Source organism: Wolffia australiana, chromosome 13 (assembly GCF_029677425.1).
Source record: "Wolffia australiana isolate 7733 chromosome 13, ASM2967742v1".
Lineage (NCBI taxonomy): Eukaryota > Viridiplantae > Streptophyta > Magnoliopsida > Alismatales > Araceae > Wolffia > Wolffia australiana.
In genome coordinates, this window is record NC_135847.1 from 11688850 (window position 1) to 11760938 (window position 72089).

Below are 72089 nucleotides of genomic sequence, written 5' to 3' on the forward strand. Positions count from 1 at the left end.
TGTGACCAAAGAGAACTTCCAAAATCACAAATGCCCAAGGCCCCTTTGTTAATTAACTAACCTTCGAGATAAACGTTATAAATTAACTAAGAAATCAATATTCTACTATAACTGAAAAATATGCATTTTCTTTGGACCTAGTAAATATATTAGAAATGTTTCATAATACATGAAAAAACCAAGATTTCCTCCTCTTTATTACTTCCAATCTCCTGATAAGTATAAAAGCCAACATCTTATTCCTTTGAACCTCCCCTTCCAAAAGAATTATGAGACGAAGAAGATGAGTTACTATCTTGAACTAGAGGCCTCCCTTGATTGTTTATCCTTCAAGATAAGAAAAATTAATAAAATAAGAAAACTACAGTCCATATTTACAACAAATACATCTGCTATGGAGAATGAATCTTTTTATAAAAGTCTTTATAACCCGAAGAAGAATGAAGAGGCCAAAGAAGAAATAAGAAGAAGATGATGATGAAGAAGAAGAAGAAGAAGATGAAGGTGAAGATGAAGATGAAGACGAAGACAAAGAAAAAGATGAAGACGACGACGAAGACGAAGAAGAAGAAGAAGAAGAAGAACAACAACAACAACAACAACAACAACAACAACAACAACAAAAAACAAAAACAACAACAACAACAACAACAAGACTAAGAAGATGAAGAAGAAGAAGAAGAATAAGACGAAGAAGAAGAGCTACTATCTTGAAGTAGACCTCTCCCCTCCATTGATTGACCATCCTTGAAGATAAACAGAATTTATTAAATACATATTAATAAAATCCCACCTCAACCTCTTCCTCTTCTCCTTCCTCCCCACGAGAAGAAGAAGAAGAAGAAGAAGAGCTATTATCTTCAAAACTAGACCCCTCCCCTCTTTTGATATTATCATTCAAGATAAACAGCACTTATCAAATACTTATAAATAAAATCCAAACCTCAACCTCTTCCTCTGCTCCATCCACTCAACCAGAAGAGGAGGAAGAAAGAAATATAAGAAAGAAGAAGATGATCAATTATCTTAAAAACTAGACCCCTCCCCTCTTTTGGGATTATCATTCAAGATAAACAGCACTTATTAAATACCTTTAAATAAAAACCAAACCTCAACCTCTTCCTCTGCTCCTTCCACTCAACCAGAAGAAGAAGAAAGAAATAATAATAATAAGAGCTTTTATCTTGAAAACGAGATCCCTTTCCCTAGGGTTGGGAAGTTCATGTTTCGTCGTCAAACGAACATAAAAAAAATTGTGTTCGTGTTCGTTTCGTTCATGTTCATTCTCACACGAACAAGAACATGACATGCAGCTGGAACCTTTGATTTTAATAAATGAAATAACTCGCTATTTAAGTTAATCTTAGGGTTCGCCCAACCAATATCCCTTCGTCATCTGGTATCGGACAACCAATATCCGATGTCCGAGAATAAGTGGGACGATGCTGGATATCGGATATCAGACAATATCCGTCTCTGAGGGTTAGACGGATATCGGTACCAGATACCGTAGGTGAAGGGACGCGACGGATACCGGATATCGGAAACCGATATCCGGATATCAGAAACCGATATCCGGATATCAGAAACCGATATCCGGATATCAGAAACCGATATCCGGATATCAGAAACCGATATCCGCTTATTTTTTCTCATTCCACTGCAATCCCATATGGGAAAATTCTAAATTCTTTTGGAGTTTACATTTGCCTCAGCCGTCATATATGTAAATCTTATTGCGCGCACCCATGGATGCTACGTATTGAATAGATTAGATATGTCCTTTTCAAGTATTGTTGTCATATGTCGAAATTCATATGTCTAAAATGCAGCATATATGTGAGCCTTAATTAATGTTAGAACGAAATTAATATAACGTAATGTTAAGAAAATAAAACTGCGTAATATAATTAATATTTTTAATGGATAATAGAAATAGTTAGTAAGAGGAATAATAAATGTGACGATTTAATAATAAGGGGAGAATGTAAGATATTAGTGGAATGGGTTATTCCAGACTTACAATTAATGTTTTAACGAAATTAATATTAATGTATTTTTAAGAAAATAAAATTGCACAATATAATTAATACTTTTAATAGATAATAGAATTAGCTAGTAAGAGGAATAATAAATCTGACGGTTTAATCATAAGGGGAGAGTGTAAGATATTAGTGGAAAGGTTATTTTAGACTTAGAATTAATGTATTAACGAAATTAATATAACGTAATTTTAAGAAACTAAAACTGCATAATATAATTAATACTTTTAATAGATAATAGAACTAGTCAGTAAGAGGAATAATAAATCTGACGGTTTAATAATAAGGGGAGACTGTAAAATATTTGTGGAAGTGTTTTTTTAGACTTAAAATTAATTTTTTAACAAATCTAATATAATGAAATTTTAAGAAAATAAAATTACATAATGTAACTAATACCTTTAATAGATAATAGAAATAGTTAGTAAGAGGAATAATAAAACTGACGATTTAATAATAAGGGGAGAGTGTAAGATATTAGTGGAATGGGTTATTTTAGACTTCCAACTAATGTCTTAACGAAATTAATCTTAATGTATTTTTAAGAAAATAAAACTGCAGAATATAATTAATACCTTTAATAGATAACAGAAATAGTTAGTGAGAGGAATAATAAATCTGACGGTTTAATAATAAGGGGGGAGTGTAAGATATTAGTGGAATGGGTTATTTTAGACTTACAATTAATGTCTTAATGAAATTAATACCAATGTATTTTTAAGAAAATAAAGATGCAGAATATAATTAATACTTTTATAGATAATAAAAATAGTTAGTTTGAGGAATAATAAATCTGACGGTTTATTAGTAAGGGGAGACTATAAGATATTAGTGGAATGGGTTATTTTAGACTTACAATTAATGTATTAATGAAATTAAGATTATGGAATTTTTGGAAAATAAAAGTGCACAAAATAATTAGTACTTTGAATAGATAATAGTAGTAGTTAGTAAGAGGAATAATAAATCAGACGGTTTAATAATAAGGGAGAGTGTAATAAGTAATGAAGTGCAGTTTTGAATTAAGTGTTTTACTTGGACAGTTAAATGTGAATTTTTTAATTTTTGAAAATTCACGAACCTTTTCGGAAAATGTTGGAAAAATATTTAATAAACTCTCCCCCACGTTTTGGTGCTTTTACATGGTTGGTGGAACCAATATTTATAATACTAAAAAAAGTGCACATCTATTTAGGACACATGAACAAGTACGACATGTGTTTGATTAGGTGCGAATTTTTAATTTGGTGAAAGTCAACATTTTTTCACGAGAGTGTTGCAAAACTCAATAGAAAAATATATAAAAGTATATACGTGAACAAGTCTTAATGTTTAACAAAATTCACTACATATTTAGGACATCGGTGCAAAGTCCTAAACAAAGGAGGCCATGTCAAAAACACGCTCTTCCCCTAGGCATTAGACTACGGCTTTGTCAGAGGTTTGTACTTACTTGGTTGTCACCTGCATAGCAAAAGTTAAGAAATAAAAAGCAATGGTTACGTAAAAAATGGGAAACATGTAGTTCATGAACTTGATGTGTACCTCTAGCACATGCGACCACACCATCTTTCTCATCATCGCCATCCAAATCCAGCTCAACGTCAGTGTACCATCGTTTGTTGTCCGCACGGAGCCAACACTTCACAGTGATTAGTGTTTTGATGCTTATTGGCGACAGGCGTGATCTCTTGTACGTGACAATAGCGTTACCCATCGAGAACATGCACTCGGCAGGAGCGCTTGTCGCACATATGGACAACAGCTCCCTCGTAACTACAGCAAGTAAAGGGAAATGCTTCACCCCTGTGCTGGCCCACCAGGATAGTGGAGTGAACACTCCCTCATCAGGCACGACCTCCATCAAGTATTGGTTGAACTTGTCCCACGCCAACCTTGTTGCCGCACGTGCCGGTTGGACTTTCCACATAATGCTCTAAAGCCAAGTGTCCAACTCTTTACCTCTTGCGGATCCCTCTTCAGCGTCTTCTCTCGGTCCACACGGCGACAAGCCACATGTTAACAATGACCGTACGTATGCAATGGTTGCCTCTCGAACGCCTGGCCGGAGCATTGCCCCTTTGTGGAATGGATCCATTAATGCCGCGGCGGTGATTGCCTCATTCGTCCACACGATCTCGGCGTACTGTGCAAGCTTCCAATGCATCGCCTTACACGCTTGTGCCATTTTGGAACGATCTGTTTCATGCACTTGTCATACGCCTATGAAGAAATTGCCATCTTCAATTTGCTCGACCACTTCCTCCATGTGTTCTTTGAGGCCGTCTATGAGGTATAGTACGCCACATATCGCTGGCGTCACTGTCTTGAAAACATGGTCGGTGGATACGGTGAACGACCAAGGATGCGACAAGACTCTTTCACTAACTCCCACTCATCCTTCGACATCTTTGTCGTCATTCCCTTCTGGCCAAAAGCCTTCGACACTTCATCAATTACATCCCACTTCTTCACAGCGGCTGCTAGCTTAGCATAAGTGCTGCTCCATCGGGTCGGACAATCTAAGATGACCATGTTGGAGTCCTCAACTTTGGGGTTGTCTTCACATGCCATCTCATAAAGTTCTCTCCATTGCGTAGAGCTTCGAATAATGCGCACCAGTGTCCGCACCTTTGCAACTGCATCACCCAAGCATAACGGCCGGCGTGCTCTGTTATGGTTGTCGGATGCTGATAAGATATCTCCAAGCTCATTGTCCTGGTCGCAGTCGTAGTGCTCTGCTGTCCTCATCACGTCGCCCTCTTCGGGCTCCATAGCTTGGGCCGAAGGAATGTCGAAGCTTTTTATTGCCGATTGAATGACAATGTTCAGAATGTGCGCGACACATGGGACGTGCCTTCTGGCGCTAAAGGTCGGGTTAACAATCTTTATCTTCCTCGCCATCAAGGCCAACATCCTCTTGTTTGCCGTGGCATTGTCAGTAGTCACGGCGTAGACCTGCATAAATAGCGGTCAAATGTAAGGTCACAAATTTAGTTAATAAGATAAAGTTTGTCGTTGCATACTAACCTTCGGTCGCAGACAAAATTCTTCTAGAGGCTGGAGAACGATGGCCGTCATGTTTTCTCCATCGTGCTTGCCGACAATTTCTCTGATGGCAAGAACCCGCTCCCGGTACACCCATTTATCGTCCACCCAATGGACAGTGATGCCCAATAGTCCAGTACCATTCTCGGCGGTCTACACATCTACGGTGAGTGAGACGCGGTCCATGTTCTCCCATAGCTTCTTCACATCTTGTTTCATGCGACCATGCATTTGGATGGTCCATTGCTTAATGACCTTCACACTTAAAGGATCCAAGTCAAGAAGTGTCGCATAACACCACATCTCCTTGAAGGCAACATTCTGAACAATGCTCCACAGTGAATCAGTCATGCATATGAACCGTGCAATGACATTCTTTGTTTCCTATGGCGTATGCCCCCTCATCGGCCCTCGTTGGCCTAGCTCTCCCTTCTGTCTGCTTTGCAATCTGTCCAATATACGTGGCTGATTAGGGTCTTCTGATACCTCATCCTTAAGCTCCACGTGACAAGCCGGATGGCAAGCTTTGAAATGTCGCCAAAATACATTGATGCTTTTGTCAGCCTGCCGCTTTATTGCTTTTCTCTTATTGTGTGGGTTCATCTTCTGGCATAGTAAGCATGCGTAGTACCCATCTTCCATGTGTTCAAAGTAGTCAATGATGACTGAACGATTTGAACGAGGGTGACTATGTACGCCACGAGAAGTTCCCGCGTCTGTACGTTCAGGACCTATAGCTCCCGACCCAGATCTGTCTTGGGTTGGGCCACTGCCTTCGGGTGGGTTCATGTTTCTGAAGGCATAATTTGGTAAGCAATGATTGAATACAGCGGCATCGCATGATGCCGAACTATGTTTTAAACTTTGAAGCAAGTAACGGATATAATGAATAAAACCAATAAATAAACAACAGTGAGGTAGAATGATAGAAGCGTGGAACTCAATGCGAGAGAATGACGGATGGGTGAATTTAAGAGGAGATATTTAGAGTTAGTGAGTAAAAGAGAGGGAGAGATAGAACAGTAAAGTAGAAAGCAGCAGATTGTGAGAGCGAGCGAGGGGAGAGATAGAATCATATTTTAAGAGAAAATGAGAGAGGGTGGGTCACAATCATAGAGTAAGGGAGAATGAGAGAGAGAGAAGAGAGGGGAGGATGAGAATTGGGGAGTAGTAGAGGGTGGGAGAAGAGAGGGAGAGATAGAACAGTATGTTAAAAATCAGCAGATTGTGAGAGAGAGCGAGGGAGAGAGATAGAATCATATTTTTAAGAGAAAATGAGAGAGGGAGGGTCAGAATTATGAAGTTAGAATTGGAGGAAGAGAAGAGAGGATAGATTTTAACGTGGATAAATTTTTTGCACAAGTATAAGATATGGAGTCCAAGTGAATAGGATAAAATGAAGAAGACAAAACTATACTAAAGAAAGCACATTGCAATGCAATAGTAGACAACCAGATAAATGGAGAGATTATTGCAGAACGAGAAAGCTTCTAAAGGCATTGTAATTTCCGAAGCAAAGACACTAAAATAAAAAGGGTCCATCAAAAAATTTTCCTATTAGGAAAGGACGATGGTCCATATTTCTGGAAAAAATCATCCAGCAAAGTAGTTTTGAATAATTTTCTGCAAGAAAAACTCAACAACATGCAAATAAAAAACGAATATAAATAAGAATGAGCGTCATGGACAAATTGCTACTAACTTTGCACAATTATGGTCTCCCAATATCAGTTCCAGTATATGCTTGCACCTCGCTCAGATATATGAATCACGTACATGCAAAGTACACACTCTTAAGCTACAGATTCTCAAAGGATATCCATTATAATTCTATACAAAATCATGAAATTTACACATAAATCACATGATGTTTGCTAAAACATTCGCACAAACACACAATGTTACAAGAGATCAATAAAATACACACTCTTAAGTTAATTTCTCATTCTTCTTTTTACTTGTATTAATATTCGTTACATCCGCAGTTCATAAATTGTAAAGGGACCTGGAAGTTACTTGAAGAGTTAAAGAAAAAGATTGTTGTTCCATGCAACAATTTCTTAAGAGATCAGTGTAATGTCCGTCCAATTGATATGGAAGCAGCTTCAGACAAGTTAATATGCATTTTTTTGAGTGTTAGAGAGAGGCCTGGAAGCCGTGGACCCTTTTTATTTTTGTGAGTGCTAGAGAGAGATGATTTTTTTGATACTCAGATGTGATGATATTTTCGTCTCATGATGAAAAAATCGTCTGCGTCCACGTCTCGTAGAGAACGAAGAAGAGAAAAGAAGAGCTCAGAAGAACGAAGAATAAGGAAGAAGAGCTCAGAAGAATGAAGAAGAACGAAGAGGGAAGAAGAACGAAGAAGGAAGAAGAAGGCTGGCCATGGCGGAGGAGTTCAAAACCCTAGAAATTGTGCAGAAGGACGAAGAATAATAATAATAATAATAAGGAGAAGAAGAATAAGAAGAAGAAGAAGAGCTAATATCTTGCAAACTAGACCCCGTTCCCCTCTTTTGATACTATTATTCAAGATAAACAGCACTTATTAAATACCTTTATACAAAACCCAACTTCTTTCCCTACCTCTTGCTCTTCCTCTCAACTAGAAGAAGAAAAAGAAGAAGAAAGTAGAAGAAAGACGAAGAAAAAGAACTATTATCTCGAACTAGACCCCACCCCTCTTTTGATATTATCATTCAAGATAAAACATCACTTATCAAATACCTATAAATAAAACCCAACCTCTTCCTCTTTCCCTCCCTCCCACCAACCAGAAGCAAAAGAAGAAGAAGAGGAAAGAAGCAGAAGAAGAAGAGGAAGAAGAGCTACTATCTTAAAGTAGAACCCTCCCCTCTAGACATGGTTGTTTTGTTCTCTTAGTTTTAATCGAACAAAAAAATTGCACAGGGCCTTGTTCTTTGTTCTGTTTTTTTCTCTCAAGAACAAACAAAATTCGCTCATTCGCACAAAACTAGAACGAATGTCGCACAAAGGGAACAAAAGAACCGCATAGGGGTCTGTGCGATGTTCTGTTCGAATTGTTTTTTGTTCTGTTTGGAAAACCGAACAGAACGAACAAGTTTTTTTATCTTTGAAAATGCTTTCATTGTTCCCTTACATATTTTTTGATTTCACAATGGACGAGACTGAAAAGTTCTTTTTAAAACTATCCATCAGCAAGGGACTCCAAGGGTGATATGATATAAGGCCAAATCTATGAAAAATGCGGGTCCAGAAAGGAAGCACAGCCAAAGGACATCCCAATTCGGACTGCTTAAGGCTCAGGAGAGAGTGTCCAAAAGGTTATGGAATGTTAGACTTATGAGCACTACTTGCATCCCTTCCTCCCTTGCAGATGATCTTCCCTGCACGGACGGTGGCTTCACCTATCATCAAGAGTTAATGATCTTTCAGCCTCTCTATTTTCTCTCTGCTTCTCTCATCTATCTCTCTTTGTGTTCAGTCAGAGACTCGTTGAGATACTTTCAGCTCATAATTGAAGGTTTACTTTGGGAGAAAGTATATTGTCATTAATAGATCCATCCAGGGTCTTATGAGAGGTTCAAACAGCAGAGGTAGACTGATTGACATGGTATCAAGATCATGATGGTGACAGCCAGAGTACATCTCTCTTCCTCGCTGTTGCATAGAATCTTCCCCACCATTTTCTTCCACATCACTTATAGACCCAATTAGGAACCAAGGGCGGCAGGACTCAAAGAAAGAGGGGGCACTTTACATTTAGCTGGAAGACTGGACCGGCACGAGTTCAAGATTGCGTGAGTCTATGCATTCAGAAAAAAATGATTCTCAGATAACGGTCACTGAAAGTAAAGGCATTATTCAGATGATTATTCCAGGCATTCCTGAATCCCTGAAGTATGATAACTTCAACTTTATCCATTGGAGTCAGAGTATAGAACTCATTCTCAACACGAGAATACTGAGTAACCACCTTACAAAGATGATTGATTTTAACGATCCAAATTTCAAAATATGGAAGCAGGACAATGACAACATGTGTATGTGCATTTGTGGGAGGACACAAATTCATGAAGTTTCTGACACTGGGACAAAATGTGCGAATCACAAGACCTATGTCCAAGTTACTAGTGTCCACTTTACTAAGGCCACAAGTCTTCTACAAGGTGAGAAATTAGTGATGGAATATGTATGTGAATTACAGAACATCTGGAGGGAGATTGACCTTAACAACTAGTTGAAAATTCAGTATACAATGAAGCAAACTTTCTATAAGTTTCTTATGGGACACAATATGGAGTATGAACCATTAAGGAGCCAAATTCTCAATCAGGAATGAACAAAACAAACAGAACGAACAATTCGCACAAAACGAACAGAACGAACAATTCGCACAATATTGAACAAAACGAACAGAACGAACAATTCGCACAATATCGAACAAAGCGAACAGAACGAACAGAACGAACAATTCACACAATATCGAAAAGCGAACAGAACGAACAATTCGCACAATATCGAACAAAATGAACAGACGAACAATTAGCACAAATTCGAACAAAACGAACAGAACGAACAATTCGCACAATATCGAACAAGACGAACAGAACGAACAATTCGCACAAATTCGAACAAAATGAACAGAACTAACAATTCGCACAAATGCGAACAAAATGAACAAAACGATTGAGCGAACAATTCACAGAACAGAACGACCATGTCTACAGTCCCCTCATGATTGACCATCCTTGAAGATAAACATTACTTCATAAATACCAATAAATAAAACCCAACCTCTCCTTCTTCCACCTTCCTCTTTCTCTTCCCTTTCCTCTCGACCAGAAGAACGAAGAAGGAAGAAGGTCGGCCATGGCGGAGTTCAAAACCCTAGAAATCGTGCAGAAGGACGAATCCAAGGCCGTCTTCCACATCTACCTCAATCGCCCCGACCAGAGGAACGCCCTAACCCTAGATTTCTTCTCCGAGCTCCCCGCCGCCCTCTCCCTCCTCGACTTCCACCGCGGCGCCTCCGCCATCGTCCTCTCCGCCCGCGGCCCCCACTTCTGCGCCGGCCTCGACCTCTCCGCCTTCCGCTCCCTCTCCACCGCCGCCGGCGCCGCCGCCGACGACCCCGCCCGCCGCCGCGAACTCCTCCGCCGCCAGATCCTCTCCCTCCAATCCGCCATCTCCGCCGTCCAATCCTGCCGCCGCCCCGTCATCGCCGCCGTCCACGGCGCCTGCCTCGGCGCCGGCCTCGACCTCGTCTCCGCCTGCGACCTCCGCTACTGCTCCTCCTCCTCCTTCTTCTCCTCCTTGGAAGTCGACCTGGCCATCGTCGCTGACCTCGGCTCGCTCCAGCGGCTGCCCGACATCGTCGGCGCCGGGCGCGCCGCCGAGATGGCCTTGACCGGGCGGCGGGTCACAGCAGCCGAGGCTATGGCGATGGGGCTCGTCTCCGCCGTCTTTGCCGATCCCCCCGCCATGGACGCTGCCGTCGACGGCATCGCCGCGGAGCTCGCGGCGAAGTCGCCACTCGCCGTGGCGGGGACGAAGGCGGTGCTGCGGCGGAGCCGGGATCTGACGGCGGAGCAGGGATTGGACTACGTGGCCACTTGGAACGCCGCCATGCTCGTCTCCCCCGACCTCGACGCGGCCGTCTCCACCCGGCCGGGGAACGCCGCCCGCCCAGACTTCGCCAAGCTGTGACTAGACATGGTCGTTCTGTTCTTTTGGTGCGAATTTGTGTGAATTGTTCGTTCGGTTCGGTTTTCCGAACAGAACAAAAATGAATTCGAACAGAACATCGAACAGAGCATCGAACAGACCCGTGTTCTGTTCTTTTGTTTGCTTTGTGCAAATTTTAGTCTAATTTTGTGCGAATATGCGAATTTGTGCGAATTTTGTTCGTTTTTGAAAAAGAAAAAGAACAACGAACAGAACAGAATGACCATGTCTAGCTCTGACGCGGGGCTCGGGAATACCTTTACCTGTGCCTAAACTTTGGTATGCTGGCGGCTGGGGAATGATGGTTTCGGTCTCGGTCTCGGGTTTTGGCAAGTACCTTTACCTGTACCTAAACTTTGGTACAGCCTCGTCTCGGGAATGGCAGTTTTGGTCTCGGTATTGGTTCTTGGCAAATACCTTTACCTATGCCTAAACTTCGGTACGGTCTCGTCTCGGGAATGGCGGTTTCAGTCTTGGTATCAGTTTTTGGCAAGTACCTTTACCTGTACCTAAACTTTGGTGCGGTCTTGGTTTTCGGTCAAAGATCGGTTTCGGTTTGGTATTACTTATGTATTTATGTCTCTTTTGTATTTTTGTATCTTTAATATGAGATTTCTTTTACGTTTCTTTGACCGAAAACCATAGGTATTCTGCTTGATTGCAGGGAATTGGGACCATAGGTACTCTGCTTATAGGTCCAAGGGTCAAGCCAGACTGGAACCAGAAGTCAATTATTTAATATTAATTTAATATTATTTATAAATTCTAAAAACATCTAATCTGGACACCATATATTTGACCATTTGTGGGCACCCACTTGATGTAGAGGATATTTAATATTATTATGAAACTTTTACTTTGACATTGACAAGTCAACCTGACCAGACCTAAACCGGTCCGGACCGGACCGAGACCAAACAAGAACGGACTGAAATTGAACCTAAGTTCAGGTAAGCCTTAGGTCTTTGCTAAAAACCAAGGCCAGACCGTGACCGTTGAATCCTACTTGTGAGGGCATCCTGCACTCAAATCTCAACTGACCTCATATATTGCAAATATTTTTCCCTCGTGAGTTTAGGTCCTGTTTTCAGTTTGGTTTGTTTGTGATACCAAAATTCCAGTAAACTCGTGATTCTCAAACTGACAGTATGGGTTTGGTCCGGTTTTATAGAATTTTGGTAAAAAATGGCAAACCCTACTCGCAGTGGAGGGCCTCGGAGGTAGGGAACATCACGGCCCAGATGAGGCGGAGGGGACATCATGATGATCAGTGATGGATGAAACTGTGATGTATAGTTTGTCACATCCCTGCTTAGGACGATGTGCCGTCATGTGGAACAGAATGTCATATAAGCAAATTTTACTTTACAGGTGTATCTAGCATGGTATCTCGCCTTCTCTCTCGGTCTCTTGTGCTCTCTCAATGAGGTTTCCGACGTATCAATCTTAATTTATACTCATTTCTAATTAATTTTTTGCAGAATATTATCATTGATAAATACTTTACCATCATGTCTCTTTTTTTCATCATATAAAAATCGGTCACCACCATCATCAGTGACAGCATCCTGACACATCACCTGTCTGGAACCAACATTCCGTCTTGCATCCATCACAACTCTGTCAGTGTGATGAATGACATAATGGATGATGTTTGTCGTTCCATACTCTATACAAATGACGAGACAGAAATGTGTTTTATGTTCAGGGATGAAGAAAGTGTTTCATCCACCAGATATAGGACAGGATGGTTTTTTTCATTCTAGGAAGAAGAAAACATCATATCAAGATTGCGGACCCCAGATAAGAAGGGGATTAATCCATATGCTGAAAAATTCCTCTTATCATATTTTCTCGAATTTTAGAACTTCTATGATTCAGAACTCCTATCGTTTTCTATGATTCAGAATTTTAGATGGGGCTGTTTGAGATGACCCAAAAAAAAAATGGGATGCAGAACAAGATGAAAGCCGTCCATCTTGGACGATTGGGCACCTTAACTGTAAGTAAGAGAGAGGCCAATAACAAAAGAAAGAAAAAAAAGGAAGTTGGCTGGTAGGATTTTATCTATCTATACAGAAAGAGAGAGGATCAGGAGAATATTCCGGCGGGCTTGGCGGGTTCGCCGGACTCCAAGTCCCAGGAGGAGGGCTTGTCGTGGCGAGGGAATATTCCAGCGGGCGATGGCGGAGCGGGCTCCGGCGGGAGGCGGAGGCGGAAGTCATTCTTGGAAGGGGGGATGGGGGAGAAGAAGACCTCCTTGAAATTCTCCACCATTCCCCTGTTGTAAGGGTTCTCGTGGCGGTCGTATCTGTATCTGAAGTTCTCATACGTGGTCTGTTGGAGAGAGAAAGTTAGAGTGAGAGAGAAAATTGGAGTGAGAAAGTTAGGGGGAGGATGTTAGAGAAAGAATCTTAGATACAGAGATGGAAGCCGGAGAGATGGAGAGAGAAACAGTATGAGTTGAAGAGAAAAGTAGAGGGAGAAAGTCAGAGGGATAGAGTTAGAATGAGAATTTTAGAACCAGAATAAGTTAGAGCGAGAGATTTAGGAGGGAGTCAGAGAGAGAAAGTAAGAGAATGGATGTTAGGAATTAAAGTAAATGTGAGAAAGCAAGCAATTATTCAAAAAAGTATGAGAAAGTTCAAAAGAGAGATGGAGAGAAAAAGTAAGATAATTTTGGAAAAAGAGATTGTCAGGAAGTTTGAGTAAGAAAGTAAGAAAATGTCAGAGAGTAATGTTAACATGAGAAAGTTAGACAAGGAGATGGAGAGATAAAGTTAGAGTGAGAAATTCAAGAAAAAGAAATCCAGAGGAAGTTTGACTAAAAAAGTTCAACTGAGAAAGTTAGGAAGAGAGATATAGAGAGAAAAGGTTAGAGACAGAAATTCAGAAAGAGACAGAGAGAAAGGGAGATAATTAGAGAGCGGGAAATTTAGAGTGAGAAATTCAGAAAAGAGAGAGAGAATAAGTTAGCTTGAGTGAGAAAGTCAGAGGATGCCAGAAAAATAAGTTAGCTTGAGAAAGGAGGAGATAGATATAGAAAAAGTTCGAGTGAGAAATTCAGAAAGAGAGGAAGTTTGAAAGAGCAAGAGACAGAGAGAGACAGACAGAGAGAAATCTTGAGACATAAATTTAGTGAGAAATATATATATAGAGAGAGAGAAGGGGGTGGAGAGGTGACCTGGTTGGTGGTGATGAGGTAGAAGTGGAAGACGGAGAGACCGCCGACGAACCAAACACAGACAAAGGTATAGACGATGAGGGCAACGGAGGCGGGGGACTTGGCCATGGCACGCCAGATAGAGGTCTCACGGGTGACCATGATTCTATGGAGGTAAACCCAACAGAATCCAAACACGTACAGGCACAGCAGCGTCGTCGAGAACACGAACATGTAGAAGAATCGGTAGTTCCTCTGCACCAATTAATCCGAATAAATGAGAGTTTTGATTAAACGTCTTCACCCAGCAATAAATCAAAAATCACCCATCAGTCAAAAAACCTATTAAGATTTTGAACCACAAGCCAAAACAACAATTACAAAATCTGCACCCACAAATAAAAACAAGACCATTAAAAATCAGCACCCACCAAACGGGGAGCCCATTGGAAATCCAATTGAAAATATGCACTTCTCGCACTCTGTTTTTCTTTAAAGAGAGTGAAAAACTTACCAAGCCGATGCACTGGCCGACCCAGGGGCAGTGGTGGTCAAAGCGCTGGACGCAATTGTTGCAAATGGAGCAGTGGGAACAGCGAGGGGGGCGGTAGAGCTTGCACGTGTCACAGTACTTGATCTTGACAGTGATCCCATTGACGACAACGTCCTTGACTCGAGGTATGCGAGGGGGTGGCGTCTGGCCATCAATAACATTGCCCACCTCCAGCTCAGGAGGGTGGGCATTGGGGGGGATGATGCCGGGGTCTCTACCAGAGGTAAGCAGGAGGAGGCACAAGTCCTACAAAGGGTGAGATGAATATGCATGTAAGTTGATTTTTTTTTTTTTGAAGAAATATGCATGTAAGTTGATAGAATGCCGATGAAAGAGATGTCAGGGGCATATGAAGCATTACTCACATATACGGTGAAAACTACAGCGACCACCATGATGGAGATGCCCGCATGGTGGGAGAAGTCATCCATGAGATTCTTGGCCACGAATCCACAGAAAACGCCAACCGGGGCGACAATGAGGAAGACAGTGAGGAACAGAGACCTCACATCTGGCCCAAATATGAACCTCCCCTGGAGGCAGAATCTCTGCAACCGATTCCATGATAGCAGCATTAGAAAAAAAGAAAAGAAAACGTATTGTTGAAAAACAAGGAATTCTTTCCTTTTGATTTTATTCAATTACTAATAATAAAAAAAGCTCAAGGAAAGCTGATTTATGAGAATGATGAGAACCACAATAAATGCAGATTACTCGTGAAGACTTGTTTTGTTTGAGGAGAAAGAGAAAACTGCACAACACGAAAATTTGGTTTGAAACCACGGTAAATAAGGCAACAAGAACAGATATTCTGCTAATCCATCGGACTGGAAAAGGGAGGCTTGTCTTTTTGTAACGTGATTCATCCAAAGCTGAAAGCTCGGGAAGAAATAGTTGATCATCCTCTGTCTCTCAGCATGCACTTGATGACACAAACAAAGTTACCAGAGAAGATGGACAAGAGGAAAGTCGATGAAGATATGACAAAAGGAGGCGATGGAGATAAGACAAAAAAAAATCAGGTTAATTAACTGAACATGACATTCGAAGGTCCTCTGACTGAAACGGGATAAACAACGTTAGTAGTAGGATTTATTTTTTTTGAATTAAAGTAGTAGGAATTATTATAATTTATTTTCATAGGATTCCAATCCATCACTGTGCAGAAAACCTCTAGTTAATTCAGGTTCCTCCCTCCAACCTGCACTGCTCTCTGACAGACTCTTCTTGGTCTCGGCTCTTGTTCTCGTAAGTCGTAGAGACAAAGGATCCCTTGATCTGAAGACTAAGACTCTTCAAGGGATCTTTGATTTTCTTGTCTCTCAATCTACCTGTAGCTTTCCTTGATTCGCCATCAATGTGTTGGTGATCAGCAACGACATCTGTCTTCCTCACTTACTGAAATTTACAGTGTTTTCAGGCGATTGGAACATGGCAACGCTTTTCAAATGGTATCTTCTGAGATTACCATTGCTTTTTGAACCATGTCATCATTATCCACCCTCCTCTTCTGCTGTCATGGTTTACAGCTGGCTATTTCCCCTTGGTTATGTGGTCTTTAGTGATCATTATCTGAGCGTTTGCCAGAAATATCTCTCACCATGGAGAACTTCATCCTGTCATGATCATGCGATTATCTCTGTTACAGATAACCATGGACTTTTTCTGCCGCTTTTTTCCTGTGACAATTCTAAGGCAACCGCCACAAACCTTCTGCACTCTCTGGCGGTTTTCTGACATGCCTGCGTTTAACATTTGTAGCAAACGTAGAAGAGGAGAGGACATGACTACATGCCATCATACACATCAATTAGTTTTACCCGGATGATAATGGCGAGCTCCCCATCGTCATTTTTCTATGTCTGTGAATTATTGACAGATGATGGTGACTAGTCGTCACCATTCTCCCGTCCCTTTCTCTTTCAGATGACAAGAGTCAATGTCGAGTCCTCATTGTCCTTGTCATTCTGGCCGCAGACAGGGACAATGGTGAATCGTCCTCATCATCTTCCCTCATAGATGATGAACTCGTCACTGTCGACAAACCCTTCCAACATTGCACTTTCAAATCTTCATATTTACAGAGCTAACTTCAGCAGCAGAGTCAATGCCTCATCAGCTAAGGGAATGATTATTTCTGCTGCCAGCCTTTGTGCTACCTGTTGTTTGATAAAGCACTCCCTCGGACGTATGAAAGCAAAAGAAGGAAGGTTGCCACGTCACGTGACAGCCTGGAGCCAAAAAGTCCAACCGAATAAAGACGTTACGGAGAAAAGTGAATAAAAGGAAGTTTTGGCCGAGGAGGGAGCGGGCGTTGAAGAAAACGGTTTTTGAGTCGACGTCGAGAGGAGCTCTCGAGGAGGATTTGTTGCTGATTCGGCTCGCTTCCGATCGCCAGGGTCGATACGACCTTGTGGGCGGATATCTTTGTGTTCTTGTTATTTCTTTGTTGTTGGAACATTTCAAGGTGGAAGTCCTCGTTTTATTTGATCACGATTCCTTCTTTCACGATCAACGTATTACTCGGCTATGTACACTGCGTTTGGAGATCTCGAGAACTTCTCCAGCCATATTTCATCAGTCCGTGTTCAGAATATTTCTCCAAATTCAAAGGTCATTATCAGCCTGTGCTACCTGTTGTTCTGCTTAAACAATTCCATCCAATTGGAAAATTCTGAAGCTCTTTTCGGCGCATGTACCTGGATATAACTGCCGCTCTCTATTTGCCAGTGCTCTCTATTTGCAACTGGAGTACCTCTCGAATTGGTCTTCAGTTGCAAGATTCCTTGCTGCAGTGGTTAATGGCATTTCCCTGCTGGAGGGACTCTTCTTCAAGCGACTTATATCCCCTTCTGCTCCCCTTCTGCCACGCCATCTGCCACTATTCATCCAGATCAACAATAACCGTTGATGCATTCCCATAGCTGGAATTCTCTGTACAGCATTGAAGACATGAAAAAAAATGCAGTAATAGTTCTTGTCACAGGATTTTTTTGCTGCTGGATTTCTCAATACAGAGCTGACTGCATGAAATAATTGCAGAGGCTATCTTCTGGATATTATCATCCACCACTCAGCCACTTTGCCTCCATGGGCTATACGATGTTGACTACATGATTTTTTTTGCAGCAAGGCTATATTTTGGATATAAACATCGGCCACTCTTCAGCCCCTTCGCCTCCGTGGACCATTTTTTGGGCCATTTGGGCCATCACTCCCTTGCTTCAGCTTATATGATTGTCTTATGGAGCTATTGAGCCCTTTCCTTGGCCACTTCGTTTCCATGATCTGTCAGATGGAGTTAATGGGACATCACCTTCTTATGGATTCCAGTGGTGCTTTAATGCATCCTTATTAAACTTTATCAGTATTCTTGGAGCTTTTCCGTCCAGTCCCCGATATGATTGCTGCGTCTATGAGAAGCGCCTACCAAGTAAGGAACCCAGCCCAAGAACCTCCCAATCCCGACTACTTAAGGCTCAGGAGGAGCATCCAAAGGGGTTACGGAGCTTCTGACTTGTAAGTTACTACCTGCCTTCCCTCTTGTTACCCCTGCTCAGCCGTGAATATCTGTCTATCTCATCCCTCGCAGATGATCAGCCCTGCGTGGACGGCGGCTTCTCCTCCCTCCAAGAAACAATGATCTTCCCGTCTCCCTCTTCTCTCTATTTCTCCCATCTCTCTTTCTCTATCTGTGTTAACACTGAGATTCTTTGAGATTAATTAGGCCAGTGGTTGGAGGTTTTTTTGTGGAAGATTACACTGTCATTGGTAGACCCAATCAGGGTTCTACCTTTTATGCTTTATTGAAATCTGGTGTTTAGTTCTGCCTACATTCTTATATCACAGTTGGGATTTCTTCCTCCATTCCGTTTTTGTGCTGCTTTGCTCTTGTCAAGACTCTTCACCAATCGGCCAAAGTTAATTTCTGCATCCCACTGTTAACATTCTTCACCAGAGACGTCATCCCTTGATCAGGTATCTTCTTCTGGAGATCTTACCACAGCATATCTTCTTCATGGGTGACATTTTCCTCTGATTGGGCATCCTCTTGTGGTGATCTTATCATGGCAATCATTATTCACAGGCGTTGATCAAGCATTTTCATCTGGCGATCTTCTCGCAGTGTCGATTCTTCACCGCTACCTCTCCATCGGTATTCTGGAGAGCTGATCTTTTTCTAATTTCTCCCATCTTCTATACTTCTTCCCTGTATCTCCGCCAAGTTGCAAATGGAATTCCATTCATCAGCAGGGGTATTATACTAATTTCCTTTCCTATGATTCTGGTAGAGTCAAATCCTTAAGAACCACTATGGAAATGGACTTACAGTGATTATCTGGACCTCAACGATCTTCATTAGCAACCAAAAGACCTTTGATTGCACTTGCTCCACTTCGTCGACTTTCTGTTCCTGTTCCATTTTCTGTTCATGTTCCTCCCTTATAATGGTAAGTTTCAAGAATTCTTACTGCCGCCCAATTAAAGGACTGTGAGACCGCTCGGTCAACACAAACTCACACATGTTGACCGAATAAATCCCACCCCCACGAACAAGCACTTGCCCCGCATTTCCATTTCTTTTCCCTTCTTTTATATTAAATCAAAGGGATGATAACAGATTTCTAGTTGACTTCTGTTTGTCCTCTTCTCTGTTCCATCTGTCCAACTATCAGTTCTGCGGGTTCCTCCCGTGGCCTTAGTGTATGCTCCCCAGTTCTTCTTTCACATCCTCGATCTTTCATTCACAAAAAAAAATTGATCAGAGAAAAATACCCAAAATAATAATTGGACATCAATACCTAGTCATGAACTGCCGAAGAAGTTTCTAACATAATATGTAAATCCAGAATAACAAGAACTTGCCCATCAGCAAGGGTTAACACAGTATGACAATACGGTAGTAACATATTGTGCTACTTCTCAACTCATGAGTCCAACTTCACAATGTCTTCTGGAAGCTGGTTTATTCTCCATTGTGTGTCCTGCACTTTTATTAGAAGGAAAAACCGCTACTTATATCCCAAAAAGATAAAATTCAATAGCATCAGTTTCAACTGTAGCATTCTGAACCTAGAGTCCAAGTATCAGAACCTAGACGCCATGACAAAAACAAAATTCAGTAGCATCAATTTCAACAGTAGCTTTCAGAGCTTAGAGTCCAAGTATCCCAGTGTGTTGAGCTCGAATTCTTGTTGGAAGTAAACTCGACTTATCGTGTACCAAATTTTTTATACGCAATTTCCAGCTGTTCATCGACGTTCAATGGAACATAATCAATCAAAAAAACTAACCCACGCAGTATCTGAAATCATGAACTCCTTCCAGATCGAGAAACAAAACATAGGTTCTATGTCTCACGATTCTGCCACCATGTGATATTTTTCCAGTTCTATCAGACCACAGAAATATTCAAAGAAATAAGACCACGACAAGATCAACGCGGGATACAACCTTAAAAACCATCAGTTATAAAGCTTCAACCAAACAACTAGTTGCCTTGAAAGGAGTGTCATGCCCAACCAATAGTATGTAAGAAACATCGAAAAAATATCAGTGTTTATTTGGTTTCGAAGCACTTCGATGTTTAGAAAATACCAGACAAAAATATAAAATATGGCATATTTGAAGGTGGAGACCAAGATTAAAAATTCTCCATTTTTAGCCCCGTGACTATAAGAAATAGGGAGGACGGAAAGTTAAAGACACCTCTACAGATTCACAAGAAAACGTTTATGTAACATGCTATCTCACAGACAAACATACCAATAAACAGCCGAAAAAATAATATGGAACGGTTTTGAACCAATAAAGATTCAAAGACCAGTTGATTCACGGAAATAAACCATTTTGCTAAGCTCTTAAAGTACTGCTCCAGATGTACGTTCGGATATGACCAATAGAAAACCGATGCATAAACTCACCAGAGCTAAAACCCAGATAAGTTCCATTAAACCGAAGCTAAAATAAGAAACTATTCCTTTTTTTTCACAATCGTTTTTGGTAATGATCCGGCCCCAAAAAATACCCAAAAAAATCAGCGGGTTCGAGAGACCTCACGCGTGAAGTTCCAATCAGCACGGTGAAATTCCACAAGGGAAATCGACGCCGGCGACGTAAATTTCCCCAAATCCTCAACGCAACAACCCGAGATTAAACGACTTTAGAACGAACCCTAAACCAAAAAAAAACGAAATACTCACATTATTCCCCTTCCACTCTTCATAAACCCTCTTTCGGTGAGCATCCTTGGCTCCGATTTCAGCCACTTGCAGAGATCCGGATGGAGGAGCCACCCGCATTCTTCCTCCCCACTTGTTCTCGATCAATCTTCGATCTAAAATCAACAATAAAAAACCCTAATCTAGGACGACGATAGCATCACCAAATCAAGATCATCGCCTACGACGATCTGCAACCGTCGGCCGCGATCGCCGAGATCGCTGCTCAGGTCCTGTAGAACACCTCTCTTTCTCTCTCTAGTTCCCTCTCTCTCTCTCTCTTTCTCTCTCTATTCTCTCTCTTTCTTATTGCGCTGGTTGACCAGCTATGATTACACGTGGCGGGGTTTGATTGGTGCATGTAGGCGATTCCAGTCAACGCTGTCTCTCCGCTTATTCGACCGGCACCATTCATTTCCGCGTTGACTTTTTGGCAAAACCAAGAATTTGGTGTTACCCCGCTAAATATTATACAATCTTGGGTCTCAAACTTTGCCAAATAATATGTTTTTTTATTGACAAAACACGATGCCGGGCACGAGCAACCCTCGGGTCGGTAGACTGATCCTGCAGTGCGTTGGATGCTTAATGTTTATAAGGTGATCATTTTTTTAAGGCGATTTTATATGTGTTAAGGTTTAATGTTTATAAGAGTTTGTCCGAGTGGAGTACGCGTGAATATCCAAATTTACGCACAGATGCCCACGGCAAAAATATAAGGCTAACAGCCATCTTGAATCAGTATGTCACTGATCAGGACGCATATGCCAGAAATAGATTCATATCCCCAAACGGTGTTGGTGACAAATTAATATGTTTTGCTTCATCATTATGTTGTAATCATCGCGGTTTAACCAATTTGTTTAATATGACACTGATTGCTAGTGGTTTAACCAATTTGTTTATCAATCGATGTTTCTGTTTTTTGTAATTGAATTATGTTAAAAACATGATAGAAAATGGAAGTCGAAGAGTGTAAGGTGGTGAAAATATTTTTTGGACCCATTATGTGGTTATGTTACTCTGAGTAGAATTGGCCTATATGAGATTGCTTTGATTTTTTTGGAGCATATCATGACTTTGAAATTAATTCTGGACTCTATTCTAAGTGTACTTTTGCTGCACCATGCTTTAAATCAAAGAGAAAGGTTGTGATAGAAGCTTACCCATCAAATTATGGTTTTCTTACAAGTCAACAGATAAATGGTAATAGAAAGTATGAGGAGTGGACATTATGTAGTATCACCTGAACTCCTTGTGTAATCCCGGGTTACTAGCACAAGTCTCCCATGCGATGAAGTCCATCAAAACCTACCTCTCTAACCATGAAGCCTTAGAACTTGACATTCATATTTGTACAATATTCAAAAAGGACATTAAAATATCTATCAGATGCAATAGCAATGTCTTCTCCATTGCAATGATGGCAATCGTTGATCCCGTATCCATTGATGTGGCGATGCAAAGGAGAGATTAGCTGGTATTTATTGAGAGTTAATTTACATAATATATAGGAATGTCTATGTAGTATTATATTCAAATGTCACCCCAGGTCAGTTCATGTTATTGTTCAATTAGTGGTCCTTGCAAATAAGACACCGAGGGCATGTCGTCGATGGACACTTAAGTTTTGACTGTGATCTGAGAGCCCCCAATAATGGCATTTGAAACAAGTGTACCACATATGCAAAAACACATCTATAATTGTGCTTGAATGATCAAGATGGGATCAATCACCATTGGTATAAAATGACACTAACTCAAGGAAGATGATGCAAATAAGTTATCAAGCAGGGTAGTGGAAATACTAGAGAATGAGTTATATGATAAATTTCTGATGCATCACTCCTAAATATGATGATCTGTTTGGGTTTGACACTCGATCATATCCTAGGCCTATATCGGAGTGTCACATTGACAAGGGGTTATTACTATGTAATTAAGTATTGATAGAACTATTCCCTAAAGGGATTTATGAACTCCGTTTACATTTTAGAGCACACGGTGTGCTTGCTACCTTGCGTATTGGCAACTATATCTCTCTTCGTCTCCATCCCTCCCTCTCAATTACTATCCCCATTAAATATAGGGGAGCTCACTTAATTGTGATGACGTGAGGACGTGAAGAGGCAATTGACACAAGTCATGGGTTTTCTTCTTATTGAATTATGGTTATGCTTCATAATCTCCAGTATTTGTTTACAGTTGATGGCACTTTTGGTTTTATTTATTCTTCACATGTTAATTGTCATTCTGCACACTGAAGTACACTATTTTACTTTGTCCCATTTTTCATAATTATTATTTATATTCCTTTTTGGTGCAGTCCATTGAGGAAACAATTATTCTGTGGATGTTTCAAATGTTTGCCATTGTCAGGTCCTAGGACCTACAAGAGAAAGAATTGTTTCACACCGAACAAACCCCCATCTTGAAGGAGATCCATATAATGTTTACTGTATCAAGAATAAAGACCTTAGATAATCTAGCTATCCCGATGCCTTAAAAAATAATTAAGGTTTCTTAAGCCCTTTTATAAAATATTTTTGAACAAATGCCAGAATGTCAGACATCGTACAGGACATGAGGTACTAGATAATAGAAATATAAAACTCATGCTGATACAATTAACACTATCCATGACACATCTAAGAAGGTTAAAATCACGCACTAAGACCATGAGTACTGTAAAATCAGTAGGCAAAACATATCAGGCTATTAAGGGATTTCTGCAAGTGCATGGCAAGGTATAGACTTTGGTTACTCAAAGATAAAAATTAAATTGGAAGCCATGCAATCCCTGAGTTGATAATTGAAACCTATTAGGAGCAACCTTGACAATGAATATCCCTTTCCATCTTCCCATAAATTGATGGCGAGGACGCCAACACATCATCGTCGAACGCGTCGCTTTGGTCAACCGGAGTCAACACGTCTGCTATGGACCCAACGGTGAAGTCAACCGAAGTCAACCCGCCACGGTCAACCAAAGTCAACATGCCGCAGCCGTCGACAAGCACATCTCCACCCGCGCACGTCCCTACGCGCGTCATGACACTACGCTAGAGGCAGATCCACAACTGCCCTTTGGCGTGACACAACGCACGTCTTTACTTTCTCGTCTCTAATTTCTCGTCATTTTCTCTTTCCTCCAAGGCCTATATATAGGCCATTGTTTTCAAGAAACATTAGGCAGTCATTATTCAAGAATTGAGTTTTTGTTTAACTCTTCTTGGAGGACTGCCTGGCCTCCCTATTCTCCCTCAACCCTAGCACCGTCGTCGTCGTCGCTGCCGCCGCCAATTTGCGTCGCCGGCCTTCCACCTCTTCCCCTCCCACTCTCTCTCTCTCTCTTCCCCCAGCCATGTAGCCGCTCACACACGCGGCGCGCCGACTGCCTGCCCGCGCCGAGCACGCGGCCACCCGCACACGCCGTGCACCAACCGCCCGCCCGCGCCGGGCACGCGGCCGCCCGCACACGCCGCGCGCCGTCCGCCTGCCCACGCCGCCATGCGGCCGCCACAGCGCACGCGCGCTGCCAACGCTGCCGCGCGACGCGAAGCGCCGCACACCGCGCGCCTGCCCGCCTGCCACGCCGCGGCGCGCCGTCGTGCACGCCGCGCGCTGACCACCTGCCCGCGCCGCGCACGCGACCGCCCGCACACGCCGCTTGCCGGCCACCAACGTTGTTGAGGCCGTCCAACGGTTCGTCGTCGACGTCGTCCAACGCTTCGAGCCGCGCGCGCTTCGCCTACGCCTGACTCTGCGACAATGACATCTACTCTCTACCAGGGCCGTTCAACACCCCGAACGCCCAGAATCTTCCTCGTCCAGTGGGCCGCTCAACGCCCAGATTCGCCCAGCCTCGTCACGATCGGAATTTCCCACATCCTCTTCACACACTACGGGCCAAGGTACGCCTGAACTCTTTGGTGTCAAAAGTGTTCTCCGTCCAGTGTTTTCTCGAGAAGTTTCCACTGCCGTCAGACTGAGATTTGGTTTGGATTTCCCCTTCTTCTCTCTCTTTCTCGAGTGTTTCTTCGCAATGCGAATTCGGATATTGATTTCGGTGCTTAGGCATCGTCGCGGTGGGGAAGAAAGTACTCCCGCCCTCGACAATGGTCGGAGCTGCACCACCAGTTTTTCATCAGTTTTAAAGTCCGAATCTGACTGCCTGTATTTCTGTGGCCGCGTGTATTTCATGAACACTGTCAAACGTGTTCATGAATATACATCAATTAATCAATTTTCACGCTGAATCACACTGTTAATTTACAATTCTCCCCTTAATGGCCGCTTGGTGACTAACAAAAAAATCATCAAATTGCTAATACTTTATATAATCACTGACAAATTATTTTGTCATGTATTCCTTACCTTGAACAGGTCAAACCCCGTTGAGTAAATTAAACTGTTGGAATGTAAAAAATAACTTGCCACGAGCCAGTGGTTTCATTGATATATATATAAATGTATATATAAATATTTAATCTGGGATTTTTTATTGACTTTTGACCAGAGAGGGAGAGAGAGGATTGGTCAACGCCAGGAGTCGATCATCCACGTGGGCGAATTGGTGACGTGGCAGCTCGTAGGTCAGTATAATAAAATACGATATTAGACTTCAATAAAACCTCAATAAAAGACCTCAGACTTCAAACCTAACGAAAAACTAACAAAGCATTTAATAAATCGTAAATATCTTAAACGCAGATAAAATAATATTTTTAAAAATAGTTTAATTGGATATTTCGACCATCTAACAACTTGGTCGTAGCAAAGGTCTAATTTGTGTTAAGAAAAGGTTAGAGTGTGAATTTGTCATGACAGGGGCATATCTGTAAATTAGTATTTATTTCCTGTGGGGTTTCTAAACGATCTTTGACGGGGCGAAAGAAGAAGAAGAGAAGAAGAGAAGAAGAATTGTAGAAATCTCTTCTTCTTCTTCTGCCAGATCGTTGAAATTGGAATCCTGATCGTCAGATTTACCGCCTGTTTATATCGCAATCTCTCTGAAATCGTATAAATTTGAATCTGCGGGGTTTCAGAGATAGATTGAATGAGAGATTGAGAGATCAAGAGAGATTGAAGCCGCGTTTTTTTGTATTCAATTTGTGATGGATCTCTTTGATAGCCTGTGTGTTGGCAAGGTTTGATTTTGACGAAGCGGAGATGAAGAGCTCGCTGAGGAAGTTGCGCGGGATCGCCGGGCACCACCGGTTAGATCCGAAGGAGAGGAAGGGGGGCGGGCATCCGCGTCTACAGTTTGACGAGCTGGCTCGGGCTAGCCAGGTTTGTTCGTGATTCCTTCTTTTATTTGGTTTTACTTTCCTTTCTTTGATAATCTCTGTTTGGAGAAAGAGGGAGTACGGGGAGAAATTTTTTCTGGTTCAATGGAATTTTTTTCTGTGAATTTAATTCGATTTTATTATTATTTCTGTATTCGGCCTAGATTTTTGACGAATTAAGAGCGCGTAAATCTTGATAGTTGAAGAACTTTAATCGGATTCAAGGTAATACGTCGAAATTTATCGGATCATGTGAAATTTCACTTACCCTTGAGAACGAATTAGGGAAATTTGAGAGCTTGATCAGTATTATTCCATTTCAGGAATGGATTCTATGCCTGCATTTGTTCTATCCGATCGGGTCACGAATTGGGTAGTATAACAGAGTATCTCGCAGTTTACCGTTGTCATATTATTGAAATTCTTCGGCAATATCACTGAGAACTTCCCAGAAAAACCTTGATCTCGAATAATAATTATTAATTGAAGTTATAAAGGCACTTCTCTTCTAGCTTTGAATAATATACTGACAAAAAAACAGAAAATTTATCCGGATTGATTATCCATTTTGTCCTCTCTGAAGAAGTCTCCGTCCTTTTCAGGATTTGCGAGACATGAAAAGCTGCTATGATGGCTTGCTCTCTGCAGCCGCTGCCACAGCAAACTGTGCTTATGGTATGGAAATCTCTCTCTCTCTCTCCAAACGACAGAAATCTATCTCTTCATGAAGATGAAGGTTGATGCTTTCAGCCATGTGAAACAGCCTTTCTATGCAAATTTCGTTTAAAATTTCCCTCCAATTTGTATTTATCTTTTGCAATTCCTGTCATTTCAGAATTTTCAGAGTCTCTCGGTGAGCTGGGCACAAGTCTTCTAAAGAGAACCGCTTTGAATGATGATGAAGATAGCGGTGAGTCATGAGAAGGCTTCGATCACCTTTATAATATGCTGAGCATGGAAAGACCATACATTGAAACTGAATACAAAATGTTTCCAGAACACTGTAGAAAATCGATGTCTGTGCTTAGGATCGAAAGATGTCGATGAATTCTATGTTATTTTTGGATATTTTATGGTCTATCCTCGAATTAGTGAGAGCCAGGGCTATGGGTCGGTGATGCATCGATCATGATGATAGAAAAGTAACCTTTGAAAACTTGATCAGTTGATAATGTTTGGCTCAATCATGATCAATGATGTTTTGGCATCAGATCATCTGTCATAAATCTGCATGCTCCTCGGCATATCAGGAACCCTTTCCATTTAATGGGCCAATCAGATCTGATCAGTCGGGTCTGCACAGCCTTCTTGATTTGATCGATTGACTCTACCTGATTTTGATAAGGGAGATCAAATAAATTGACTCAGTCAATCGGATCACGATCAAAGCCTTTGAATCGATCAAATCTTTTGATCCAAACCAATCTGATCTGATCTGATCGGATCTAGTTTGATTGTGGATCCCTAATCAGGACACAGTTGGGCACTGTTTGATAAAGCGACAATGCATTAAGATGCACGGAAATTTTCTTCTCTTATATCTAACTATCTTCAATACCCGTTTTACTTTTCTTATATCTACCTAAAAAGATAAAACGTACTTGTTCTAATTTTCAATTTGTGCAAGTAATTGAAAGTGCTCCTTTTTCTTGTTCTTCAATTTTAGGTAGAGTATTATTGATGCTGGGAAAGGTGCAATTTGAGCTTCAAAAATTGGTTGACATTTATGTAAGCGTTTTTTGCATGTCTAATAGAAATTCTGTTGAATCTCACGAAAATTATTTGCAAAGAAAAACGTATTTAAATTATTCAAATACTGACTAATGAGTCCCTTGCTTTCAATTTCAGCGCTCCCACGTTACTCTTACAATTTCAACTCCGTCCGAGTCACTTCTGAATGAACTTCGAACTGTAGAGGTTCGTCATGGTTATATATTAAACATTTTTTTAATTTAAGTCCTCTATGTTTTACTTACAGTATAGCAGGAAGGAAGTGCACTGAGGGGGTTGATTTAAGAAACGTTTTAGTGAATACACGTTGAATACTTTTTATACTTTTTATTTAAGTATTTAAATATATCAATTCTATTAATATTATTCCATTCATATTACTTTCATTTATAAATGTTATTTGCTTTCATCTCTAATTTGATTAATTTATTTATAAATATTAGTCTTGGATATATTTTTAAAAAATTGGTATTTTTATTTTACAAAAAAAAATTCCCTTTAATATATTCGAATAGAATTATTTTTCGTTCTTGTATAAAAAACTGATAGTATTGTTAAATACGTAATCTTATTACAGTTCTTAAGGAAGGAAGTAGATGTCGAGTAAACCGACATGAATATTTTCTTCATAAAAACTCTGGAGACTTGGTTTTCGTGTATATTATTCATTCGCAGACATTTTTGGTTCATTTTATGTGATTTTTGGATTAATCTTCATGGCTCGCCCCTCTGACAGGATATGAAGCGGCAGTGCGATGGAAAGAGGTGCTATTTTTGTGCAATTTCCGTAATTGTTTCTGTATAACCTTTAATTTGCTCTCCACTTTATGAAGAATTTCTTTTCTGGCAACGCGTAGATTGACGTATGAGCAAATGTTGAAAGCCTCCAGACAAAGCGGCAACGCTAAAAACTCAAAAGAAGGATTTTCACAGCAGCAACTCCACGAAGCGCGCGAAGATTTTGACGAGGAAGCTACTCTGTTTGTCTTCCGATTGAAATCTCTCAAGCAAGGCCAATCTCGCAGCCTTTTAACTCAAGCCGCTCGCCATCATTCTGCCCAGGTACATTTATTTGCCGATTAAATATCATTATAAAATTTACCCATTTTAAATTCTTATTGTCGTGCTCCTTTTGTTGGCGATAGCTGAATTTCTTTAGGAAGGGAATTAAGCTTCTGGAGGCGATAGAGCCGCATGTTATGATGGTGGCTGAAAATCAACACATAGATTACCAGTTCACTGGGCTGCAGGATTACGAAACAGGGGAGGATGGTGATGATAGTGGTCATGATGATGATACTGATGATGGTGTTGTAGACGGCTCTGATGCTTCCAATACTGGAGATTTGAGCTTTGACTATGGGGACACCAGCGATGCTCTCGAGGTAATCTAGTGCCTCTATCTGTGATATTTGCACATTTTTTGTCAATTTAAATTAATTATTTCAAATTAACGTAATTATTTTAATTTAATGAAGCCGAACCAAGCAGACCATGGGACCACCACCGAAGTCGCAAAGGCACTCGCTCAACTCGTAATTACGGATTTTTCAGCTTGATTATCAGTTGAATATAAAATTCCTTGAATTCCTCAAAGATGCACGGAAACTTAATTTCCTGGGATTTCACCCATGCAGGAAGAAGAAAGTCAGCCCAATCAAGCCTGGGCCAGGAGACCCCAACCAGGAAGCCAGTCAGCGCCCATCTTCCCAGACAAGAAGCCCGACCCAGCCGACGTCGTTGGAGTCAATCTCCAGCGCTCGTTGACGAGAAAAGTCAACGCCTACGTCCTGCCGACGCCGCTAGACTGCAACCTCTCCTCCAAGGCCTACTACCACAGCTCAGTGCCACTGGGCCCACTTGATGGCAACAGCACCTGGCCAGGTCAACTCAGTCAACCCGGTCAACCTGGTCAACCCATTCACGTACCCACTCCAAGCCCTCGGCTTGGCCCGCCGCCACTCCGAGACACTCGCTGGAGCCAGACCCTGACCCTGAACCCCGACCCGGCCCACTTCGAGGCGAAGAAGCTTAAGCGGCTGGCCTTCTCGGGCCCACTACCGAGCCCGCGATCCACCTTCGGCCCACCGCCGCCAGGCCAGACCCCAACCCAACTCCCCCGGCCGCCGGGTAGGGTCGGGGAGTTGCAGGAGCTGCCCCGCCCGCCACCTGAGCTCCTGGCCAGGCCTCACCCTGCCCGGCATTCGGCTCCTCTACTGGGCCGCGCCCGTGAACGACAAGTTCGGATACCCGCCACCAGCCCGATGGCGACGCCACTTCCAGAACCCACCATGGCCCGCAGCTTCTCTATTCCCTCGGTGGGCCCACGGGCCAGCTTCGAGGAGCCTGCCCAATTCGGCCAGCGTGTGTCGTCCCCCCCTCTCACGCCCATCTCCAGGGATAAAATTTTCCTCTAAGATTGTTGTAGAAAATGCTTCTGATTTTCTGCAAATTGAATTTTCTTGCTCATAAAAATATAAGTTTATTATTTTAACAAAACTGTACAGCAGGGAGAGAACTACAGTTGGAGAATGGAGGTGGAGATCTCCTTGCCTTTGGTGAGGTGGGCGGGGCCGAGGATGTGGGCAGGAACTACCTGGGCATCAGTCTTAACGGGCTTGGACCGGCGGCGGGACGGGGCCCACACAGGAGGCGGCGGGCCCACCCTGGCCGTCCTCGGGAAGGCAAACTCAGGGACATTCTTGGGGTCGAACACGGTGGACTCCAAGGATCTGTCTGGTGCTTGGATGAATGATACTTGACGGTTTTGCGATGGCGCAACGAACGACACGTGTTGGATTTGTGTTGGCGGACCTCGGTCAGCAGCTCTGATGCCGACGGCGCCGTCACGGTGTGGTGGCGGGAACTTCTCGCTCTTGCTCTTCACATTCATGTGTGCCATCAGCCGCAGCCGCTGGAAGGATGAAGACAGAAGAGAGGGATCATATATACAGATAGAAAGAGATATGTCAGAGATCAGTGATAGAGATATCATAGATTATGGATATAAATGGAAGAGATAGGCATCATAGATCACAGATAGAGATGGAAGAGAGATATCATAGAGTATAGGTAGAAATAGAACTGAGTGATCAAAGATACAGATAGAAGGGAGGGATCATAGATCATAGATAGAAGAGAGATGTCATAGATCATAGATAAAAATATAAGAGAGATCTCAGAGTTATGTCTCAGAGATCATGATAGAGATAGAGAAAAGCGAGTGAGAAGAAGCCGAGAAATTGTAATTATAGATAGAGGAGAGAGAGTGATAGAAATCGAGGGAGGATAGAGAGAAAAGAGATTGAGGAGATGGAGGAAGGAGAGAAATAAGAATTAGAGATAGAGGGAGGAGAGAAGAGAAGAGATTAAGGAGAAATGGAAAGAGAACTTAGACAAAAGAGAGAGACAGAGGGAGTGGAGATAGAGGGTGGAGAGAGAAAGATGAGAGATTGGAGATAGAGGAAGGAGAGAAAGACAAGAATAGGTGATAGAGGATGGAGAGAGAGACAAGATTTGGAGATAGAGAAAGGAGAGAGAGAGAGAGATTGGAGATAGAGAAAGAAGAGAGAGACTAGAACTAGAGTTAGAGGGAGAAGAGAGAGATAAGAGATTAGAGATTTAGGGAAAAGAGAGATATAAGAAATAAAGGGAAGAGAGAGAGAAAGAGATTGGAGATATAGGGAGGAGGAGAGAGATTATCATACGTCAATATTGATCTGCAATTCAGCATTGGCTTCGGGGGCGGGTCTGGCACGGCGGCGAGTGGGCTGTCGCGGTTTTCTAGAAGCTCCAACCTTGTCTTTGTTGCTGTTTATTTTCCTGAAAGATAGAAGGAAAATATAGATTGAGATGCATGTTTAGAGAGAGGAGGAGAGAGTATGAGAGAGAGATCCAGACCCTCTGGCGATTTCATCTCTTATCTTCATGTCAAGCTCTTTTGTAGGGGGATAGTGCGCCAAGCTCATAGTTTCACAGGCTTGTGGGCTCTCTCTGAAGAACTGCACCCAGAAGTAGAGAGAGAGGAAACAATGTGAAATAGAGATGGGGGAAGATAGAGAAATAGAGAGAGAATAGAGATTAATGGAGCCATAAAGAAGCATTAAACAATAAACAGTGAGAAAGAATATGGAAAGTATTAGATGGAGAGAATAGTGAGAGTGGGTGAAAGAATTGGAGAGAAGAGAGTGAATAGAGAGGGGAATAGAAACTTGCTGGGTTTTCGTAATTAGCCCATAACAACTGAAACTTGAATAAGATAACATCATACTCGGGTGAGATAAAAATAGAGTTAGAGACAGATCATAAGAGAGCGAAAGAGAGACAGAAGTAGGCAGAGAAAGAGAGGAGAGAGAGATAGAGATCAAAAGAGAGAATGAAAGCAAGAAGAAGTAGCAAGAAGTGGATATCATAAGTAGTCAGAATTTGGTTTTCTTTTTTCTGTAAAATGGAATCTCAGCTTCAACTGATTTAGGTAAAAATTACGTCAAGAAAAAAGGAGAGCGAAAAAGAATTCAGAGAGACACCAGAAGTAAGATACGAAGAGGAGAGAGAAAGAAATCTAAAAGAAACGAAAGAGATCTAAATTGGGCGAATGAAAGACATCATTAGAGAGAGAAAGAAATCTGAACTAAGCGAAAGAAAGACTGAAGTAGAGAGAGAGAAAGACATCTAAAGCGAGGGAAAGAAAGATGGAAGTTGAGAGAAAAAGAACTAAAGCTAAAGAGAAACAGTAGTAAAGAGAGAAGTAGATCTAAAGCTAGCAAATGAGAAACAGAAGCAGGGAGAGAGAGATCTAAAGATCACAAAAGGAGAATCAGAAGTAGAGAGAGAAAAGATCCAAACATAGGGAAAAAGATTAAAGCGAGGTGTAGAGATAAATGTGTTAGAGAGAGAGCTGAAGGCCTTACGTCGCTCTCAAGGGCAGATGCGGCGGTGCCCCGATCAGCGGGGTCTAGCGAGAGCAGTGTGTCGAGGAGAGTGATTGCCGCCGGTGGGAAACCAGCGAAAGCCTCCGCCGTGCTCCGCTGATAAGTCTGCTGTGTTTTGAACACTGACGACGCCTTTGGCAGCCTAAGCCTCCTCCAGTAGTCCCCTGGTGGCGACCCACACAACTTAAATATCCTGTGTAGCTGCTCCACCTTCAATTCCCATCATCATCATCATCAAATTATCACCATCAACATCATCAAATTATTACCATCAGCAACATCATCAAAATAAAATATTACCATCACAAGTTATCATTCAACTTATAATCATCAACATCATCACATTAAAATCATTTCCATCACAGATAATCATCAAAAACATAATCAAATTAAACTCATCATCAGTATCATCAAATTATCAGCATCGACATCATCATATTATTGTTTAATTATCATCTTCACCACCAGCGAGCATTTTGTGGGTTAGGTTAAATCTACAAGCATTAGTTACATAGTTTAGCAATCCAGTCTTTCTCTCTCCCTTTAGTTTAAAATGCGTACCCAGGAGACTAGAAGACTTCACTATGTAACCAAAAGCATAAAGAGTACAGGATTTTCCCCCATCCCCCTTCGCTATTTCCCACTTGTACACTCAAACTAGCCCTCAATTACCTTGAGCATCCTATCTGAATGATGATGGTATTGAGGAATTGATAGAAAAAATGGAAGCTTAAACTATATCTCCACTGCTTCAAGTGAGTTTACTTGGGTCTTGTATCACATCATACTCAACTTATCATCACCATCATCATCATCATCATCATTGTCATCATTATCAAATAATGAGAATGGAAGGAGGGAGCGGACCTCGGTGCGACCGGGGAGGATCGGGCGGTTGGCAAGGAGCTCGGCAAGGACGCAGCCGGCGCTCCAGAGATCGACGGAGTAGCCGTAGCTGGTGGCACCGAGGAGGAGCTCCGGGGGGCGGTACCAGAGGGTCACCACCCGGGTCGTCATGGGCCTGCGATCGCCCGGCCGCCGACGCTGCGCCAGGCCGAAATCTGCTATCTTCAGCACCCCCGCGTTGTTCACCAGCAAATTCGCGCCCTTCACGTCCCGGTGCATCACTCCCCGACTATGGCAGTGATCCAACCCAGCCAGTAACTGCTTCATGAATCCCTTAATCTGCACGTTCAACAATTTTCATGCAGACTAATGTTAGGATGACGGACGATGGATGACGAATTTCCAGATACCTAAAGTTCAGGGACACAGACGGGACGATGTTTTGTCCCGGGACGAAAAAATCGTCCCGTCCGAGGATATGGACGTATTTTGGGACGAAAATTCGTCCCGGGGACCACCGGGCGGGACAGTTTTGGTCCTGCGGGACGAAAAACCCGTCCGTCCGGAGGTCTCGGATGATGGACGGACGGATGTGGACGAAAAACTGCCGGATTCACATCCAAGGTTGAGATCTCGCCACATGGCCTGGTTCTGACAATTTGCATCAAGGTCCCTGTATTTTTTCATGCGTGCAAACTGACACCGCTCAGAATTAGTTGTACATATGTCCATTTGCATTCTCTCTCCTCTATAGTTCCATTAAAAAACTTAGAAAAATCTATATTAATATATTAAAAATATAAAATGGGTTTTTTTCGTCCAGGACGAATTTCAGGACGAAAATTTGTTCTGGGAGGACTGGACTGGACGAAAAACCGTCCCGGAATGATTGGACGGGACGGTTTTTTTACCATTGGACGAAAAACCGTCCCGTCCTTTGTCCCTGGACTTACTCTGGACGTCGGACGGGACGAAATTGGTCCCGTCCCGTCCATCGTCCACGTCCAGGACGATCCAGAACTATACAGATACCCGGCCAGTTGCTAGTTATGAAACACCTAATCTGCACGTTCACCAATTTTCATGCAGATTAACGATACGATGACGGTTAACGGATGACAACTATTCAGATACCCGGCCACTAAGTACTTCACTGAGCACTTAATCTGGACATTCAACAATTCTCATGGCTGGACGACGGATGACGACTATTCAGATGCCCGTATCATGGAAAGTCAAGAAGGGTTTTGTTCCGTTTTCCGTTCGTCATTCGTCCATGAACCTTTAGTCAGTCAAAGACTAAATAAGTAGGATCTTTCTTGGCACTCTTGGAAGATTAGGGACGGATGACGGGTTTGACGAACGGAACAGAACTGAACGGATCTTCAGTTCAGGTATCCGTTCCGTTCCGTTTGCCATCCGTCCATAAACCCTACTTGGCAGTCTGGTTCTCTTGATTTATGCCCAACAGAGTAAAGTAAAAGGAAAAGTGTATTTCCCTCTCTCTCTCTCTCTTTTTCTCTTTCTTCTGATTCTTACAGCAAAAGGTGGAACCTTTTCTGAATCTAGCGAGAGAGAGAGAAGCCGTAGAAAGATATGTAGATTCTTAGAGAGAGAAAGAGAGTGGAGGCAGAGAAGAAAGGTAAAAAGTCTGGGAGTCCTGTCCTGTTCTTTTTTTCTCCAGAAAAGCAAAGATTCTGACCCATTTAATGGTATCTAGAGAGAGAGAGAGAGATCATGTGACTGGAGATAGATAGAGACAATGGACATAAAGGGTGCTGCTCTAAAAAGAGATGGGTAGCTGCAAAGAGAAAGAGAGATACTGTAAATAGAGAGAGAGAGATGAGGTGGGTAATGAGAGGGCTAGAGAGAGAAGTGTGAAAGGATAAAGAAGATGAGAAAGAGAGTGCAAGAGAGTGTGCTAGTCTAAAAAGAGATAGGTAGCTGCAAGGAGAAAGAGATACAGTAGATAGAGAGATGAGATGGGTAATGAGAGGGCTAGAGAGAGGTGTTAAGGATAAAGAAGACGAGAAAGAGTAAGAGAGAAAGAGAGGAATGCTGGCCGAGTTAAGGTAGAGAGAGAAAGGGCAACAGGGCAAGAGGAAAAGAAAGGACAAGGGAGAGGGCGAGATATTCTAGGAAATAGTAAGTGAGCAGAAAGAGGGCTGAGTTAATTCAGTGGGAACAGGCCCGAGGAAAATAACTGGGAAGAGACAAGTGCGACAGACTGAAGCAGAGAGAGAGGGTGTGAAGAGAGAGACAGAGAGAGAGAAGAGAGATGTTGGGTTGGAAAAGAAAAAATGAGTAATGAGACGATAGAGGGTGAAAAGAGAGATGTTGGGTTGGAAAAGAAAAAATGAGTAATGAGACGATAGAGGGTGAGAAGAATGGGCAAAGAGAGATGGTATGAGAAAGAGTGTTCGAAAAGAGAGAAAAACAAATGAGGAGAGAGAGAGAAGAGAGAATGGGCAAGGAAGGAAAGAATGGCCGGCAACGCGAGAAAGGGGAGAGACTGACAGAAAGAGTCCCGCAAAGACAATAAGAGCGATAGAGAGAGAGAGAGAGAGGCTACCACTGACCATATAGCGATGGGGGAGATAGGAGGGAGATAGAGAGAGAATAGGGATAGGAGAGAGAAAGAAATAGAAGTTACCACGAGCTAATTAGCTAAAGGGAGATTGGAGAGAGAGAAAAGGGAGAGGTTGCCATTCACCAGAGAGAGAGTAGGCATAGGAGAGAGAAAGAGCGAGAGGCTACGACTACCAGAGATAGAGAGACAGGCGATAAACAGAGAGAGGAGAGGACCAGGAGTGAAAAGGAGAGGCTACGACTTACCAGAGAGAGAGAAAGCGATACATAGACAGAGGAGGGATAGGAGAGACAGGCGACAGAGAGAGAAGAGGGATAGAGGAGAAACAGAGAGGGAGAGAGGCCACAGACACAGAGAGAAGAGGTATAGGAGGGAAACAGAGAGAGAAAGAGAGGCGTTAGACAGAGAAAGGCCATAGACACAGAGAGAAGAGGGATAGAAGAGAAACAGAGAGAGAGAGAGAGGCCATAGACACAGAGAGAAGAGGGATAGGAGAGAAACAGAGAGAGAGAAGCGTTAGACAGAGAGAGAAGAGGGATAGGAGAGAAACAGAGAGAGAGAGAGGAGTTAGACAGAAAAGAGGGATAAGAGAGAAACAGAGAGAGAGAGGCCATAGACAGAAAGAAGAGGAATCGGAGAGAAACAGAGAGAGGTTACACTTTACCACAGAGAGAGAGAGAGAGGCGATAGACAGAGAGAGAAGAGGGATACGAGGGCGACAGAGAGAGGCGATAGACAGAGAGAGAAGAGGGATAGAAGAGAGACAGAGAGAGAAGAGGTATAAGAGAGAGACAGAAAGAGATGTTACCCTTTACCACAGAGAGATAGGAGGGATAGGCGAGAGATAGAGAGAGAAAGAGAAGGAAAGACAGGAGAGAGAGAGAGATAGATTGGGAAAGAGATAGAGAGAGAGGTAGGACTAACCAGAGGCAAGGAGAAGGAGAAATCGGGCGAGCAGAGGAGGCCGGCGAGATCGTGCTCCATGTACTCGAAAACGAGGTAGAGGCTGCTCGAGACGCGCGATATAACGAGCCCCTCGAGCTTGATCACGTTGGGATGCCCCTCCAACCTCCTCAGCAGCGTTATCTCCCTCGCCATGAACTTCACGCTCTCCGGCTCCACGCTGTCGAACCTCACCTTCTTCAGCGCCACCATCTTCCCCGTCTCCAAATCCCTCGCCTTGTACACGTTGCTGTACGTCCCCTGCCCAATCTGTCCCCCCTCCGTCACTTTCTAGAGCGAGAAACACCGCCACGATGCCACGGCGAAGAGAGAGAGATGGCGAGAGATGTATTTATGTAGAGAGAGAGATGTCATATCCACGTCTGGGTAGAGAAACTCGGGATGATTTTCACCTGTATCTAGAGACTTGGATGGAGAGGTCTCGTATCCACATCAAACTAGAGAAACTTGGGACGTTCCGGAGAGAGATGATAGAAAGATTTCTACCTTTATCTAGAGACTTAGAGAGAGAGAGAGAGAGATCTCAAATCTACATCAAACTACAGAATTTAGGATGTCACAGAGATGGATTGAATGATTTTTGCGTATATGAAAAGAGAGAGAGAGAGAGATCTCAAATCCACGTCTAACGACAGAAACTTGGGCTCTCAGAGAGAGCGATAGAGAGATCTCAAATCCACATCAAACTACAGAAACTAGGGCTGTCACAGAGCGAGATGAATAGAATGTTTTTTTACGAATATCAAGAGAGAGAGAGAACTCAAACCCACATCAAACAATAGAAATTTGGGTAGAATGATTTTTGACATAAATCAAGAAGTGGAGAGGGAGATCTCAAATCAAGGATTGCTTACAGAAACATGGGCTCTCATAGAGAGAGAGAGAGAGATCTCAAGTCCACATCAAACTACAGAAACTTGGTCTGTCACAGCAAGATGGATAGAAATGTTTTCGCCTATAACTAGAGATTTAGAGAGAGAGATCTCAAATGAAGGATTGCATACGGAAACATGGGCTTTCAAAGAGGGAGATGACGAGAGAAATAGGAAGATAGATAGAGAGAGAAAGAAAGAGATCTCAAATCAACGATTGTTCACGGTAACATGGGTTCTCAAACAGAGATAGAGAGAGGAAACCCAGATGAGAAAAACTGGCAATAGAGAGAGAGAAGAGGGCCGATCGAAAGATCAGAGAAATAAAACCAAAAAGGGTAAGATTTCCGGGAACAATGAGAAAATCTTCGCCAAGAGAGAGAGATTGATAAAGATCGACGAGAGATGAATAATCCAAGAACCGGCTGACAGATACGCGCGTAGATCTCCGCGGAAAACGACGACTTGAACGAGGAAGATAATCAGAGGATGATCAGATGATGATCACGACCGGGACGAGGACAGAGAGAATGTCGGAGGAGAAGAAAGACTAACCTTGGCGAGTTTCTGAAAAGAATCGGCTTTGCGTGGAACCCAGCCTTGAATCGCTTCCCCCGCCACCTCCGTCAGCCATGGCGGCCACTGCCCGGCGTTAACCTGCGCCGGCGGAGCAACGTACAGCGATCTCGCCACGGCGGGCGGCGCCGCCTTCTCTCTCCTCCCTCCTCTTCCTCTCTCTCCATCTCTCTTCGCAGGCTTCCCAAACGCGCAGCCCATTTCTCACTCTTCCATCGCCTCTCTCTCTCTACTTTCTCTCTCTTCCTCTGGTTGAAAACTGGGTAGTTTCAGACTTTCAGTTGCAGTGAAATACCGCCGAGATGGGGGACTCGGTCTCCTCTTTCTCTCTCTCTACCCTTTCTTTCTCTCTCTAGTCTCTACCCTTGTTTCTCTCTTTTCCCCTCGCTGAATGCTGGGTGATGGGTGTTCTCGGTTGCACTGATATACCTCCGAGATGGGGCTCGTTCTTCTTGTTTCTCTCTCTACCCCGTGTTTCTATCTCTACCCTGTTTCTCTCTCTTCCACCCGCTGAATGCTAGGTGATGGGTATTCTCGGTTGCACTTGCACTGATATACCGCCGAGATGGGGCTCGTTCTCCTGTTTCTCTCTCTAAAGGGTCATGGGTTTCTCTCTCTACCCTGTTCCTCTCTCTTCCTCTCGCCGAATACTGGGTATTTTCAGTTGCACTGAAATACCGCCGAGATGGGGGGCTCGGTCTTCTCTTTCTCTCTCTAGCTTGTTTCTCTCTCTACCCTGTTCCTCTCTCTGAAAACTGGGTACTTGCAGTCGCAGTGAAATACCACCGAGATGGGGAGCTCGATCTCCTCTTTATCTCTCTACACTTTGTTCCTTTCTCTCTCTTGTTTCTCTCTCTAACATGTTTCTCTCTCTTCCTCGGTCGCGAGGGCGATCCTCAAGGCCTGCCCTCTGCACGACGCCGTGTCCCCCGTGGATCTGCTAGTGGCAGAATATTGCACCAAATTACCCCTAAGATCGCCATAAATTACGGTAACTGCCATCCCCTCAGAAACACAGTCAACGCCATAATTTCTTCAAATCCCCTCCCTTTCTAAATGAATAATATTTAAATTTTCTGTTAACTGTCCCATTCCCATCCCCTTTTCTAAACTAATAATATTTTAATCTCAACTGAAGATTTTTCCCTCGGAAATTATTTAAATTTTATATTAACCGCCCGCTATCTATCTAGAAGGAATGGCAATTTCGTGATTTTTTTGAAAAATTAGGATTTAGATATGATAGTTACATAAGTCAGCCCCGACGTGTCAGTGGGGGATCAGGTGGTGTTGACACGTGTCAGAAAGTGGGTGTTACCATTAAATACCAGTACTATTCATATTTATTGCCAACTCCCACTACTTGCCCTCGTGGCAATTATTGCTGACTCAGCAGTATACCTGCCAACTCATATGATGACGTGGCAATGTAGGGTCCCACTGATGACTCCTTATCCCTGAACTTTAGTGTGTGAATGCATGACTTCAAACCGTATATAATAAGTATATACTATAATATATTACCTAATACATGCCCATATTATATATCTACTGATAAGTCCCTCACCTAGCCGATATGTGGGGCAGTGGAATTTTATTCCAAAGGAGAATTTCAGCTTTGTTAGGCTTTACTTTTAATTTTTAACTTAGGGTGGTTTAGTGATCTAGAATCATTTCCTCATGCGAGGTCTTCTGAATTTAAATAAATATGTTTTGTAAAATACCTGGATGTATTCATAAGGAAAAAAATATGACGATGAAAATGAATATTGTTTCTCATTCAACAATTCAAGAAAACCAATACTATTTTACTTGAAAATGTGATTTGATCACTTATTTGATGTTTTTGAATCACTCTGGGAAAATGATCTAGACATAGTACAAAATTTTAGAACAATACATAAACGTTTAAGCTTCAATGTTGGTCTAGTGTGCCGAAGAGCAATTCCATGCTTACTGTTCACCCAAGGCACATTGATAAATCCTAATGTTAATGCACATTTATGCTTCATAATCATGCACTTATACATTTTTTACAAAGACTGTTATAATTTAATGGGTTTCATTATAAATTTGCGTATAACTACATTATGTAATCCTTGATAAAATATTATGTGCATTAAACTAAGCCGATCTGAATTCCTAGAATTCAAGTGGAGTCTTAGTGATGTCTCCATAAAGTTGTCTTGAGTGCTAGATTTGACGATTAAAGCAAATGGAGCAAAGTTAGCTTTTTTGTTATTGGGCCAGTAATGGGGTCAAGGAATGGGCTAAAGAAGTACACACAAGTCAGCCATGTGATGGCCCAAGTCATGTTATAGAAGGAGAAATCAGAGGAGTTTCTAGAGGGGTATCCAAACCTTTTTGAGAAGAAGGCATGAGTCAAGGAAATCACGGAGGCTTAAATCAAGGGCATCAACGGATACGTGCTGAAGGAGTAAAAGAAAATCCAAAGCATTATGGAAGGTGAACCCAATATAGAAACTATTCCATTGAATAGGGCCATCCATTCAAAATTTCCTTTGATTTAGAGGGTGCCCCTTTCATCATTAAGTTTGTCATGGATGGGTACCTTTCAGTTATGGAATGGGGAAACCTACAAGAGGCAAGAGAACAAAACCTTTTGTCAAAAAATACCTTTTCCATAATATTCCTGATATTCACATGTGCCAAAGTAGTCTCTAGCATTGTGAAACAACATTTTGAGAGATCCACTATTGCTTAAGATTTTTTTGGTGATGAGCTTTATGAAGGTTGTTCGAGGGATTATGGAGCGTGTTCATACGTGATGATTGTTATGTTAATCCATGATTGAAAATTATGTGGCACTCCTAAACTTGCTTCTGAAAAAGTAAAAATTGAGACTATACTGATTTGCACTTATAAGCAGTAGATGAATTAAATAGTGTTTCTATTTTTGCACATCCATGAAAATGGCCATAAATAGATATGAGATTTCATAGTAAAGGAAATACAATTTGAATTGGATCTTTAAAGCTTAACTAAAAAATGTCAAAGATCAAATCACCTTGCAAAATATAATACGTGCCATTTTATTTCCTCGAATGAGTGGTCTTAAGCCTCACATATGTTTGACATCTATGCATATCCATGTCGTCCTCAGTATATCAGACCTGCTTGTCTTCTTCTTGATTAATATTTTTCATCAATCTATAAATATCTTCTTACTATTTTGATAACCTTGAGAGGGGAGTGCGGACTGGAAGGATGGTTTTTAAGGGGTGCCTAAGGAGAGACCAACATGGCTATTTCTCATCCGGGACTGTTGGTTGGTCTTTTTTGTTATGCTTAACATAGTTTTTCATAAAACCCTTACATTCTTCATATATTAGGTGAGATCCAATAAACCTCATGTATGTGATCCTGTCGACCCATTTACCACTCTCGATAATGAATCCATAATCTCAAAACTCTTTATTACTCATACACAACACATATATACCCAGTCTATCAATGAATTGATACTAGAACAATTTCAGCAATCGAATCTCCAACATGAGAGCTGCCAAGCTTCACCATGTGCTCTAGAATGCATAGAGAGTTATTATACTCTTTAGTGGAATCTTTCTGTCTTCAGTTATCATGTATGTATGATCCATCAACTGGATGACACTCTTGGAAGCACTAAATGTATGATTAACTACGAAATCATAATCAGTCATCCCAATTAAAACTGATGTCTTCAAAAATCATATTCAACATTTTCTCTATTTTTGCAAAGGAATTCATATGTGAGTTGACAAACCTCACCGTGTGCTCTATAAGATATAGAGAGTTCTTACTCCCTTTCATGGAATATTTATGCCTTCAGCTATCATGTATGTATAATCCATCAACTGGATGACACTCGTGGAAGCACTACATGTATGGTCAATTATAAAACCCTAATAAATCATCTCAATTAAAAATGATGTGGCCAAAAATAATATTTAGGATGTTTTCACTATTGTTTTCAAGGAATTCATCACCTTATACTCCTTGAATTGCATCATTCTACATCGAGGGAAATTGATGTCATCTTGGACTCTCAATCACATTTTTTTGGTCTTGTTAATGCATTTGAGTTAAGCACGCTTATACTCTTGTGTTTAGAAATTTGTAGGTCATAATAAACGTACAACCATCCATATCAAAGATGTCAATGGTCGTATGGCAGCCACAAAAATCATCCTCATTTTTATATTAATTTTATATATTGTTTGTGTTTAAAACAATCATAAATAGATATCATTAAGTCTTCAAATAATTTATCGCATTTTTAGGATGTTCAGATTTTCTGAAATTTGTGGTAATTTGACAGAATTTCTTGACATTAATTTCATAAATAAAATACTTTTATTGTAATTAAATATTTATAGGGTGTTATAATATTTTAGGAATGAAATTTAAGGAGTTTTCTGACATTAATTTAATAAATAAATTAAAATTTTGATTTGAATATATTAGTATTATACAGATATTTCTAGTTTTAAGATGTATTTTAAAATGACACTTCGAGTTTCCTAATTTTCTTGTCTTTTTTTAATTTGCTGTTATTAATTCATTGATAAAATAATTTAGTAAGTCATAAGAAATATTTTTTGAAGTTATTTTAATATTTTTGAATTTTTTTTGACTTCATGCCCTCATTGATTTTCATAAACACCTTCTCACGTTATTCATCTCTTTCTGACAAGCATAAAATGAATTACACACGAACTTTATATTTGACCAGTAAGTCATTTTTTTAGAAATTCGATGTTACATTTTGTTGTTTGCCCCGTTTAAAATAAAATAAAATAATAAGAATGAAATAAAATGATTATTAAAAAACAGAAAAAAAAAACAAGGTTTATTGTCTTGGAAGAGAGTTCAGTCATTTCTCTAAGTGATGTGTTGATCATTATTTTTGTTGTCCCTTTCTTAGGTGAACACACACTAATATTATCTGGCATCATCATCTTTCTCTACACCCTTCCGGTGTATTCTGCTAGTTTTGTCTATTCTTCAGAGCAAACCAAGTATTATTCATCTATCCATTAATCCTTTCCCACCCAATACTTTTTTTTGAGCCATCTACCATTATCTTCGTTTTTGACCCATTGTTAGATGGGTGCCTCATCACCCATGTTTCATGGATACACATTTGATATTCTGTGCTTATGTAAGAGGGGAATAATGTGTACTCCATATTTTAAGGTAGAAAGACGTAAGCAGGGACCCTAAACACTAAGTAGCCACCAAGAGTGAGAGAGTGATCTTGCTTACAGAAGGTAAGGCCCACCATTAGAATGACACCAGCAAGAAAATTCCAAGGCAATAGTATTGCACCCATTGAGAAGTAGGCCTTACTCTCATGATTTCCACCTCTTCCCTGACCACGAGGGCTCATTCTACGCCTTCTTGAAAGGACTATTGTCTGAATTATCCTAGGGAGTAATCATGATAAACATGTAATTGATATTTTAAACACTTCTTGCACATTTGTTCTACTGCTTCAAGGTGAATGAACAAACTATGAAGAATGTAACTGGAATTTCTAAGGGACTAGAAACCATTAAGTCGGAAAGTATTTGATAATCACACAAATAACATGGTACTTTTGATAGAAGTTTCTTGTATTTTATGAGTATTTTATCGATTTAAATGATCATTAAGGCTCAAAAATGAAGTTTATCATAATTTTAGAACGAAATTTAGATTTTTCTCCAATTCGGGATATTTTAATATAATTTTATAACATTAATTTCATGGAAAAAATAATTTTATAAACCATAAAATATATTTTCATATCTATTTAGATATTATAATGGGTTGTTATAACATGATATTCTGGTATTTTAAAGGAATTTTTTGGTTTTAAATAATAAAAATAAGTTTACTAGTTTAAATATATGGAATTAATTATATATTTTAAGAGTTCAGAATATAATTTAATTTAATTAGTCAGGACATGTATCACAGTTTGATTTGTTCATTTTGCGGGCAATGATTAGCAACATTCTATCATTGTTGGGAATTAATGGTTTTTTTTGGCTAATTATTGGCAGAACCTAATGGTTATTGCATATTTTTCTATAACACTTTTTATCTAACCAAAAAAATAACAACCAATGAAAAAATGCATTTTTTCACAATAAGGCATTGACACATTTAAAATGCTAGGGACACATGACAAAATGAGAAGGGTCGGTGAAAATGAGTCAATTAAATGCATTGTTATTTTTTTCTCTTCTCTCTTTTTTGTATGTACTCATGGCCTTGTTTGATTGGGTGTGCCATTGTAAGCCTGGAAAATAACGCCAATGATTGACCATTTTGTTGACATTAATGAGGCATGTGATGGAGAGCGTCAGCCCGAGATCGTCGCCATGTCTATGAAGCCATCAACATCGTCTTCATCGACCTCTGAACCACATGTAAAGGGCCCATCATGGCCATATATAAGGCCATGATGAGCCCGACCAGATCCACTTCCAGGACTCACTTCCAGGACTCACCAAGCAGAAGAAGACAAGGAGGAGTAAGGAGAAGAGGAAGAAGGTGAAGGAAAAAGATGATCAATGACCCAAAATACTCTTCTAGACCCAGAAAAATATCTGCACCACCAAAGTAGGCCTTAGCCTCACTTGAGTGGATGAGAGACGTGGAGCTCAACATGTTCTTTAGTCATTCAAGATTCTCCTTCAACTTCTCCGACTCACCAATCTGGCCTGAAGAAATAGGCTTATTAAACTCAGCTGTAGGAGAATTTTAGGACTCACTTTTTCAGTTTGTGGATAAGTGGTTGTAAAAGCCAGCCCTTGTTGAGCTGGTTTCCCATGCAGTTTCTAGAACGTCTTGTGTATGTCACCACCAGTTGCTATAGTGGATGACAAATTATCCTTCTCATCCTCTTTCTTCACAGGGCCCTACTGAGTATTGAATTGGTTACCCTGCTGGCTGAAGTTGCTGCTCTTAGTCTTGATTAGGATGTGGGAGGGCTCCATCTTTCTTCTTAATCAAGAAGGCTGTAGCATATCCTTTTTCAGATTCCACCAGCATATGCAGCCTCATATCTTCCTCTAGAAAAATATTAATTACTTCAAGATTGGGAACTCTCTCCCTGTGTAAGATTTGACTCCTTAATGCCTCATACTCCATGTTGAGGCCCATATGAAACTTGTAGAAACAATCCTTCATCACATACTTCCACTCTTGTGGCTCATGATTATGAATTGGCCTATAATGATCAATCTCCCACCAGACGGCCATTAATTAAGTTGAATATTCCACAGGCCGTCTCCCTGCGCTCAGTTTGTAGCATGAGTAACCAAATTGTAGATTCGCCAATCATTACCTCATTTAGAGCTACTACTTCAAGGTGTCATGGTCCCCAATATCCCTTTTGCAGCCTTCAGGGAATCTTTCCCCGGCCATGCTGCACAGGATCCAAGCATGAACTAGTGAGTCTTCCCCCTTCCAAACTCCGCAGTTTGGATCTTTAAAATCAACCACCTTATTAAGGTGATCAAGTAGTTCAGTCCTTTGAGAATCAACTTGACATATTGACTCCAGTGACTTAGGTTGAAACCATCATACTTTAGTGACTCAAGGACCATTGGAAAATAAATCTGATGAGCTATCTCACAATTGTGGAGAGACACCACTCTTTGTGAGGGAACTTGACTTGCTCCAAAGCTCTCCATCATGTCTGCATTCACCATGATCAAACTCTCCTCGCACCAAGCAGGCTGAAGCCAATGCTGGTGTAATAAGAGGACACCATGTAGTAGAGCTTAGATACCATGTTAGGACCCTTCTTGATCCTGTCATCTTCCTGGGTAACACATGGAGCCTAGGGTTTGGAGGAAGAAGAAAAACAAAAGCCACTTCATTAACTTGGATTACTTCTATAATGACAGGTCAAGTAAAAAAATACATCCGTAATAGGCCAGGCCCAATAACCAACAGATACAATAAATACAAAAATAGAAATAGGAATACATAGAAAAGACATAAAAGACACATGTAAATAGGGCATCGGCTAACTTCATATATTGTTTAGAGCAGAAATATCTCTATGGAGAACTTCAAATTTATACCTAGTCACTTTATCTTTTCATTATGCAATAAGTTCATATTTAAATCAAAGACACTATATATTATGATATTAGAGCGTACATAAATTATGGCCATTATGATGATGTAAAGAGTCATTTGGGCATGCTATTCTAATTATGACCCTATACGCAGAAAAATTCTTCCAAACAGTTGTCTTAAAATATTTATGATTACCATTCTCATAATTACTTCTAGATTCATCACATTATGATTTAATTTGATTCAAAGTTTCTTGTGTTGTTGATTCTTTAGAAAGTGATAAATGTTTTATAAGTTATTTTCATGAGCATGAGGATAATCTCCAATATAAATTTCTTACTTAGTGTAGTCAACTCAATCCATCACACTTTTATCGTTCGATATCCGTCACAATTTCATCCCTATACCACACATAGGGATTGTCCATCTGATATCCGTCCGATATCCGGTATCGGACATTCGATATCTGATATCTGGAGAAAACAGGACGGTGTCTGATATCGGATATCGAATATCGAACGGTATCTGTCCCATAGGTGAAAATGGATATCGAAGCCGGATATCAAATGGGTAAGGACGAGATGGATATCGGATATAGGATTTTGATATCTGGATATTGGATCTGGTATCCGGATATTGATATCCGGCATCAAGAGAAAAATATCATTAATGATCATAACTTCAGATGATTTACATTAACAATGCCAAATATTTTTACTATATTAATACCTTGTTCATATATACATCATAACACTTTTGTTTTCTTCCATAAAGGACAACAAGATATCGATATCCAGTATCCTTCCAAATCCTATTGTTCCATATGGAAGAAAACAATGATTTTAGGGTGTATATATTTAACGATGTATTAATATATATTAAATAAATTAATAATACATGTAATATATATAATAAATTTATCTTTAATAAATTATTCCCTTGTATAATATATACAGCTCAAGATTATTTTTTTCTTCCATATGGGATAATCAGATTCAGAAACTCCAAATCTGATTATCCCATATGGAAGAAAATAAGAATTCTGAGCTGTATATATTAAACGAGCTTCTAAAACATTTGAAGAGTCCTCTGCTTACCTGCTGGCCGACAGATTTCTGCTTCAAACCATTGCACGGTGACAACGATGAGGTAAAAAATTTATTTTTAACAACCATACTATGTTGGATATCGAACTCCATCCTTTCCCTAAGGTAAGCAGAGGGCCAGCAGTGAAATCTGTTAACGCCATCCTTCCCCTAAGGTGGAGGCGGATGATGACATCAAGACTTATCATGATATTGGATATCAGTGCTGTAGCAACCGATATCCGATATCATGATCTGATATCCGGATATCAGAAAAAATGGATACCGGAAATAAAATTTCCGTTATCCGGTACAGCATCCATCCTGATACCGTAATCCGATACCAGTATTTGGACAAGGCGATCCCCAACCACACAAGAGACATGTGGGCTTCATACGTCCAAGTTAAAACTATGAATCAATGTATTTGTTTCCTAACTATTTCCCATGAAATGGGGACCCAAATAAAACATAAAAACCCTCAAATGAACTTTGAGATGCAACTCATTAGTTATGAACCTAACATGTGACCTTCCAATGGTGTAGTCCAAGCATACACATCACATTAAGTTTGGTTTGTTGTGATACCATTGGGTCCACTTTTTTGGGAGGAAACAATAAGGCTTGTAAATAGCACACATAAGACTGGGTCAAAAGAACAAGTAATGAGGCATCACCTGAGTCTATTCTTATCAAGTAATGATGCTTAACCTGACTCTATAGTTATTTAGTACTGAAGGTGCTAGTCAGGCTGAAACAATGGTTCGATGAGCAACCATAAGACCTGTAAAGCACGAGGGACCAAAATATGATCGGATATTGCAAAATGATACAAGTCCCATGAGATGGGTGCTCAATCTTTTCATTATGATTTGTTGGAATAAAACGAAACTCAAATAAATTCTGTTGATATACTCACCCCGACTAGGAAATATTAGTTTCTCCCTTCTGCATACATCTTAGTGTTATATAGATTGCCAAAATTTTCAATCATATCCCCTTGTTAGTAAATAGAAAATATACTTAAATAAGTTTGTTTATATGATTCCCAATCTCCTACACACAAAGAATCATCAGATAACCCATTATATGGGACGTTAGATGCACAATAATTAACTTGCACAAAATTTACAACTAGTTGAAGGTTCTAAAAATTTGGTCTATATATTATTGAATGTCTCCTTCTGATATGGTTCAATGTCAGAAGTTATCTTTGATGAAACATTGGCAATTGAGTTATTGTGAAGACATGGAACCTAAGGTCATTGACACAATATGATGAAGTCATTTGATGGCCATAGTATGTTCAAGTCTAATGTGGTCTCGAGATCTTCAACATAAGATGATGCACTTGAAATATAGTTTACCCATTAAATAACATTAACCTCATCAGTGAATTGCATATTCACAATTTAATTTTAATATTATTAATCTAGACATGAAAAACATTTAGGAAACTTTGGCTACATCTGTGAACATGCTCAATAGTGATTCGGGAACCCTTTGAAGAAAAAACCCTGAAATGTCTTGATCGGAATGATTGATGATAGGTGTACAATGACCTGTCTTTAGGAATGACAATAGGATGAAGCACACTAAGTTAACTTTTACATACAAGGATATACAAATGCTCTCAATTGGTATTTAAATGAGGTAGCTTGGAACAAGCTGAGTCTTGGAGATATTTCAGTTACAAATAAGCATACAAAAGGTGAGGAAAATTTGAATCTAGGAAACATTGCAAACGTTGCAATGATCACTGTAGGGATAGAAAACCTCAAGTTTCCCATAGGATATCTATTATCCTTAGACAATCAATATCATGTCCCTACCATAATAAAGACCATCATTTAATGTTTCCTAACTATTATAAGGAAAAAGATTGTCCATTTATTTTCAGAAATAAGATTATTGTTTAGGCACAGTTACTTTAAGGAAATATATCCATTGGATGTCTCTCACCATTCTCTCAAAGTTGATTTTCATGAGAAAAATAATAACTAAGTGGATACGAATTAACTTTATGAGATTAGAATGTTGGAAAACATACACAAGGATGTAAAGTACAAAAGGATGAAAACGTACATAAGAAATTCATTTTAATCACAATAAACTTGTGAATCATGCCTTATGTTATAAAACCCAAGTCTCCAGCATTCTTCAGTTTGGAATGGAGAATGTGCCAAGGAAATATTAAACCTGATATATTCTGGTGTACACAGCCCTAAGCCACATAAGAAAAGATGCCTATTCATACTTCTTTACTTTCATTAATCAATATTCAACATCCGTATGACTGTATAATGAAGTACATGTCTATAACCTTTGAGAAGTTCCATGAACTTATGAATGAAGTAGAGGATAAAATTTTAAATAAAATTAATAATATTTAATTTCAACGAGGACATAAATATTTGAGTACAGAATTCACATATTCCATGGAGGCTAATTCAATCCTTACTCAGTTGATGACACTACACACACCTAATATTAATATTTCATTGAAGAGGGGGGGGGGGTGACACACTATACTGAACATGGTGTGATCCACGAAGTGATACTCAAGATTGCTTGTATTTTGTTTGGGGATGTGTGTGTGAAGTTGTTGCACAATTATCTAACATGAATTTCACTCCATATGATTTATGAATGGAATAAATCAACATTAAATATGTTTTAAGTGTGGATGATGTAGCCCGCATAAAGAGATTTGACTCAAGTATGCTAGAGCCTACGATTTTGAAGTGTGTATTTATGGATTCCAAAATAGATTGATTCTATTTCTAACATAAACAGGAGTAAATGTGTTTTCTTGACAAAAGAAATTTCTTCCTAGAAGACATATATATTTTATGAGAAGATTGATGGGGGACCGTCCAGCTTCGAAGACCCCGTCTAACAAGTTCGTCAAGTGAGGGCTCACGCGCGAGACCCAAAATTCGGTCTTTATTTCATGCTATTAGCACAACTTTATGCATTTAAAGAGCTTAAAATAGGGTTGTTATCATATATTTACATAAATTTAATGTTTTCAAGTGATTTCTGATTTTTCCCTAATTTTCTGTTAATTTTATGAATCTCTGAGATTTATTTGAGCTTGAAATAATTATTTTTAAATGAAAATGGCAGGTTTAAAATTTAATTTTGAGCTTAATTATTATGGGGATGAAATACTGAATTTTATGGAATTTTCTAGAATTTATTTAGGATTTAATTGGATTTTTCGAGATTTATTTAAGTGAGAAATGAATTTTTAAAGAGGAAAATGATATATTTATAACGAGAAAATGAGTTTTAAAGCAATTTCTACTCTTCTAGGGGATTTTCGTAAATTTCAGTTGCAATTATGCCTCAAAAACAGTTACAGGGTTTTATTGAAATTATTAACCATTTTTAATGGTTTTTATGATATATCAGAGGAGAGAGAATCCGCAAGGGGCATATACACAATTATTTTTGGGCGTCGTTCAGCAGCAATTCCAAGCTTTCTAAAGGACTTTTCTGCAAAAAGGAGAATTTAAAATGCGCCCGCCAATGAGAGGACGACACGTCATGGCGTGTTAAAAAAAGAAATGAATAAATAAATGAATTTAAATCCAATGGCTTAAATTGGTTTAAAATTCATTTATTAATAACTTTTGATCCTGAAGTCCGATTGAGATGATTTTTTATGGATTTGCTCATATTGATCCCTCTTTCTATCTGTATAGTTGGATCATTTAGATAAAGCCTACATTGATAGATAAAAATTAATTACTAAACGGGGGTAAAATGGTGATTTTGACCATGTAACCTAAGTATAAAAGCTAAATTTCGAGAGGGGGAGCTCATTCTTGATGGTGCTCTATCACAACTGCAAGACAGAGGGGAGCCCCAGCTTGGATCAACCTATTTGGTACTTTTTCCTTCTTTGTATTTGAACTTTTGGTGTATTTTGGATGTTGTTAGTTGAATTTCTTAATCTTTCTTCTTGATCCCTGTCTGAACTTCTAAATCACTTGACTTGAGTGGAATGTACAAGCCCTGACTAGGATGTAGAGGAGAAATTGAGAGATTTCCTAGCTATTCCAAGTGCATATAAAAGAAAACTATAAAAAAACTTGTAAAAAGGGTTAACATTCTAGGATATTAAATTTTCGATTTCATTATCCAATAGAGTAGTTATTACTGAATTGTCAAACCTAAAGAACTAACCAAAACACGTCTAAATTTTCTTCTTAATCTCTCTAATTGAATTCTTTGATCCTTTCAATTGGATCAATTGATTCAACTTAGAGCTCCTTATTTCATCTACTCCTCCCATATCTTCTACCCCCCTTTCCAAATTTCTCATCTAATTAGGGCGATTTAATCTCTGTTGAAGATTAAATTAACCCCAATTAGGTTCAAATTATTCAAGAAGGACATCAATTGGATTCCTTACTAGCTTCCCTTGGACGACACTCGTACTTATCACTACACATCTTAAGTAGAGTTTTTATGAATTTAATTGTATAAGCTAAAATTGACAATGACAAGGGTTTAAAATTGCATAAAATTTACCCCTATTTTTGGCTTATCACGTAGCCTAATGGTCGTTGATGTCCGTCGATGACATATTTGTACTTCTTAGTGATTTCATCGTTGCCTCATTATCACTCGCATTACGTCCACATTAGTCGTCTCCACTACATGACATGACTGTCATCGCTCTCCCTGTGGTGTAACACGAGCAGTTCGATCCCGACGCCCGTCATATTACATCATATATATTGGGAGTAAAGAAGCCTTGGAACAAATTTCAGATCTAACATCCACACAATGTCATTGGGTGATGATTAATAGTCCCTAAAATTATTTAGATATACACATGAAAACTTGATTGTGTAGTAAAATATTGAAACAATATATATGAAAATTTAAATGTCAGATAAACCAAAAAGTCACATTTGCACAAATCTAATTCAAGATTTCTTGGTACCTTATATGAGCATCTTCAAGCTGTTTAGATGTCTGACCTTTTGATGTATCAACACAATCTTCAAAGCCTTGGATATTCTCTTTCTTTTCCTTTAATTATGCTACTCAAAATCTAATAAACTCTCCATCTAGTTGGTGGATATTATGTAGCTGTCAAGCCAATCACAGCACCATGTTTTTATTTAAGTTCATTGAATGAAATATTTTATTATTATTATTCATGTGTGATGTTTATAATGAAGTCCATGAATATGTGCAACAAGCTATTGTATTATGATCATATCATAATAAAAATATCATTAGCCTTTAAACATGCATTGTAGATTTGCCTATACCATGAATAGTCAAAATGGACATTGAATTATCTGGATAAAATAGCACTATATGATCTTACTTATCCAATAAGTATGGTTGAACCTATAGACACTAGTGCAGAGACATTGAGGATAGATGGTGGGCGATCTTTACAAAAAGATATCACTAAATTGATCCAAATAATCCCTGAATGTATTATACATAAACATCAATCAGATTGATTCATGTCACAGTTATATAAGTGATCCATTGAACTAAAACACTAGGACACCTTGTGGATGGATGACTGTGTTTTGACCATTGCTTATAAGTCTCTAACCATGGGATTCAAAAAGTAAAAAGAGTTAAAGAGATCAGTTACATCTCTGAGTATGGATATCTCCAAACAATGTTCACACATGATAAATTCACTCATAGTTTTGCAAAAAGCTGAGGGGGACAGCCTATTTCTCAATGGGTATGATACTATAATCCAATTGATGCTATCTCATTTTGTATCTATCTAGGCCAATCACTCACATGTTGTAACCTTCCTTCCACGTGAAGAATGATCATTCTTTCGTCTTGAACAAGGATATAATATCAAATGTGTATCAATGAAACATAGGTGGTGAGGCTTCCATCTTACTTTGCACAAATAAATATTGAAAATTTTAATGGCTCAAACGAATGGGCAATAATGAATAAGTGATCCCTGATGTATAAAAATTACTCATATATCTAACACAAATGGAAAATAATACACCAAAAGGGTCTAGTAAAAATGAGGTTACGAATAATTTTGAATTTTTTTATCATATGGAGTGTGTCCACATATGAATGGGATAATAAATGTATTTGATGAACACATAATTGAAAAAATATAAAAATATGATTCCATGAGAAGAATCCCTATCATATTTAGAATCCTCTCTCTACTCTCTCTTTCTGTCTATCTCTCTCTCTCTCAGAAAGGGGATGAATGAGACGTGGAATATTTATTAAGAAAAATTAAGTGTTCATCAAATGAATATACAGGACCAAATTCATCCCATCTGAGTATAAAAAATGAAATAGATTGAGAGAATGTGGATAAAAATAAAGAGAGAGATAATCAGGAAAAAATATCATGAAATAATGATATCACAAAGGAAAATAATTTAAAAAACTTTGAAGTAAGCATATCATAAGTATTTTTGGCTAATTTGGAAGATATGGGAACATATAGGAATAAGAAGCGATAGGAGAAATGGTCAAAGGTAGGCTTAGGAATTATTTCAACTCAACTCGAGCATAGATCAATGTTGAGGATGTTGGACGATGTAAGGAGAGTGTCAATCCTTGATAAAGGCTATGAGTACAGTGGCAATAACACATGTATGACATATTCTATTAAAATAATGACACTAAATTAGGGTTTATAAGGTTATTCATTTATTTTTACTCATTTTTGCCGTTCCATAATTAATTGGGCATATTGTGAAACTGATTAATGTTTGGGCTTAGAAAATCCTTATTTTGAATTGTGCTTATCCAACCCATGTGTCTCTTAAGTAGATGTACAACTTATTCCCCCTATCAGGTTTCGTATTCCTCACTATGTTCTAGACCTAATGGGTTGGATGCCTTTATCAATAACAATAGCTCCTAATGAGTGACACAAACTCTAGAATTCGATTTAGATAATTTATTTGCAGTTTCTTTGTCATAAGTTTGGGATATGTTGAGTGAAAAAGTGAGATGCGTCAAATCTAGACCTCAATATATATAACTTTTTTGCTGGTTCTTTGACATAATTTCTGGATATGGTGAACGAAAAAATGAGATGCCTCATTCTAATTGGTATTCTTAAGAGACCATTATTTTTGGCTTGTGAGGTGATGATTGATGTTATCCAGAGATAATTCATGCAGCATAAAATAGCAAATATTTTTAAAAATATTTTAAATAAATTAAAAAAACATGAGGAATAATTCACATTTTCACAAATCAGATATGCAATTTCTCAGTTCCTCAAGGAACTCGTGTTAAGCCATTCAAGTTTCCAACCTCTAGATGTATCTAAAATATCCTTAACATGTTAAATATCCACATCTTTATATTAATGAGCCCTTTTATTGATCCACCATCTCCAGTTTGCCATTCTGATTAAGAGGGGAGAGCACCCAAAGAGAGAAGGGATTATGAAACTCGGAACATGAAGAGCTGTTGCATAGGTGACTTTTGTTCAAAACTTTTTTCTTTTTATACTTAACATTTTTTTCTCAATTAGGTATATCCTATGATGTCTAATATGATCTTCGTGTATGAATCTCTAGAACTATGCATTAATCTATTTAATGACTCTAATGTCTCAATAAAGTTCACTCACCAACCTTATTAATTACTTATATCAACAAATAGATTGATTAATCAGGGATTGATTTAATCTAATTGACTGGTTGAGTTTCCAAGCCATCAGGTGACAAGCTACATCTGGGGCTTTGGAAGATAAAAAGGTATATAAACTCCCTCATGGAATTTTATTGTAAAGAGTTCGCAAATGCCCCTCATCCACTTGGTGCTCCTAAGATAACGTAGGATATTTTGATTTTTTAAATCCTAATGGTCCATCCCAATTATTACTGATGCGTTGGAAAATTATTGAAGAACTGTTGTCTGATATTCTACTACATTAGCCAAGTAATTTGATTTTGGACTATTTAAACTCTAGGCTCCATGAACTCCAATACTAACCCACATGGAACCTAACAAATTAAAAATTATATTTTTCACTAAACCTTGACAAAGCTAAAGGTATTCCTTGAAGAGTCAACTGATTTTTTAAAAAAATATATTAATTTTTTGAAAATGTCTGGGCACCCTCTACTTGAACAATGCATGATCCAATGAACAAGACATGTGGTGGAGATTTCTTATCTACTATATGATAAAAAAAATCATTTAAGGTGAAAGTAATGGAGTACAAACTTATTCTGTTAACCTCTCCTCAATTGCAATATTATACCTGGTGGCTCTACCATTAAGATCTATCCATTGGGCCCAACACAAAATAAAGATATGTTTAAATGTAATATTGAAGAGAAAATTATGAATCTCTATGGGAGAATCACCCTATATTGAAAAGCTCAAATATAGCTCTGAGTTCTCTGCAATACAAGAACTGAGTTGAATAACTTTTGTCATCCATATGTATGTTAGTGGGAGATCAAGTGAAGTGCTCAGTTATGGATTAGGAATCCAGATGACTGTATGTGATGCCTCTTTGTGAGGTTTCAGGATGCATGAGGATGTTAATACTTGTTTGCCCTTTCTTAATGGACATTGTCACATAAGTATGGTTATTTTGATCCTCGGAAATCCTCGATTTTTTTTCAATGTTTTGTTGTCCTTAACATTCATTTAAATGCTAAGACTATGTTACCTCCTATATGATGACCATACCTTCTTCCCCTTTATATTTATGGGAAGGGGTTCAAAATGCATTAAGTCTATTCTTAATGGTTTAAAATTATTGCTTTCAATAATTTTCATTCTCAATGGACACTTCTCATGAAGGACTATCAGATTCTTCCCTAAACTACCATTTACTAGATTCAAGTAATGTATTAGTAATTATGAATGTGGGCCCAAAGACTTGAAAAATAAGAGAATGACATGGTTATCAATTAATGAGAATTTATTTTGTACATTTAAATGGTCAATTCATCATTCTCTGTAGTTTAAAATTTTTCTTTTGCATCATCCTTAATGCATATAGCGAATCCTTCAGTGCTAATTTTGGACATTGAAAAAACTTACAAATGCCTTGAGTGACACTTTTCTTACTTCTAAGGATGAACACTTCTTCCATCATTTAAATTAACGATCTTTTTTCAGTGATAAAAGTCCAAGCAGGAAGTATAGTTTCTTTATCAACTGTCAAAACTTTGAAAATTACAAAATGTGATTGAAAAAATACATAAACATAAATATTTACATTTTAAATTTTCCATAGGAGGCTCTCTGTTCCATCTAGAAATCATAATGCCTAAGCAGTGGGATTTGACTCCATTTGCGAATGTTATTTAAATATATTCATACGTACTACATAAGTCTTCACATAGGATTGATAAAGACATTCCAGAATTGGATCCCATTAATGTTGCTACTGTGATGTGATTCTGCAAGATCAGACATTGTCTTTGTTTTCATGTTAGGGCTCTTCTTTTAGCATGATAGTTATGTTCCCTCCAATTGATACTCCGACTACACATTGGACATCCTTTTTCTTGATCATAACCTTTGTTTTGGGTTAGTTCTACATGTGTAGAACTCATATGAGTTTCTTATTAAAGGGCTGCTTGATGAATTGAAATGGATGATGGATATTATAAGGCCATCAAGTCAATCACACCACCATGTTTATTTACATTCATTTAATAAAATATTATGTTCATTATTATTCTGGTGTGATGTTTATAATGAAGTCCATGAATACATGATATAACATAGTGAGTTATGATGAGATCATAATACAATGATCATTGGTCTTTAAACATGCATTCTAAATATTCCTATTCGATGGATAGTCGAGACGGACATCGAATTATCCGGATAGAATAGCACTAGCTGATCCTACTTATGCGATAAGTATAGCTGATCGTGTGGATATTAGAGTGGAGACACTAAGAACAGATAGTGGGTGCTCTTTGGAGAAAAGGTTCACTGAATTGATCCATACGAATCCCTAAATGGTACTATACCTAAATGTCAAGCAGGTTGATTCATGTCACGGTTGTATAAATGATCCACTGACCTGAGACACCAAGGACATTTTGTGAATGGACGACTACATTTTGACTACGACTGACGAGTCTCTAATCATGAGATTCAAACAAGTCATAGCTCGAATGTAGTAAGAAGCTCACAAAGATTATTGAGTGGTCCATATGGGATCATCCACAATCAATATAAGAGGAGGTTGACTCAAGGAAGATGATGTAGAAAATCCATGGCCACGGAAGTGAGGATATTGGAGGATTTCTCCAATGATCCTCGTTACGCATTACTTATCGAATGACGGACTGGGGTTTGACGATAAACCATACCCTAAGTCGTTTGAGAGTCTGGCGCGGATGATGGATTATACATATATGGTAACCGATGACGGTAAAGGTTCCATGAGAGAGCTCAAACACTACTCGGTATTTTCTAGAGCATGAGGTATAGCTTGGCACCCCATGGCCTGGAAAGTTAAGCTATCGATTGGGTTAAATCAGTCATTAGTTAATTAATCTATATGTTGACATAGTTAATTAATAAGGTTGGCCAATAATTATTATTCGGCCAATAAAGTTATTAACTAGAATGGTACATAGGCCTAGAGGCTCACATGCACAAGGTCATAAGGCATTGGTGGATATATTTTACTTTATGGGTTTTGAGAAAAACTTAAGTAGAATGTAAATAAGGAAGGGGTACTCATTTCAAGTACCCAGGCCAGCCAAATTTGAGAGTCCCCCCTTTTTCCACCCTCCTTTTCATTCAACCAAGGAGAGTGTCTTCATGGTGATAATATCTTCAAGATTTTTCTAGGCATACCATCTCAAACCTCCCACAAGTAGGCCAGCACAACACGCTCAAGTGAGCCCTTGGTCGACAACTGCTGGTGGGTGAGCAACAACACAATGAGTCAATTGAGCCACATTGAGGCCTCATTGAAGGTCCAAATCAAAGCCCTAGTACAGAGAGCACAACTTGTACACATGGGTAATGAAGATGGTTCATTTAATTGAATAGGATATATGAATTGCATTTATATAGCATAAGTTGTTTTTAATTCCTTCGATATGGGATATCCCTCTAATATATTTCTTTTAGACTACTGGGATGACACCATAATAGAAGGATATTGGCCCAAGGGGCTGTGATCTAAAGAGAAAAAGAAAGATATCACTGACCTACCATCTAGCTGATCCAATCCGAACCCTACATCATAATTGGTCAAAGTATAATAGACTTTTTAATCGTGACCATCCAACCTTTTCAAGGAAGATTGGATGGTGTGTTTTATAACTAAAATTTATTTTTATTAATTTTCTCTTGCATGTTTCTGATTTGTTGTCCACAACTGATCAGGATGGTGGGACTTCTTACTAGGTGAATCATAATGCTAACAAGGTTGCTGACTTGGAAGTTGACGAGAAGTTGTTCTCGCAAGAGGGCATACATTGGAAGAAAAGGGGACAATGGCCTGAGGGTAATCCTTTCCTTCTCCACCCTGACCATTGATAACATGCATTGCACTAAATCCCTCATATTTGCATGCTATCAAGATTAAAATGATTAAATCTATTTTCAGAATGATTTTTTGAATTTTCTGCATTTTTGTGCATTTTTTGGGAACTTTCTGATGAAAGATTCTAAAAGAAATATATTTTTTTGAGGCAAAATATGATTTTTGTGGAATTTTTTGACATTGAATTTGGAAAGATATGATTTCTTTAAGTCGAAATATATATATATATATATATTTATATGTATTTTTTAGCTTTTATTTTAATTAATATGAATTTTTATTATATTTGTATTGTTTTTTTAATTTATGCTGACACTTGTCACCGTTCGATTCATCAAATGGTGACAAATTAGAGCTGATTGCAATGATTGGCGACAACCAATCATAAAATCAGTTAATGGTTGGCGTCATTCAATCATTTAGCTATCACTATGGCATGGTGAAAAGCGATGCCATAATGAAATTTAAGGATCAATTTTTTTTATGATGCAGGAAACGTGGATGAATAAAAAATTGGTGCTATTTTTCGCAATAAATGCTCACTGACGGATGCACAAAATGATAAGAAATCACTTTTTGCTCTTTTCTCTCTTGATTCCATCAAAGGGCGATGTGCGCATGGCGAGGCGCCACATGTACACATGGCCTGCTTGTGTACACGTGACATGCTCGCATCCTCTATTGTAGAAATAAAAAAAAAGAAAAAAGAAGAGAGAGAGGCGACGTGGTGCGCGCTAACATGCCGCCACATCAGCCTCGGGAAAGAGTCTCTCTTTCTTTTTTTTTCTTTGGTTTTTTCTTTTGGTCCTTTTAACATGTACACATGGACACCAAAAAGCGTGCGTGTGGAAGATGATATGGAACAGAATCTCAAGCGATTGGACTATTTAATGGAAACAGAAAATGAGGATGGTGACAAGGAGAGAGAAGGAAATCAATGGCTAGGTTTGGCTCAACTACAAACAGCCAAAATTTTTGATCTCAAGCTCCGATTTAGCTGAAATTTTCAGCATTGCTTCGTCTTCCCCTCCTCTTTTCATCCATATCCTTTGATATATAAATAGAGGCCTGGATCACTGTGAAGTTCATCTTGAACTTGTTTCCTCCTTGTGTGGGCTGATTGAAGATAGTGAGTTTTGAGATCCATCAAGGGTATTCTTGGTGTCCTAGGTGTGTGGGGAGAAGCATTGGAGAAGAGGGGGAGCTTACTAGTACTTCTAAATCACTATGATTGTGGCGGAATGTAAGGATCTAAGGTAAGTGTCTTCGGCTTACACATTGGTCCTTATCCGACACCATCGTTTGCTTAATTAATGTTTTTCATCATATCTTCACTCACATTTCACTCATTTATATTCTCTTATCTCGTCTCCCTAACCTCTCCATCACACCATTCTACATTTAGCTACTACCATCGTTTACACACTCAACCATCATCGTGGTCTTCAAGTTCACTTATTTGTTGTTAAATTAACATATAACTTACATCCTTTTACTCGATATCAGTAGCTCATATCCTCTACTCTCATCTTCATCTATTCTCTCATTGATCATCACTATCATAAGAAATTAATTCCTTAATCATCGTTCATTGTGGAGATGACCCATACTCATCACTAACTAAGTATTCTTAAGTACGGTTAAATATATTTTTATTGAATAATCTCAATTACAATGATGAATTAAACCCCTAATTTGAGATTATCAACCATAATTCATATTGGTCCGGTGATAGAGGCCATCAAAAGAATGTCATAATTGGATCTAACAACCCTGGGAAAGCTAATGGATTGGGGTCCATTATATTTTGGTCGAGATTGGTTCTGTCCTTAGCTTTTAAAGCCCCAATTTGATCCTAATCTTGTTAGCTCTCATTAGGAAAAAGAAAACAGTGAAGACCCTTTTCATGGTATCTTGGCATGTTTCAATTGTTGACTGATAAGCCTAAAAATGCACGTAAAGATCTTGTTGATTTTGGATTTAGACTTATACAATAAAATTTATAATTTCCCTTAATCACTAAATATAGAATACAGAGCAAGTAAGGGGTCGAACCACAGGGAGGCAACAAATGAGAATTTTTATCCAATTTCAATGAATTAATTCAAAGATGATTTAATTTTGCAATTAATAAATCTTAATTATCCTTAATAATATTCTTTAATTTATCAAAATTAAGTAAAACTTAATTTTGATTTTAAATATTTTGTTCAGAAAACTCAAGATATGAGAATTTTAATTTTAATCTCAGATTAATTCAGATTATTAATTTCCCAATTATTAAAAAAATTTAAAACAACTCTTATGAATTAAAATTGGGAATTAAATAATCAAGAAAGGGATTTTTAATTTCGAATTCAAGATAGATGAATTTTCGATTCAAATTTTATTTTTAGGTTTTTTATATATTAAATTAAATTCCTAAAAAATAAAAATCAAAATCTAGAGAGAGAAACTAAACAAATTAACCTAGAGAGAGAAAGTGAAGAATTTGGGGAAAAGAATAAATTCGACCTTAAATAAAAAATCTAATGATGCAGAAATGTTCTAAATTGATATATAATGAAGTATCAAAAATCAGATCTTGAATCAGAATCAAAATGAAGTGCTAATTTCATTCAAAACAACTTCTAGGGCATGTACATTTCACCCATGCCTTGGCGTTTTAGAATTGTTCAAGAAGATGATTGAAATACAAATCAGAGACTTAGAAATTTGAGTTCAGAAGCAAGATCTGTCGACTTCAAGAATCCCTCCTGTGTCCTTCCTGGCTAATTGCTTGGGAAGAGCCTCCAAAAGTCACTTTCGCCCATTTCCAAATGTCCATTTAAATATCCAACCGTCTGGATTGTAGAGGGAGAAAAGACGAACCTACCCTCAAAATTTCAGCCCTATCGGACATCTAGATCTGAAGATATCAAGGTTTTAATGAGGATAAATCTAGGCCGTTGGATCATCATGTTATATTTTTTAAAAAATCAATTTCCTGATTGGCTGACGCATTCTTTCTCATTTTTCGCTTTATTGTATCACGTGTTGACACATCGTTGTCCGCGTCAGCCGCTCGTAATGATTGGAGATTGATTAGCCTTTTTAATGGCTATAGAGAAGCCACGTCGCCCTGTATATGTATAAAAATAAAAAACAAACATGGCCAGCCGCAATATTTGACCACGTACCTCGTCAGCGCCTAAAACAGAACAATAAAATATTTTTTAAAGCATGTGTGTTGGTGATATTCGCAATTTTTGACTGTTATTTCAAAGAAGGGCGGCGAGCTTACCGGCGCCATTTCTTTTTTTTTTAAAGAAAATAATTGCGGCGCCCTTTTTTTTAAAAACGCGGCGTTGATTTCCGCATGCATTTTAATGCACACAACGAATCGACGCCGCATAAATAATAATAAAAAAGATTACACGTGCTTGTCGGTTGCTGCGTGCGTTAAATGCACGTGGCAACTCGACGCCGCATGCACGCGCTGCGCGCGTGCATGTCGGTGGCGTAAAAAAAATCTCTCTCTCTCTCCTTATTATTTATCAATAATTATCCAATCATTCGCCCGAATTTCAGGCGAATGACGTGGATGCCTTTAAGTATAATATAAAAATGCCCAATAAATTTAATATGTATTATTTAAATATATAAAAATCGTTTCTTGGCTATATAGAAGTCAAAAAATTACATAAAAATATGAAAAAAATCCAGAAAATTTTGAATAGCCCTTATCAACCTTTAGCCAAATATTTAAGGCCCTGCAAAAAAAATGTTTCTCACTGAAATGAGGTTAAATTCCATGTAAAAATGATAAAAATTAGAAATAATAGTAAAATGAAAGTGTAAGTATTTATCGTTATTTTAATATGATAACATGCAAATATAGTCATTAAAACACATAAATATAATGTAATATTAATTAATTAATCATGTTAATTTGCAAGTTATCATTTACAACCTGATAGAAGCCTGGAAGGTTCTTGAGGTGGTTTAGGAAGACATGGATTTGTGTCAACAAGGAGGAGGGTGAGCAAGGAAGCTTGCCAGCATCAGGGAACAATGATCAGTCCCTTTTTCCTTGCTCATATGATTCAGAGTAAATTCAGTATTCTTCTGGCTCAATGTGGCAGAAATTTACTCGTTTTTGATTCATTGATTCTTGAGTTAAGTTCAATTAAAAGCCAGAGTTGGATTTACATTGAACTTATGAGAACATATTCTTAAAGGAATTTCTTTGGACACCTACTACGCACTGATATTTTATCCATCGGACATGCGTATTTATTTCATAACCTGGTTTCATTAATGGAAATTTTTTTACATAGTAAGGGCTACGAAGTAAATCATTATTGTTTAGGCAGTTTATATCATCCATACATAGTGTTTTAATCTAAGATGAAAATTCTTCCATGTTTCAGCAGTAGCATATTGTTCCATGGAGCTAAGGCGCGTAGCGCTAATCATTTATCAGAAATACAAAAAATAATAATTTCCACCCACTCACTTAATCTCTTTTTCATGGCCACATATCGAGCTAAGGAATGAGAAAGATTTTTCCTGTTACATGAATGTTTCATCGGGGAAAAGTTTCTAAACAATGTCTTTGTCATTTGATCCAATAGCCTTCCGTTAGATAGGTTATTGATAAATAAATACTGAAAACTCTTGGATAGAGTATTAGAACAGAAAGATCTATTAGATAATGAACTATTGGTTTACGGTGATGAATCAACAATTCGAAGTGCTTTATCCGCTCCTAAAGTCGCGTGTCACGCCTTTGGAACCTAAGATAGATGTAGTGTAGGAGGATTTTGATTTTTAAGTAATAAGCCCGTTTGACATCTCTTCATCTGCAAAGAATTCTCGACGTGAAAACACAGAGACTTTGGGCTTTTGAATAGGAAGAATAATTATTACATAACGAAAGTTTTGACGAAGGTGGGAGGAGCGGGAGCGGTAGCGGTTATCATTCTTCAAGAAGTCAAGATAACAGAAATCACTTATCGTTCTGAAAGAAGGTAACATTATGTTTACATAAAGAAGTCAAAGAAATAAATCAGGTTCTGAAGGTTCAGCATTTATGAGTTTATGATGGACCGGATCCCGAAAGGTTATGAAATAAATACGTATGAGAAATGTTCTGCTATCACGAAGTTATTGCACGATCCACCCGCTAAGCTAATAAATGCAGCATAAATAAGAGAGTGGGAGGCCGGCTCCTGCCTCGGAAGGAGGTACACACCCATGATGGAATTCATTTACTTTGCAATGCATATACTCCATCTTTTAGTGTTGAAATTTTAATAGCTCTCCTCTCCTAAGCTTAATTTTAAACCAATGCATTTTTAACTTTGCTCATTTTGTTTTGAACATTTAAGGCCATGGTGGGCCATTTGTTTCTCCTCTTGTTTTGTTATTTTCCTTTTCAGTTTGTCCATTAAGCAGGATGAAAATTGAGGAATAGTCAACTAGTCCAATGGCAGCCAACTCCCATGGGATGATCAGCGCCCACTCCATTTATGTTTGCATTTTTTCATTTCCCTTTCCTTGTTTTACTATTATTTGCATTGGGTCAATGCATATAGCAGTTCAAGGGGGTTAATTTAGGTGTGCAACTGAAAATGCATTAGGTATTTATGCGTGAATGGATCATATTTTTCATTTTTTAAAAAATATTTTTAATATCATTATTCTTGAGTGCATACATCCCATATAATCAAACCCACCTTGAGACGTTGTCCCAACCATGATCCCAAAGGCATGAGTAGGGAAGTTAGGCTCTTGTAGCGGATCAAAAGTATCTCTTGATGGTATAACACATGAATCTAGACACTCTTGGTCAGTTCCTAAGTGGTTAGGATATCTAGTAGGGTGAGGAGCAAACATGAAAATCGAAGGGTAGAAGTACTATCATTGTGGAAAGGAGTGATGAGTGAACTAATTGGATCCCACTCTTTGGTCAAGGATATTCATCATAAAGAATTTCATCTGGATTGAGAGATAGTCATGTCTTCAAGTCTTAAGCACATAATCACTGGACCTTGAACCACCTAAAGCCTATTTGAAAACCATGTGTACTACCTTACTTCATCACCCACCACCCATCTTTCTCCACCTATGTATTTGTGAACTTAGATTTTACCCTTATAATTATCTTCCATGTTAGTTAGAAGATGCCCAACTCCCAAATTGTTCTTATTCTCTTCCCCTTTGTGATATCATCTATTGATGATTTATTTCCATTGTTATCTTCCTCTTTGTTTCTTCTACATCTTCACATCTTATTTTGTCCCATTCTCACAAGCATGGGATGACTTGTTTTCTTTTAATTTCAAGAAATTCATCCTATGTGTTTGGGTTGTTTCACTTCCTTGCTTGTGTGGAGAATCAAATTAGCAAGTGAAGGGTAATTTAATGGTCCAAAGTATATACAATTGGTGCACATGCCCGCTACATATCAAGAGAATTTAGCTAGACCAACATTTAATGTCTTCTCTTGGAGAATATGATCTCATATGTATTGTTCTTGGTCGTTCCCCCCTTCCAAAAAAAAGAAGAAAAAAAGTATAAAATAAAGAAAACAATTATGGGGTTTTGTTTGTTTACTTCTTCATTCTGATTTCTCTTTTCCCATAATTTTTTGGTCATTGTTATTATCCATGCTTATGTGGATACATGCCTATCTCATCCACACCCTTGACGAGCCTCCACATCCTCATTTTTGTTCACATTCCTCTTCTGTATTTTTTTCATTCACCTATCATTGGGAGTGGGCTATTTGAAGTAACATTTACCCATCTTTCATCCATCATTTTCCCTTCACCCAAAACTCCTTAGATGCCACTCACCTTTCTCTTCTCTTCCCTACCTTTAGATACCTACTTTTGAATTTAACCTCACCACATCTTATTTCTTTGGTACACTCATGATATTATGTGCTAGAACTTGGATGAGAAGAATGACTGATTTTGAATTTCAGGTGGAAGAGAGGTATTGTGAGGGTGAGATGAGGTCCATTTCTCTTGAGTGATGAGGGCCACCGTTCTTGAGAGGGTGAGAGCTTTTCATAGTGATAGTACCATACCTAGAGAGAATTAAGCTTCCCTCATCATGACCACTAGCTCTTTCCATCACCACAGAGGACTTGTTCAATTCTATTTTATGGGCTATTTATACTTAGAGATGTGATTGATACTCATAACACTTCATTCTTGAGCCTTTTGTTTCAAGGAATAAATGAAATTCTCAAAGGAGAACCTAAGGCACATTGTTAAGGGACTAGCAATGAATCAAGTTGGGGGGTGTTGATAACATGATAAATGCATGGATATTTAGATACATTTTAAATGATTATGGTATTATAAATTCAAAATTTATCATGTTATTATTTGAATTAACTTAATAAGCTATAAATTCTATTTTTTCACATTATGGTTATTTTTTACTAAACTCTTGACTTCTTTGAAGTCAAGAAGTTTTAATGCTGATGAGTATTCTATAGTTTCACATGTAAAGAAATTCAGGAACGAGAAGATACAATTCTTCAAGAGTTGGAGAATTTTTTTAGAGTTAAATGATTCTCAAAAAGGGGCTGGAAAGGATAAAAATGGTGTTTTGGGCCTTCAAATGAGAAATCAAATGAAGATGGGCCACTACCTGACCTGCCCATTGCGCTTCCAAAAGCCTGCCAAAGAAAGAAGTTGAACATTACAAGGGGAAACTCTCAACCCATGGAAAAAAAGAGGCAAAAATGGCAACAAAAGAAAATAGAAAACACCCAAAAGAAAATAGAAAATAGTAATTCTTTGAATCTATAAATACTCTTTTCTCCCTCATTTCCCCTCATTTTGGACGTGCTCTATCAAGTGGCTGGCTAGTAGGACCAGGCATATATCCGAATCCAGGTTGTTCAACCTGCTTAATATAAGTTTGTTGATGTTTTCATTCAACTTTCATAAAAATCTCCTTCATTTGCACCTTCAAATTCCATCTCAAACTTCTTATACACCATCTCTTCATTTCAGCCATTTTCTCTCTCTAAACCCGTTTATTTCTCTCTCTAAAATCTGTTCCTATATCTCTCTAGATCACCCTTCATTCTTCCTTTAAAATTTCCAAAAAATCTCTTTTGAGTTCCATAAGTTTAGGCAAAACAATCGCATTGTGCAAGACTTAGCCAAAATAACTTAATTGGGCTGACCCAATAGGCAACCCTTCACGGGCCACAGCGGGCCCGCCGATCCGAAGGGCTGCCACCGCTTCGCCAGCGCTCTGCTGTCGCTCCGCTGCCGCCGCTGTCGGTGATCACCAGAAAAGTTATTTTCCTTATTTTCTGCATTTTAAAATCATAAAAAAAATCAGAAAATAAGGAAGAATAGGAAAAATTATGAAAAAAAAATTTCTGAATTTAAAAATTCCAATAAATCAGAAAAATCCCTAGAATTAATATTATCAATTTTCAGTTATTTTAACATCTACAAAAATTCTAAAAAAATATTTAGCTCTCATTTGTAATATTTCTATTGGTTTTTGGTGTTAATTTAATTCCTAAAAATTCAAAAATACTTTATTTTCTATTTATAATGTTAATTAAAATTATGAAAATTAGTATAAAATATTTTTGGTGTTTTTCTTTGTATTTTGTGCTTCAATTTTGATCATAGAAAATTATATAAATTGACTAAAAATATGTAAAAAATCTTAGAAATTATATTTCTTATTTTTAAACACATTTCCTTCATTCCAAGCTTGAGAAAAATTCTGAAATTAAATTTCTGCCTTAGGGTAAAAATCAGAATTCACTAGGAATATTAATTAATATGTAAATATATGATAACAACCCCATTTTAGACTCTTTAAATGGATAAAATTATGCTAATTACTTGAATTAATCACAGAGTTTAAGGTGTTATCATAGAAATGGTAAATGAGGATGTAGCGATAGATCTCATGTAGATGGTAGCTAAGGACACTCGCTTGATGGATATTATGTAGTCATCAATCCAAATCACACCACCATGTTTTTAGTTAAGTTCATTGAATAAAATATTAGTTCATTAGTATTCTAGTGTGATGTTAATTATAAAGTCCATCAATACATGCAATGACCTAGTGAATTGTGATGAGATCATAATATAGTGATTATAAATATTAAACATGTATTCTAAACATTCCTATTAGATGGATAGTCGAGATGGACATCGAATTATCCAGACAAAATAGCAGTTTATGATCCTACTTATACAGTAAGTATAGTTGATCATGTGGCTATTAGTGTGGTGACACTAAGGGTAGATAATGGGTGCTCTTTGAAGAAAGATTTCAGTGAATTCATCCAAAGAACCCCTCAATGGTATTATACCTAAACATCATTCTGGCTGATTCATGGCACGGTTGTATAAGTGATCCATTGACCTGAGACACCAAGGACATCTCGTGAATGGATTACTAAATTTTGACTATGACATGCGAGCCTCAAATCATGGGATTCAAAGAAGTCATATATCGGGTGCAGTGAAATGCTCACGGAGGTGATTGAGTGGTCAGGATTGGATCATTCGCCTTCAGTAAGAGAGGAGATTGACTCAAATAAGATGATGCAGCAAATATCTGGCCAAGAACGTGAGGATATTGGAGAAGGTGTTCTCTAAGGGTCCCCGTTATGCATCAGTACTAATTGAATGATGGATTAGGGTTTGATGATTAACCATAACCTAAGTCGTTCGAGAATCTCACGTGGATTATGGATGATACATATACGATAAACGATGATGGTAAAGGTTCAATGAGAGAGTTCAAACACTACTCAGTATCTTCTAGAACACAAGGTGTAGCTTGGCACCTTATGGGATGGAAACTTAACCTATTGATTGGATTAAATCAAACCTAGTTAATTAATATGTATGTTGATATAATTAATTAATAACGTTGGCCAATAATTGTTATTGGGCCACTAAAGTTATTAACTAGAATGATACATGGGCCTAAAGGGTTACACGGATAAGATCATAAGGGCATTGGTGAATATATTTTACTTTATGGGTTTTTGAGAAAAACTTAAGTAAAATATAAATAGCAAAAGGGCACTCATTTCAAGCACCAGGCAAGCCAAAATTGGGATCCCATCCCCTTTCTCCACTCCGATACCTTTTCCATTCAACAAGGGAGAGAGTCTTCATGGTGAGAAGATCTTCAAGATTTTCAAGAAGAGTTTGATAAGAAGAAGTGGAGATCCAAGATAAATGTGATTGTATGGTTACTTCTAGAGGCCAGGCATATGAACAGCTTCAAAACAATCTCAGAGTGAGCAAGTCAAGAGTGGAACAAGTTCCCCAAAAGGTGCATACGATGTATTGATTTAAAGATCAATTTTGACTCAAAATTGATTCTGCTTCACGGAGAAACAAATTTTTCATGATTGACCCAAGGCACGAGAACCCAACATTGACGCCACATGGTGAAATCTTATGGAGGAAGAGGCATTGCGCCTAGACCTGGATGGATGCTCTATGCCAAGGCAGTAGAGGTAGGGATGCAAGTGGACAAACTAGATCGAATGGCCAATGTGTAGATCCTTCTGTTGGAAAATTTGAATATAAAAAATGGCAGCCAGGGACTTGCACCAATGTCTCACGATGAGCCCCACCCCTACACTCATTGCTCTAGTTTTGAGCATATTGAGATTGATTGCCCCATCATGCTAGTCACCAGTCAAGAGGCGGCATTCTCTGGTGGTCCGAACTAGCCTGGCATACCTTATTATCCTACCTCAAGACAACAAAATATAATCTCTAGATATTATAATTAGTGCCTTAACAGCTGGGACGATTCAGACGTAATCTGAACCCAACTCAGCCCTACAGGATGGGATAGTTGCAGCTGCCATTTAGGCAAGGGCAGGATAGGATAAGAGGAGCACAAGCACCTCCTTTCATTTAGGCAAGGGCAAGATAGGATAAGAGGACTGGAGGAATTTATCAGGGAGCACCCCAACACTACAATTTAGACTGGAGGACTTTATCAAGTAGGACCATACCAGCATCAGGCTGCACTACCACAGCTATATCAAGGTGCACCTCCAGACCCTCAGGCACATCCGGCGCCTATCCCAAATACATCCATGAGTGCCCCCCTTCCTCAAATCATGAGCAAATTGATAGATATCACGACACGACTGGACAATACAGAGCATTCACAACCAATACACACTAAGGGGTTTCATGATCAGCGAAAGGCCAAATGGATAGAGTTTGTGGATTAGATACTTGAATCCTAAGAATTTTGGTGCGTCCTCAATTAAAGGGCATCATGTTAACCATATTGACATTCATGATGACACGCCTGTTGGTGCATTTGTTATTTTGGGGTTGAGGAGTGGCAAGAGATTACCAGACCCTTTTCTGAAGATACTGAGGATGATCTCCCCAGGACGTAGATGACAGTGAGGACAATGGAAGGGAGGATGATTACCAGACCCAATTCTGTACCAGCACATTCTAGAGAGGTAGAATATTACGGTCATTGAAAATGAAGATCAATTGTTGGAGGCTTTGAAATGCGTACAGATCACTATTCCTTTGGTCAAGGCGATTAAACATATCCCGTCATACACCAAATTTTGAAAATGACTTTGCACTCCACAAATAAATGGAAGATGCTCTAATTGAACGAGACAGTTAGCTCAGTCAATTTGGACGCACTTATGACCTAAAATATAGATTCAGGAGTGCCCATGATCACTACAGATATTGTCGGCATGATGTTCACCCAATCCCTACTGGATATAGGTGCATGATTGAATACTCTCCCTAGGGCGATATTCGATCAAATTCGCATTGGAGAGCTGCAGCGCTTATCTATAGACTTGTGATTGGTACATGGGTCAATTAGACAACCACATAGTATCATTGAGGATGTGATTGTACTGGTATAAAACTGCTTTTCCCAATGGATTTTATTTTTACTGATATGAAATCAAGGAGCTTAGTCAAACTCTGATCATTTTGGGATGTTTTTTCTTAGCCACCACACAAGGAGTTACCAATTGGGTAAAACGTGAAGTTGAGTTGAGAGTAGGGGAGCAATTATACAAACAAACATCAATAAGCTGATGAGATACCCTTCACACAAATCTGAAATCAAAGCTGCAATTGATTTATATGACGATGAAGATATGGAGTTGTGTGTGGAGGAGGTGATGGTCATGGTCATGTAGATAAGCAGATATTAGAGTCACTCCCCTTGTCAGAGACAACTTTAGATCTGAAATCCCTACCATCTTCTCTTAAATATGCATATTTTAGTGAGCAGCATGCTCGACCAGTCATAATTTCATCTCTCTTCATCAAAGATCAAGAGAGTCGGTCATTATTTTATTATTACTAAAACCCTTATCATCTCTCTTAAATATGCATAATTAGATGTACTTCAAATGCATGAAGAAGCCATTGGCTGGACACTCACAAACTTAAAAGGATTACGGCTTATTGTATGCCTGAGGAAAAGTAAGGGCAATTGTGTAAAAGACTTTAAAGGATTACAGCAGATTTTCCTTCAGGAAAATTCCAAACCAGTGAGAGAGGCTCAAAATAGGCTGAATCTGAAAGTATGGGAAATTGTGAAGGCAGAGATCCTGAAATGGCTCAATGCTGACATTATAAACCATGTTGCGTACCACCAGTCAATGAGTTATACTCATATCATCGCCAAGAAAGTCAGCATCTTCATGACCATCAATGATAAGGGAGAGGAAATCCAGACATGTCTGCCATCTAAATGGCGAGTTTGCATCGACTATCACAAACTCAATATGGAAATAAAGAAGGATCATTTTCAATTCCCTTTCATCGATCAGATATTGGAT

The 72089-nt window shown here is 39.1% G+C and overlaps 4 protein-coding genes across 6 annotated transcripts; 2 read left to right on the plus strand and 2 right to left on the minus strand.

The window, feature by feature from the left end:
- The first annotated feature begins 9869 nt into the window (after positions 1 to 9869).
- On the plus strand, positions 9870 to 10920 carry DCI1 (delta(3,5),delta(2,4)-dienoyl-CoA isomerase 1). Its single transcript, XM_078585118.1, has one exon. It carries the CDS (start codon positions 9945 to 9947, stop codon positions 10779 to 10781), a length of 837 nt encoding a protein of 278 aa, XP_078441244.1. The 5' UTR covers positions 9870 to 9944; the 3' UTR covers positions 10782 to 10920.
- A 1840-nt stretch (positions 10921 to 12760) lies between these two features.
- On the minus strand, positions 12761 to 21026 carry LOC144711190 (putative protein S-acyltransferase 7). 2 transcript variants are annotated; one of them, XM_078585116.1, is made up of 6 exons: positions 20719 to 21026; positions 20571 to 20648; positions 14881 to 15063; positions 14477 to 14761; positions 13984 to 14217; positions 12761 to 13136 (listed from the first exon to the last, which is right to left on the minus strand). In XM_078585116.1, exons 1-6 carry the CDS (start codon positions 20815 to 20817, stop codon positions 12891 to 12893), a joined length of 1125 nt encoding a protein of 374 aa, XP_078441242.1. In that variant the 5' UTR covers positions 20818 to 21026; the 3' UTR covers positions 12761 to 12890. The 2 variants fall into 2 exon arrangements, with proteins under 2 accessions (XP_078441242.1, XP_078441243.1); XM_078585117.1 differs by lacking the exon at positions 20571 to 20648.
- Positions 21027 to 25609: 4583 nt separating this feature from the next.
- LOC144711148 (uncharacterized protein At2g33490-like) lies at positions 25610 to 30254 on the plus strand. Of its 2 annotated transcripts, none has more exons than XM_078585071.1 (10): positions 25610 to 26028; positions 26627 to 26699; positions 26860 to 26934; positions 27691 to 27752; positions 27873 to 27941; positions 28492 to 28520; positions 28613 to 28817; positions 28901 to 29140; positions 29234 to 29290; positions 29393 to 30254. In XM_078585071.1, the coding sequence occupies exons 1-10, from the start codon at positions 25909 to 25911 to the stop codon at positions 30170 to 30172; spliced, it is 1710 nt and encodes a 569-aa protein (XP_078441197.1). In that variant the 5' UTR covers positions 25610 to 25908; the 3' UTR covers positions 30173 to 30254. The 2 variants fall into 2 exon arrangements, with proteins under 2 accessions (XP_078441197.1, XP_078441198.1); XM_078585072.1 differs by having other exon boundaries at positions 29234 to 29275.
- On the minus strand, positions 30213 to 39254 carry LOC144711149 (putative serine/threonine-protein kinase At1g54610). The gene is made up of 7 exons (XM_078585073.1): positions 38513 to 39254; positions 37047 to 37334; positions 33554 to 33871; positions 32666 to 32896; positions 31656 to 31756; positions 31463 to 31577; positions 30213 to 30669 (listed from the first exon to the last, which is right to left on the minus strand). Exons 1-7 carry the CDS (start codon positions 38732 to 38734, stop codon positions 30274 to 30276), a joined length of 1671 nt encoding a protein of 556 aa, XP_078441199.1. The 5' UTR covers positions 38735 to 39254; the 3' UTR covers positions 30213 to 30273.
- Between the last annotated feature and the right edge of the window lie 32835 nt (positions 39255 to 72089).

What these genes read in the sequence shown, in the direction of transcription:
- LOC144711149 (XM_078585073.1), bottom strand. Translation starts at nt 38,734, where the DNA reads ATGGGCTGCGCGTTTGGGAAGCCTGCGAAGAGAGATGGAGAGAGAGGA. An exon ending in TCTCCTTCTCCTTGCCTCTG is followed by an intron (nt 33,872 to 37,046) that starts GTTAGTCCTACC and finishes TTGAACGTGCAG; the next exon opens with ATTAAGGGATTCATGAAGCA. An exon ending in AGAGATGAAATCGCCAGAGG is followed by an intron (nt 31,578 to 31,655) that starts GTCTGGATCTCT and finishes TCTATCTTTCAG; the next exon opens with GAAAATAAACAGCAACAAAG.
- LOC144711190 (XM_078585116.1), bottom strand. Translation starts at nt 20,817, where the DNA reads ATGCGGGTGGCTCCTCCATCCGGATCTCTGCAAGTGGCTGAAATCGGA. An exon ending in ATTGGAACTTCACGCGTGAG is followed by an intron (nt 15,064 to 20,570) that starts GTCTCTCGAACC and finishes AATCGGTTGCAG; the next exon opens with AGATTCTGCCTCCAGGGGAG. An exon ending in ACCTCATCACCACCAACCAG is followed by an intron (nt 13,137 to 13,983) that starts GTCACCTCTCCA and finishes TCTCTCCAACAG; the next exon opens with ACCACGTATGAGAACTTCAG.
- DCI1 (XM_078585118.1), top strand. Translation starts at nt 9,945, where the DNA reads ATGGCGGAGTTCAAAACCCTAGAAATCGTGCAGAAGGACGAATCCAAG.
- LOC144711148 (XM_078585071.1), top strand. Translation starts at nt 25,909, where the DNA reads ATGAAGAGCTCGCTGAGGAAGTTGCGCGGGATCGCCGGGCACCACCGG. An exon ending in GAATGATGATGAAGATAGCG is followed by an intron (nt 26,935 to 27,690) that starts GTGAGTCATGAG and finishes CTTCAATTTTAG; the next exon opens with GTAGAGTATTATTGATGCTG. An exon ending in AAAAATTGGTTGACATTTAT is followed by an intron (nt 27,753 to 27,872) that starts GTAAGCGTTTTT and finishes TTTCAATTTCAG; the next exon opens with CGCTCCCACGTTACTCTTAC.